Source organism: Lactuca virosa, chromosome 4, assembly GCF_052849685.1.
Source record: "Lactuca virosa cultivar CGN04683 chromosome 4, Lactuca_virosa_CGN04683_v6, whole genome shotgun sequence".
Lineage (NCBI taxonomy): Eukaryota > Viridiplantae > Streptophyta > Magnoliopsida > Asterales > Asteraceae > Lactuca > Lactuca virosa.
Window position 1 is genome coordinate 522,961,641 of NC_136429.1, and position 72,089 is coordinate 523,033,729.

General features: G+C 37.9%; 2 protein-coding genes across 2 annotated transcripts; one reads left to right on the forward strand and one right to left on the reverse strand.

The window, feature by feature from the left end:
• The first annotated feature begins 24,436 nt into the window (after window positions 1–24,436).
• Window positions 24,437–26,637, forward strand: LOC145109461 (RING/U-box superfamily protein with ARM repeat domain-containing protein). Its single transcript, XM_079046623.1, has one exon. The coding sequence runs from the start codon at window positions 24,591–24,593 to the stop codon at window positions 26,040–26,042; it is 1,452 nt and encodes a 483-aa protein (XP_078902749.1). The 5' UTR covers window positions 24,437–24,590; the 3' UTR covers window positions 26,043–26,637.
• Window positions 26,638–40,646: 14,009 nt separating this feature from the next.
• On the reverse strand, window positions 40,647–44,765 carry LOC145107116 (protein FAR1-RELATED SEQUENCE 11-like). The gene is made up of 7 exons (XM_079043983.1): window positions 44,684–44,765; window positions 43,298–43,423; window positions 42,423–43,251; window positions 42,133–42,328; window positions 42,070–42,075; window positions 41,374–41,964; window positions 40,647–41,255 (listed from the first exon to the last, which is right to left on the reverse strand). Exons 1-7 carry the CDS (start codon window positions 44,763–44,765, stop codon window positions 40,647–40,649), a joined length of 2,439 nt encoding a protein of 812 aa, XP_078900109.1.
• Between the last annotated feature and the right edge of the window lie 27,324 nt (window positions 44,766–72,089).

Genomic DNA, 72,089 nt, shown 5'->3' on the forward strand with positions numbered 1-72,089 from the left:
TAGGGACTGCCCGAAGAAGAATGAGGGAGCAAAACCAAATGCACTGTCACAGCCAAAAGCAGAAGCATTTTAAATGATCCTTGACGAAGCAGATGACAAAGCGAGGAATCCAGGATGAAGACTTCGTATCAAGGTATAGCTAGTATCAGGAAGTGTAGCCTATTAGAGGCATAGTATAGGGTGAACTTGAACTTTTGTGTAACAATTTCAAGAATTAATATAAACCCTGGTTTTGTTATCTAATGTGTTGAATGACACCTATCGAAGGATATCGTAAGAGTGGTATCTCGCCTTTAGAATATGTATGATAAAATAACGGAATGTTTAGAGGAGTACGATACGTCTGAAGTACACCTGTGATTGGCAGGATGATGGAACGATTGGTGTAATTCTTGAAGTTGTCCCATCATCTGGAATTTCCATAACCAACCGAGTTGAAGTAGAATTGATGATTGAAGATACGCATGGAAGAAGTCCTAGTAGAGTCTAGGAGAATTTTTATGATCAATTGGACACATTTGTATGTGTTAAATTGTTTTGTGATTTTAGGACTTGGGGACTGCAAGACAATACTTGGGACGAGTATGAGTAGGTGTGAATAGTAGTATAGATCTATACTACTGGAAGCACAGGACTCACGCTTGGATCAGGGAAAGTCACAAGGTTACCAAAAAACTAGTGATTGGTCTCGTTTTATTCATGTATGTCGTTACCATTGTTTCGATAATGACTAATGAGATGTTTGTTGTTCCGACCCTAGTGGTCATATCAAATTGAGTCTGACTACGATGAGTTTGTTACGTGGTTCATAGAACCAAGTTCGATGTAACATCCGACCTAAGTCAGAAGATTGAAATCAATGCGATCGATAGCATCACGCTCGTTGTTAAGGAAGCTTGTAGCTAGAAATGCTACATACAAAAATATGATTATATCACATTAGAATATGAGGGAAGGTATATTCCATTCTGGAATTTGACTCTAAGAGACTTGAGTCTAAACGTTGCTTCATACGATGAGAGGTCGTTAGAACATGACCCATCGATCTGTTACAATAGATAAAGGAAAGTACTTATCCTAAGAAGAAGAAGGAGAAGTTGTATGCTAAGTTCTCCAAATGTTATTTTTGGATTAGAGAAGTCCAATTCTTAGGTCACCTGGTCAACCAAGAAGGGATAATGGTTGATCCGGCAAAGATTGAAGCTGTGATGAAGTGGGAACAACCGAAAAGTCCCACGGAGATCCGAAGCTTTCTAGGATTAGCCAGATATTACCAAAGGTTTATCCAAGGCTTTTCTTCGATCGCTACTCCACTAACAACTTTGACCCACAAAGGAGCGACTTATGCTTGGAGTGATAAGCATAAAGAAGCATTCGGGTTGCTAAAGAAGAAGCTATGTGAAGCACCGATTCTTTCTCTACCCGATGGAGTTGAAGACTTCGCTGTCTATAGTGATGCGTCTGGTGTTGGGTTGGGTTGTGTTTTGACCCAAAGAGAAAAGGTGATAGCATATGCGTCTCGACAGCTGAAAGAGCATGAAAAGAACTACCCACTCATGATTTGGAGTTGGCAGCGGTAGTTTTCGCTTTGAAAATATGGAGGCATTACCTCTATGGAACGAAGTGCAAACTTTTCACTGATCATAAGAGTCGCCAATATCTCTTTAGTCAGAAGGAATTGAATATGAGGCAGCGACGCTGGCTAGAATTACTTAAGGACTATGACTGTGAGATACTTTACCACCCCGGTAAAGCAAATGTTGTCGCTGATGCTCTCAGTCGGAAAGTCAATCTTGAGAGAAAAAGGCCAAGAGCGTTGAGAATAGAAGTTATCTCGACAATTGTGCAGAGTATAAAGAAAGCTCAAGAGGAAGCTTCTGAAAAGAATGACTAGAAGGAGGAACGTTTGGGCAAAACGTTAGTGTTTGGTACAAACGGTCATGGACTGAAGGTATTCCAAGATCGTATTTGGGTACTTAAGTCAGGAGGAATAAGAGATCTTCTGATGGAAGAAGCTCACAAAACCATGTACTCGATTCATCCTGGTAGCACTAAAATGTATAGGGACCTAAAACCCTACTACTGGTGGCCGACGATGAAGCTTGATATTGCAAAGTATGTGGCCGAGTGTGTGACATGTGCAAGAGTGAAGGCACAACATCAGAAACCATACGGGAGTTTAGAACCTTTTCCTGTGCCGATGGGTAAATGGGAAGACATTGTTATGGATTTTGCCACTAAACTGCCCAGAACAAAGAATGGTCACGACATGATTTGGGTGGTCGTTGATCGCTTCACTAAGAGTGCGCACTTCATAACAGCCAATGAGAAATGGTCTATGGATAAGCTTGCAAATTCTTACGTGAAGAAAATTGTGAGGCTTCACGGTGTTCCGTTAACGATTGTATCGGATCGTGACAACCGTTTCACCTCAAGGTTTTGGAGAAGTCTACAAGAGGAATTGGGTACCAAGTTGTGTTTGAGTACAACTTACCATCCACAGACTGATGGTCAGAGCGAACGAACGATACAAATGCTTGAAGATATACTGAGAGCATGTACCCTGGAATTCCAAGGTAACTGGGATGAACATTTACCTTTGGTAGAATTTTCCTACAATAATAGTTTCCACTCGAGCATAAAGATGGCACCTTATCAAGCTTTGTACGGACAGAAGTGTCGTACGCCGTCTTGTTGGCTTGAGGCTGGGGAAAAGCAGTTTATGGGACCGGAGATGGTTCATCAAACCGTTGAAAAGCTGAAAATAATCAGAGAAAGAATGTTAGCCGCTCAGGATCGTCAAAAGAGTTATGCTGACAACAAGCAAAGACCGATGACTTTTGAAGTTGGAGATTCGGTTTTGCTTAAAGTCTCGCCGTGGAAGGGACTTATAAGATTTGGTAAAAGGGGAAAGTTGAGTCCAAGGTTTATTGGACCTTTTAAAGTTCTTCAGAGGATTGGGAACCAAGCTTACAAGCTAGAACTACCAGAAGAACTGAATGGTATTCATAACACTTTTCATGTGTGTTATTTGAGGAAGTTCACGGGAGAAGTTCCCGATATAATACCGATTTCTAAGTTAAGATTGGATGAGAACAAGAGGTTGATTGAAGAACCCGAGGCAATCGTTGACCGAAAGACTAAGAAGTTGCGACGCAAGATGGTCGAATTAGTACTTGTCCGTTGGAAACACACGAATGGGCCGAATCTCACCTGGGAGACGGAGAGTGACATGATGAGTCGCTATCCGCATTTGTTTGTTGATGTGTGATTCCGGGGACGGAATCATTCTAAGGTGGAGAGAATTGTAATGCCTGTGTTTCTGGGCTCGTCATTAATGATGATGTGATAGTCTAGGTTAACCTTTGTAACCAGTCTACGGTTCACGACCCCGAATTATGAAACGATTTGAAACAGGGTATTACATGAAGTTCTCTAAGTGTGAGTTCTGATTGCGCGAGATGCGGTTTCTGGGGCACCTTATCAACCAGGACGATATTCTGGTCGACCCATCCAAGATTGAGGCGGTGATCAGGTGGGTGGTTCTGAGGTCTCCATCTGAGATTTGGAGTTTCCTTGGATTAGTAGGTTACTATCGAAGATTCATTCATGATTTCTCTAATATAGCAACTCCCTTGAAAAGACTGACGAAGAAGACTGTCACATTTTGTTAGGGGCCTAAGTAGCAGGCAACTTTTGAGACCTTGAGACAGAAGTTGTGTGAGGCACCGATTCTGATCCTGTAAGAGGGCGTTGAGGATTTTGTGGTATATTGCGATGCTTCGATCACGAGTTTAGTTTCGATGTTGATGCAGCGGAGTCATGTGATTGCACACTTTGAGGCAGCTGAAGCCTCATGAGGCGAATTACCCTACACACGATTTGGAGTTGGGGGCAGTGGTGTTTGCCCTCAAGATTTGGCGACATTACTGTAACGCCTATGTTTCTGGGCTCGTCATTAATGATGATGTGATAGTCTAGGTTAACCTTTGTAACCCGTCTTGAAATAATAAAGATCTATTATTTGAGTATTATGTGTTTTGTGCTTAATTGTGTGACTTAAATGAATTAAGGATAAAAATAAGCGTCAAAATGAAATGTTAGATAAACCCAATATTGATACGTGAAGACGTAGTGGTCGTGACGAGGTTTCCGAATATATAAAGAATGCCGAAATCCGAGTTATAACGAAGAAGTTATGACCTGTCGAAGTTTTTGCGACAGAACCGGCACGACGCTGAATGACGTAAAATATGAATTTAAGATTGAGCGAAATCTAGACTTAGTAATCTAAACGAAAGTCGTAGAATACGTTAAACCGAGAGCGTGCATAAAAAGAATGCCCAAATCTGACTTCGTATGAGGAAGTTATGATTTTTCTAAGTTTCAGCTTAGCAGTATGCAGCCTGAAACTCGAGATTGAGATTGAGTGATATTTAGCCAAAACTTTCTAAATGAGAATTGAAGATCTCATCGATAGTAGTCCAACGGTAAAAAGACAGACGAAAACGGACGTCAGACGAAGAAGTTATGGATTTCTAACGGAGTTTTCCTGTCCCAACCTACTAAAAATAATATATTAATAATATATTAAAATTAAAGTCAAAATTAGCCAACGGAGTCTAAACGAGAGTTGTAGAGCATAATCTCACCTACGCGTCGATATAAAGAACGTCGAAAACGGAGCTCGTATGCGAAAGTTATGAATTTCTGAAGTTCGGGGTGCGAACCCCGATACTGTGTCAGAGTTCACGACGTGAATACAGTGTTCACGACGTGAACTCAGTGATTTGACCTTTCAGAGCCTGTCAGACACAACCTGTGATGACGCATGCAGTTACGACTAAGTTCACGACGTGAGAACTTAAAATTCACGACGTGAGAGCTGAAAAATGGCCCTATAAATAGAAATCAAGGGTCAGCCGATTTTGGTTGCTCCTCCCTTACTCTCTCACTCCCGATACCCTCTCTAAGCCCTATTTTAACCCCCCGAAGCCCCGGTATCATCCCGAGACCCGAATCAAGTCCCAAAGTACTGAAGATCCCGAGAAGAAAAGAGTTTCCGAGCTGAAGCTTTGCTTGCGAGAAGCCCGGTGTGTGAAGACCTTCTAGTTTCACCGAAAAGCTTCTACTTTTAGAGCCGTAGTGCTGTCCGATCATCTTCTGATCAAGTGAGTGCATAGTCTCTTTCATAAACATGATTTAATACAAGTATTGTTTGAATGTATTAAGTATACGTTTTATGTGAGTGTATATTCCATTTCTTCTAACACATAGATATGAAGTATCTACTTTAGAATACGTGTTACGTGTGTATAAATATACGTGTATATGTATGTTATCTGTTTATTTGGGATGAGTATTGAATGAGTATCTTATCAGTTTTTAAGTTGCATATGAATGCATATGTATGTTGTTATCTACAAAAATGTTGGGTAGAACTTGGGTAGATAGTTGATGTGTGATAAACTGATGAGAGGCCTCGATGTGATTGTGATCTAGTCATTTAGCAGCATATGGATGACGACCACATACTCTTTCTAGACTGTCCTGTGGAACGCTGGCAGGCTCATAACCTATAGGTGTTGGTGAACTTGGGTGTTCATTTGTTGTATTCTATCCCCCTCATGGTTGCCTTAGGACATTCATTGTTGAGGAAACCCCTTTGCAGTATTGTCCGTCCCGATGAAAATCCTAGACTAGGTCCCTTGTAATAGTTGTTGTTTTAGGGACGTAAAGTGAGGATAACAGGAATGGGTAATCGGGTTATTGTTGGTTGGTGAAATTAAATATAATTATTTATTGTGGGTTGAAAACCCTATATGCTCACCAGGCTCCCAAGCCTGACCCACTCAGTTTCTTTGTATTACAGGTAGTGGCGCGAGAGCATAAGTTGGATGACTTGTCAAGTTATTTTTGGATTATAGACCTGCTGTTATATATATAACTGTTGTAAGGTCTGTATTGTAATGTTTATGCTTTTGGTCTGTTTATCGGAACATGACATCCCGAGTTTTGTTATACAATGAAAATACATTTCTTTATGAAATGCTTTGGTAAATCTTATTTTATCATATTTCGTTTTGGGAACAAATTCCGCAACTCTTTTAAATCAAAGGATTACTCTGAAATTGTTTTAAAAGCATAAATTAAACCGGTATTTTCTGGCCGTGATTTTGGGGATGTCACAATTACCTCTATGGGGTCCATTGTACTATCTACACGAATCACAAGAGCTTGAGGTATTTGATGGATCAGCTGAATCTGAACATGAGACAACGTAGGTGGTTAGATGTGGTTAAGGATTATGACAGTGAGATCCTTTATCACCCAGGGAAGGCCAATGTGTGCTTGAAGATAATAGTGATCACCCTGCTGTTGGAACAGATTAGAGAGGATCAGATTGAGACTATGAAGGAAGAGCACCAGAAAAGTGAGCGCATTGTGGGGCAGGCGACTTCCTTCGATTATGTTAGTCGGGGATTGTTAACCCTTTATCGGAGGGTGTGGGTTCCGTATTGGGGTGGTGCGCAAAAGGTTTTTGATGGAGGAGGCGCACAAGTCAAGATTCTCTATTCACCCCGGAGCGACAAAGATGTATAGAGATCTCCATCCCAATTATTGGTGGTCATGTATGAAGCGGGATGTAGCTTGGTATGTAGAAAGGTGCTGGACATGCAGGAAAGTCAAGGCCGAGCATCAAAGACCTCATGGAAAGATGCAACCGTTAGGCATTTCCGTTTGGAAATGGGAAGAGATTACTATGGATTTCATTATGAAGGTGCCACAGACGACACGCAAAGTGGATTCGACATGGGTCCTCATGGATCGATTGACCAAGAGCACGCATTTTATCCCGATCCAGGAGAGAATCTTTGTAGAGAAGTTGACAGATATCTACATTTGGGAGGTGGTGGCACGCCATGGGGTGCCGGTTTCTATGGTCTCGGATAGGGATGTTCGATTTACCTCTCTGTTTTGGAAGAGGTACCACGAGGAGTTGGGCACCCGTTTGCACTTCAACACAGCTTTTCACCCGCATACGGATGGTCAGAGTGAGTAGACCATCCAAACATTGGAGGATATGCTGCGAGCATGTGTTCTGGATTTTGGCAGTAGTTGGGATACGTATCTTCCGTTAGCAAAATTTTCGTATAACAACAGTTATCATGCCAGCATTGATCGACCTCCTTTTGAGATGCTCTATGGAAGAAGTGTAGGACCCCGATATTTTAGGGTGAGGTCAGTCTGCAGGTCATGGGGTGTACCGAGGTAGTACTCAAGATGACCAGGATGATTCAACATGTTCGGGGTAGACTACAGACAACACAGAGTTGGCAAAAGAGCAATTCCAACAAGCGCCAATCAGATCTAGAGTTCTAAGTCGGAGATATGGTTCTTCTGAAGGTGTCACCTTGGAAATGTGTTATCTGATTTAGGAAAAGGGGGAAGTTGGGTCCCATGTACATTGGTCCTTTCAGGGTTTTGGCCCGGGTGGGCCGGGTCGCTTATCGCTTGGATCTTCCTGAAGAGCTTAGTCAGATCCATAACTCGTTTCACGTCTCTAAGATGCGGAAATGTTTAGTTGATGATTCTGCAGTGGTTCTATTGGAGGATATTCAGGTGGATGATTGCTTGAATTATATCGAGAGACCAGTAGCGATCCTTGAGAGGAAGACGAAAACCTTGAGGAACAAGGTCGTTGAGTTGGTAAAAGTGTAGTGGTAGCACCGCAAGGGTTGTCACACCCCCAAACCAAGGATGGCGGAAACGTCCGGGGGTGGAGGACTTCATGTATAGTATCATAACAGCAATTGTAATAGTAATTCAAGCAAACACAACCAACATATATATAATTGAAAAAAATTACATCATTGTATGAATTACATGTTTACGAATCAATTACAATATGTTGATAAAATATGAAATAGTAGACGCCTTAGCGTCCCATCCTCAAAAGCACTTGATTACCTGTTTAATGATTTCCTAAGAATACAAGTTGTTTGAAAAAGTGTCAACACAAAGGTTGGTGAGTTCATAAGCTTTTCGTTTGTAAAAGTAGTATTTGTGTTAGAAAAATCCAATATTTTCCTTAATGTGTAAATGTAGTCTTAAAACCCAAAGACCGAAATGTACAAGTAATTTGTCATATTTATAGTAAAACAATGCAAGTTTAAATCGACATAAACTCGTTAAATTTTAATGAAGTTCCCGTAAATTCCAATGTTTGTTAATACTTTATGTGAGTTTATTATAACCATACTATGACCAAGGTTGCCTAAAACGACGTTCTTCAGGCGTCGGAAATGTTATGACATTTGTCACCCCAGACCTATCGGTCTAACTGTTGCATGCAGTTTAGGTGTGGGTTTGTCAAACCCAATATAGATCTATACACAAGTATCACGCTCTCCCTCAAGGAGACTCTGGTTACAATACAGGACTTAATGGTAATTTGAAGTAAATGTCTCACAAAGTCATTAACGGAATTACGTGTTATGAAAACTTGGTACCGTATGGCCGTACCTTGCTTAATGAAAATATCCTTTGTATAAATGTACCCTTTTTAAATGTATGTGTTATGTAATGTATCATAAACTATACCTATTATAGTTTATCAACCAAGGGTAGTACGTGGTAATGTATGCAAACTATATTCAAAATAGTTTATTTAATGTTTGAATGTATCGATTGTACTTTGATTATAATCACTTGTTAATCTTTATATTTTATATGACCAAATCCATTTGTAAACTGATGTGTGTCTAAATATTAAGATAAAATGTCATATATTGCAGTAACATATAGTCACATAAAGATATACACCTTGCTCAACATGTTACAAGGTGAAATGAAATTAACAGCAACTTTTCGTTAAAAACAGTTTCTGTTACCGTTCTTAGAAAATTTATAGAAAAATCATCACAGCTCTAAATCCAAATCCGCAAATTTTGAGAGTTTGGAATATGAGTCTAGTTTGTTCGTAAATTTTATCATGATTTTTAGTGATCTCTAACAGAGGTGAAAATGTTCATAATCACAGACTGGTCCGGGTTTGCCTCTGAAATGACAGGCAGTTTTGTAAAAATCACCATTAATTGTAGAAAAATCGTTTGGAGATGTGCAAGTAGTCATTTTAAAGCTAAGAGTTTGAACTACTTGCACCTGAAACAGTTTTGAAAACTAAAATTTTTAAGTTGACCAAAACAGTCCGTGATTAACGTCCATCTTTTCTGATGCAATCTGTTAGAAAAAGTTTAATTGTGTTCTTGATGATTTTACTTGTATTCCCCCCTTAAAACTTAAGAAAAACATGTAAATGTATGGGTATGAACTCACCTTATGTGGTTTCAGTAGATGAAAGTGAGAGAGAGGAAGTGTTCAACTCAAGAACACTAAGAAGATGTCTTGATGATTCGAGAATCTAACACCGAATAAGATGGAACTTGTGTAAGATATCAATGATTTGAGTAGAATGGAGTTTAATAATTATGTGAATGATGAAGATACTTACTAATTGAAGAAAGAAATCCCTGGAGAGGGCCTTGAAGTTCTTGAAGTTGAGAGAATTTTGGAGAGTGTTCTTGGTTGCTAAGTGTAGAATGAAAGAGTTTTATGGAGAATGAGGAGAGAGGATCAATCCTCCAGCTCTTAGAACGTGGGAAGAGCTGGAGATTGGCTATAAAGGTCCACTAAGGAGACAAGGGGTAGTGGGAAAGAGTGGCTAATCATAGAGTGAGGTGGTAGTGGTTTGCTTTTGACATAAATTAAGGAAAAGCAAATATTCCCTCAATAATTAGTTCAATCACCAATTCTTTTAATATATTTTATAAAAACCCTGGAGATTTATATATTTTGGGGCCTTAGTTTATAAAATAAAGTTTTGGGTGAAAATCCCACGTTAAAATAATGAAAAACGGAGTTAAAACGAAGTCGTAGTCGAAAAACCGGTAAAAAGGGGCTGGCTTCGGACCCTGGCTTTGGACACGGGCTTCGGACCCTGGCTTCGGACACGGGCTTCGGACCCTGGCTTCGGACACGGGCTTCGGACCCTGTCTGCGTCTCGTGCGAAGCCTCGGCTTCGGATCAGAGGCCTCGGATGCGAGGCTTCGGTCCAAAAGCTTTGGTTTCGGATCCTTAAAGCTATTTTACTCGTTTTTACCCCGTTTCAAGCGATTTTTGACCCGGTTAAGGGTCGAGATGACCCAAATGATTACAAAAAGTTAAAGTAACTTTTGAGAGAGATTTGGGAGAGATTTGGGAGAGATTTCAATTAAAAAGAGATAGAGTGAAAACGATTTAGAGAGGTTTCGTTTGTGATTAATTTGAGTGTCCGGCTTCACAACGCAACCATTAAACCGTGTTTTAGTGTCTTACACAATCCCGATGATTGTGTAATAGTGTTTTATCGCTTTGGTTCGTTGTTTAGCACTTGTTAAGGCTAAGGAAAATCAAACACATGAACTTTCCAAATGATGATTTCTCATTAAAATAGCGAATTGTATAGTGATTACATAACGTAAACCCTAGCATACAAGGGTTATTGGAGTTGACCGGTTTGACTTGTTGACTTTGAATTGACCGAAATTTGACGGTTGTCACATCATCCCCCCGTTAGAAGGAATTTCGTCCCGAAATTTTCATTTTTACTGGGATTTCAAGGGTTTGGGAAGAGATGTGGATACTTTTGTTTCATCTGATCCTCGCGTTCCCAGGTGAATTCGGGTCCCCGTTTAGCGTTCCAACGTACCTTCACGATGGGAATACGACTTTGTTTCGTTCGTTTGATTTCCCGATCCATGATTTCGACTGGTTCCTCCACGAAGTGGAGATTTTCGTTAACTTTGATTTCATCGAGTGGTATTACGAGTGTCTCATCAGACAAACACTTCTTTAGGTTCGACACGTGAAATGTGGGATGTACTTTGTCGAGTTCCTGAGGTAATCGAAGTTTGTATGCTACTGGCCCAATCCTAGCAAGGATTTCGAATGGCCCGATGTACCTTGGATTTAGTCTCCCACGTTTGCCGAATCGTATCATTCCTTTCCAAGGGGAAACTTTTAGTAGTACCCTATCACCCACCTGGAATTCCAAGGGTTTGCGTCGTTTGTCTGCGTAACTCTTTTGTCGATCGCGAGACGCTTTCAGTCTCTCTCGAATTTGAACGATCTTTTCTGTGGTTTCCCTTATGATTTCAGGGCCAGTGAGGGTGCTATTAGAGACTTGCCCTCTAGCTAGCTGTGTATCCCCCAACACAGGGGTGATCTGCATTTGCGACCGTAAAGAGCTTCGAATGGAGCGACTTTGATGCTAGTATGATAGTTGTTATTGTAGGAGAATTCGATAAGCGGTAGATGGGTATCCCATGCTTTACCGAAGTCTATCACACAAGCTCTTAACATGTCTTCCAACGTTTGAATGGTTCGCTCGCTCTGTCCGTCGGTTTGTGGGTGGTAGGCCGTACTCATGTCAAGCCTAGTTCCCAATGATTTTTGTAGAGACTGCCAAAACCGTGAGGTAAATCTACTATCTCTATCGGAGATAATGGATATCGGCACACCATGGAGTCGTACAATCTCTCTGATGTACGTTCTAGTCAGCTTCTCCATCTTGTCGGTTTCTTTCATTGGTAGGAAGTGTGCTGATTTGGTCAATCTGTCTACAATTACCCATATTGTGTCAAGCCCGCCCGATGTCTTAGGCAGCTTCGTTATGAAGTCCATGGTTATTCGTTCCCACTTCCACTCAGGTATATCCGGCTGTTGTAATAGCCCGGATGGTTTCTGGTATTCGGTTTTGACCTTAGCGCAAGTCAGGCACTTGCTCACATAGGTAGCAATCTCAGCTTTCATGTTCGGCCACCAGTATAATTTCTTGAGGTCCAGATACATCTTATCCGACCCGGGATGGATGGAGTATCGAGTCTTGTGTGCTTCATTCATGACGACATCTCGGAGTCCACCGAGCTTCGGTGTCCAAATCCGGTTCATGATATAACGTGCTCCATCATCCTTGACTTCTAAGTTTTTATCCATTCCCCTTAATGTCTCTCCTGCCACCTTACCTTTTCTGGTTTCAAAGCTTCCAGTTGAGCTTCCTTGATTTGTATGGTCAGGTGGGAATGGATTGTCATTGTTAAGGATTTTACTCGGCGGCCCGAGTACTCCTTCCTGCTTAGAGCATCGGCCACTACATTGGCCTTGCCCGGATGATAACGAATTTCGCACTCGTAGTCATTCAGCAACTCCACCCATCTCCTCTGTCGCATGTTGAGCTCTTTCTGATTGAGGATATGCTGAAGACTTTTGTGATCAGTGAAGATAGTGCATTTCGTGCCGTAGAGGTAGTGTCTCCAGATCTTCAAAGCGAATACCACTGCTCCTAATTCCAGGTCGTGCGTAGTATAATTAACCTCGTGCGTCTTAAGCTGTCTTAATGCATACGCGATAACCTTCCCTCTCTGCATGAGCACACATCCGAGGCCTTGATTCGAAGCATCACAGTACACTACGAAGTCCTCGGTTCCCTCTGGGAGAGACAAGATCGGTGCGCTGCATAGGGCTTGTTTTAACGTTTGGAAAGCAGTTTCTTGTTTATTTTCCCACTTGAATAACACACCTTTCTGCGTCAAGGTGGTGAGTGGTTTCGCAATCTTGGAGAAGTTTTGTATAAATCTTCGGTAGTAGCCAGCAAGCCCAAGGAATTATCGAATTTCGGTTGGCGTCTTGGGTGCTGACCAATTCTCGATTGCCTTGATCTTGGAGGGATCCACATGTATGCCCTTCTCACTTACCACATGTCCAAGGAAATCCACTTCTCTAATCCAGAATTCACACTTAGAGAACTTAGCATAAAGCTTCTCCGCTCTTAGTGTCTCTAGCACTTGGCGTAGATGTAGGCGATGCTCTTCTTCGCTTCGCGAGTAGATCAAGATATCGTCGATGAATACGATTACAAACTTGTATAGGTAGGGTTGACACACTCTATTCATTAGGTCCATGAATACCGCAGGTGCGTTTGTTAAACCGAAGGACATCACCACAAACTCGTAGTGCCCATAGCGAGTTCTGAATGCAGTTTTGGGAATATCTTCTTCTTGAACTCGTAGCTGATGGTAGCCTGACCTTAGGTCGATCTTTGAGAAGAAATTTGCTCCTTGGAGTTGGTCGAAAAGGTCATCGATTCGGGGTAGAGGATATCGGTTCTTGATGGTGAGCTTGTTTAGTTCCCGATAGTCGATGCACATGCGAAAGGATCCGTCCTTCTTCTTTACAAAAAGGACTGGTGCTCCCCAAGGTGAGAAGCTTGGTCTGATGAACCCTTTGCTCAAAAGCTCGTTCAACTGACTGGACAACTCTTGCATTTCTGATGGTGCGAGGCGGTATGGAGCTCTGGCTACGGGGGTAGCTCCGGGTATTAAGTCAATTCTGAAATCGACTTGTCGTGCGAGTGGTACACCAGGAAGATCTTCTGGGAACACATCCGGGAAGTTACACACTTCGGGGATGTCTTTGATGTCTTTCACGTCTTGTTTCTTGTCTACTACATGGGCTAAGAAGGCGTGGTACTCCTTCCGGAGATACTTTTGGGCTTTGATGCATGAGATGATTTGTAAATTCGCACTAGGTTTGTCACCATAGATGAGAAGGGTTTCGTCATTTGGTAGATTGAGGCGAACGGCCCTTTCGTAACATAGAATGTCGGCACGGTGAGGAACTAACCAATCCATCCCGATGATTACGTCGAAGCTTTTTATGGTGACCGGCATCAGGTCAATTTTAAATGTATGGTTGCCTAGAGTGAGAGTACATTCTGAGTATATATCGCTAGTGCGTTCTACTTTCCCATTTGCCATTTCTACTACATAAGTATCCTTTAGTGATTGGGGATTTTGTTCAAGTAACTGTTTATATTGGTGGCTCACGAAACTCCTCTCCGCTCCACTATCGAATAGTACGCATGCATAAGAGTTATTGAGGAGAAACGTACCGGTAACCACCGTGGGATCCTCGACTGCTTCCCCATGTCCTATTGCCAGGACTCTTCCTACTCCACCAGCATTAGGGGCTTGTGCTTTGGGGCAGTCTCTTTTGAAGTGACCTGCGTCTCCACAGTTGTAGCAGGTCCGGGTTGCCCCCGTACTGGCGACTTGGTTGATTGGTTGAGCCGGCGCTTTACAGAAACGAGCAGTGTGCCCCTTCCTGTCGCAGTTGTTACTGTGCATCTCCCTACAAGCACCATTGTGGTGAAAGTTGCACTTGTTGCACTTAGGTAGTTTTCCCGCATATGGCTTCGGTGGTGCTGGAGTGGTAGCAGTAGTGACAGTATTAGTGGCAGCATGGACAGCAACAATTTGTTGCTTCTTAGCGGGGTCCTGTGCTGGTTGGCTCTTCTTTTCGTTCCAGAACTTCCTTTTGTTGTTTCCTCCTTTTGATTTATCAGTGGTGGTGGTTGTAGTATTATGACCGGCTCGGTGGTCAACAAGTTGTTGTGCCAGCTCCCTGGCACTGTCAAAAGTAGTTGGCCTTGAAGCCAGGACACTACTTTGCACGTGGAGAGACAGTCCCCAAAGGTATCGCTCCACCTTTTTCTCCTCCGGAGTAACCATTGTTGGGCAGAGGAGAGCCAATTCATTGAATCGGGTGGTGTAGGTTTCAAGGTCAGAGCCCGTCATCCTGAGGTTCCAAAGTTCTTGTTCCAGCTTTTGAATTTCACCTCTCGGGCAGTACTCCTTCATCATCAACGTTTTTAGTTCTGCCCAGGTTATGGAGCTAGCCACTTCGAGAGTAAGTGACTTAATCCGGCAGTTCCACCAAGTAAGGGCCCGGCCGGTGAAGGTGAAGGCTGCGAACTTAACTTTGCTCGCTTCGGGGCAAGAGCACACCTGAAAGACTACTTCGGTCTTTTCAAACCATTGCATCAACGCGATGACTCCCCCGCTTCCATTGAAGTTGTCGGGTTTGCCATTTGTGAAGTCTTTGTATGAACACTCTTTTGCACGCCACGTACTGTCTCCGTGGTTAGAGTGTGTAGCTCCCGATCCCGAACCACCAGCTCCGTTGGTCCCTATCTGCGACATTGCGGCCGCTACGGCTGCTGTTACTGCAGCCTGGAACATTGCGGAATCAAACTGTGGAGGCGGCGGCGGAGGAGGTGTTGCTGTGTTGCTGGAAGGTCTTGGTCTTCTTCTTGGCGGCATGGTTCTGTCATAAGTTGCAAAGTGCATACTAATTTAGTCGGGACATAATTAATATATTATATTTTAAAATGATCTTTATCGGTTACTTAATTAGTTGCAAAGTGCATACCAGTCATATGTGATTAAGATATAATAGTCCTTCGAATAGATGACCCTAACTCCAAGACCACAACCAAACAAGGACATGAAGTGAAACAAAGATACATAAATTCTAAGTCTATAGCATCTTAGTTACATATGACCTTAGCGCATCCACTTAGCAGCTATTAATTTATAAATAAAGACCTATTTAATTATCAGATAATTTATTATAGTAACACAAAATACTCCTATAGTATTTGTAAATGTTTAGTTTTGAGTCCTTAAAGTATCCTTTGTAGTCTGTTATTAGGTTTGTTAGATTTGTTGTCCATCCTGACCATCCCCCGGTATATGCAAGTCAATTCCCGGACAGATATAGTTGATCAGGCTATATCCTTCCCAGACTTGATTTACATATACCAAGGCATACCCATAATGTACAACTCCTCTTCTTTTATTTTATGTTCTTCTAGTTATGACACTATGTGAGCATGTATGCATGTATTTATACTTTTAAATAAAAAAAAATCATTTATTTTGTAAAAGTATATTTATTTGAAAAATGCACAAATCAGAGACTATTAGTCCCCATTTGTGTTTATAGTTTGTATATCTTATGTGGTTTGATATACTTAATTCACTATAAACTGCGCTCTGATACCAATCTGTCACACCCCCAAACCAAGGATGGCGGAAACGTCCGGGGGTGGAGGACTTCATGTATAGTATCATAACAGCAATTGTAATAGTAATTCAAGCAAACACAACCAACATATATATAATTGAAAAAAATTACATCATTGTATGAATTACATGTTTACGAATCAATTACAATATGTTGATAAAATATGAAATAGTAGACGCCTTAGCGTCCCATCCTCAAAAGCACTTGATTACCTGTTTAATGATTTTCTGAGAATACAAGTTGTTTGAAAAAGTGTCAACACAAAGGTTGGTGAGTTCATAAGCTTTTCGTTTGTAAAAGTAGTATTTGTGTTAGAAAAATCCAATATTTTCCTTAATGTGTAAATGTAGTCTTAAAACCCAAAGACCGAAATGTACAAGTAATTTGTCATATTTATAGTAAAACAATGCAAGTTTAAATCGACATAAACTCGTTAAATTTTAATGAAGTTCCCGTAAATTCCAATGTTTGTTAATACTTTATGTGAGTTTATTATAACCATACTATGACCAAGGTTGCCTAAAACGACGTTCTTCAGGCGTCGGAAATGTTATGACATTTGTCACCCCAGACCTATCGGTCTAACTGTTGCATGCAGTTTAGGTGTGGGTTTGTCAAACCCAATATAGATCTATACACAAGTATCACGCTCTCCCTCAAGGAGACTCTGGTTACAATACAGGACTTAATGGTAATTTGAAGTAAATGTCTCACAAAGTCATTAACGGAATTACGTGTTATGAAAACTTGGTACCGTATGGCCGTACCTTGCTTAATGAAAATATCCTTTGTATAAATGTACCCTTTTTAAATGTATGTGTTATGTAATGTATCATAAACTATACCTATTATAGTTTATCAACCAAGGGTAGTACGTGGTAATGTATGCAAACTATATTCAAAATAGTTTATTTAATGTTTGAATGTATCGATTGTACTTTGATTATAATCACTTGTTAATCTTTATATTTTATATGACCAAATCCATTTGTAAACTGATGTGTGTCTAAATATTAAGATAAAATGTCATATATTGCAGTAACATATAGTCACATAAAGATATACACCTTGCTCAACATGTTACAAGGTGAAATGAAATTAACAGCAACTTTTCGTTAAAAACAGTTTCTGTTACCGTTCTTAGAAAATTTATAGAAAAATCATCACAGCTCTAAATCCAAATCCGCAAATTTTGAGAGTTTGGAATATGAGTCTAGTTTGTTCGTAAATTTTATCATGATTTTTAGTGATCTCTAACAGAGGTGAAAATGTTCATAATCACAGACTGGTCCGGGTTTGCCTCTGAAATGACAGACAGTTTTGTAAAAATCACCATTAATTGTAGAAAAATCGTTTGGAGATGTGCAAGTAGTCATTTTAAAGCTAAGAGTTTGAACTACTTGAACCTGAAACAGTTTTGAAAACTAAAATTTTTAAGTTGACCAAAACAGTCCGTGATTAACGTCCATCTTTTCTGATGCAATCTGTTAGAAAAAGTTTAATTGTGTTCTTGATGATTTTACTTGTATTCCCCCCTTAAAACTTAAGAAAAACATGTAAATGTATGGGTATGAACTCACCTTATGTGGTTTCAGTAGATGAAAGTGAGAGAGAGGAAGTGTTCAACTCAAGAACACTAAGAAGATGTCTTGATGATTCGAGAATCTAACACCGAATAAGATGGAACTTGTGTAAGATATCAATGATTTGAGTAGAATGGAGTTTAATAATTATGTGAATGATGAAGATACTTACTAATTGAAGAAAGAAATCCCTGGAGAGGGCCTTGAAGTTCTTGAAGTTGAGAGAATTTTGGAGAGTGTTCTTGGTTGCTAAGTGTAGAATGAAAGAGTTTTATGGAGAATGAGGAGAGAGGATCAATCCTCCAGCTCTTAGAACGTGGGAAGAGCTGGAGATTGGCTGTAAAGGTCCACTAAGGAGACAAGGGGTAGTGGGAAAGAGTGGCTAATCATAGAGTGAGGTGGTAGTGGTTTGCTTTTGACATAAATTAAGGAAAAGCAAATATTCCCTCAATAATTAGTTCAATCACCAATTCTTTTAATATATTTTATAAAAACCCTGGAGATTTATATATTTTGGGGCCTTAGTTTATAAAATAAAGTTTTGGGTGAAAATCCCACGTTAAAATAATGAAAAATGGAGTTAAAACGAAGTCGTAGTCGAAAAACCGGTAAAAAGGGGCTGGCTTCGGACCCTGGCTTCGGACACGGGCTTCGGACCCTGGCTTCGGACACGGGCTTCGGACCCTGGCTTCGGACACGGGCTTCGGACCCTGTCTGCGTCTCGTGCGAAGCCTCGGCTTCGGATCAGAGGCCTCGGATGCGAGGCTTCGGTCCAAAAGCTTTGGTTTCGGATCCTTAAAGCTATTTTACTCGTTTTTACCCCATTTCAAGCGATTTTTGACCCGGTTAAGGGTCGAGATGACCCAAATGATTACAAAAAGTTAAAGTAACTTTTGAGAGAGATTTGGGAGAGATTTGGGAGAGATTTCAATTAAAAAGAGATAGAGTGAAAACGATTTAGAGAGGTTTCGTTTGTGATTAATTTGAGTGTCCGGCTTCACAACGCAAGGTTCGTAAACCCCATTAAACCGTGTTTTAGTGTCTTACACAATCCCGATGATTGTGTAATAGTGTTTTATCGCTTTGGTTCGTTGTTTAGCACTTGTTAAGGCTAAGGAAAATCAAACACATGAACTTTCCAAATGATGATTTCTCATTAAAATAGCGAATTGTATAGTGATTACATAACGTAAACCCTAGCATACAAGGGTTATTGGAGTTGACCGGTTTGACTTGTTGACTTTGAATTGACCGAAATTTGACGGTTGTCACAAGGGTTCTGTATGGACGTGGGAGCCAGAGGAAGAAATGAGGGAGCATTACCCGGAGTTATTTGTGACAGTAGACTTCGAGGACAAAGTTCGATTCAAGTAAAGGAGAGTTGTAATGTCCGGATTCGCCAGGTAAATTCTTGCATTAAACTCCTTTTTACCCATGGACTAGGCCCGAGTACGCTGGGCGTATACAAGGTAACCACGGCGTACTCCCATACATGCGGAATGTCGGGGCGTCCCTTATGTATGTTGGGCGTACCCATGCGTACATGGGGCGTACATGAGCCAGGTGAAAACCCTATATTTTAGGGTTTGCACCATATCTAAGTTCATTAAACCCCTCAATCCTTTCACCTTATCAGCCCCCATTTCCTTTTGTGCTAATCTCGAAACCCTAACCACCTTGAAGTGCATTTTTGAGCTTGCTAAGATTTGATTTTATGATCTTGAAGAAGAAAGAGGCTTGAGGAGAAGCAAAGGACAAGAGGGAGCTTGTAGATCCAGAGGTTGTTCATCATTTTCAGCTCATTGGAGGTATAAAGCCTAAAACTTGCTCATTCTAAGCTTAGATCTAGGTTTAGGGAAGAACTTAACATTTTTGGTCCCATAACTTTGGTCTCATGGAGTATGGACTACTCCAGACCATTTGAGCTGTCCTTTTGGGGTCTTAGGGGCGCTTGATGTCATAAAAATCAAATCTTGGAGGTAAAGACTCAACCATGCATGAGTTGGTGACCACTTAAGAGAGATAGAAGGATTAATCCATGGTTTGAGTCCCATTAAGTAATGTAAAAGCATAAAGCTTCCAACTTTATGGCTTAAGACACCTTTATGAGCTTGGATTTGAATTTTGGACGTTAAATCTTAATGGGTTAAGTCATTGGAACATTTTTGGGCCGACTGACCAGTGCGTTGGGTGTACTCCTGGGTGCGCTGCGCGTACTGGGCCATTTCCCCGATTCCGGATCAACGGCATATGACCGGCGTACGAGCCATGTACGCCGCGCGTATGTAGTCTATGGGCTTAAGGGATTCTGGGCTCGGGTTTTGTTGGGCTTTTTTCCTTGTTTAGCTTTAGGCCTTAGGCCTTTTTGTAGTAGCATGACATTTTTGGGCTTTAGGCCATTTTGGAGCTCTTGAGCCCGTATTGGGCCTTAGGGTCTTTTAGTTGGGCTTGGAATGCCTTTTGGGCTAGTTAGGATTTGGGCCTTGGTGGGGTAGTCCCATTGAGGCAAAGGTTAAGCAACCCTTTGCCCTTAAAGTCAAGATTTAGGGTTTGGACTCCCGGGTTGGATTATCGACCTAATTTTTAATTAGGGTTGTATACTTATGATTTAGAGAGAGGATTTCGCGAGTCAGCCGCTCAAGTATGATTTTAGACGTTCAGTCTGAGGTGAGTTTCCTTCAATGTATTCGTAGGTCGAAGGCACCAATGTCGGCCCACTCGATTATGCTTGTAGTATGATGATTGTCTTCGTGACAATTGTTCGTTATACTTATAAATGCTTGATGTCTTTGTGACTCTTCTGTTATGATATTATGTGGTAGTGGTAGGGGTGAAATAGACTCGATACGGTTGAAAGAGACCGAAGGGTTGAAATATACCCAATACTGGTTGAAAGAGACCGAAGGGGTTGAAATATACCCACTATCGGTTGAAAGAGACTGAAGGGGTTGAAATATACCCAGTACAGGTTGAAAGAGACCGAAGGGTTGCGAGCACCCATATATGCTTGAATGTTATGTATGTATGTATGGTATGTGGTATTTTGGGGGAACTCACTAAGCTTTGTCCTTACGGTTTTCAGTTTATGTTTAAGGTACTTCCAGCTCGAAGGGAAAGGGCCCGACCTGATCGCACCGCATCCTCCTATGATTTTCCGCATCACGTGATTTTGGGATCTTGCACTCTGATAATATGTTATTATGATATACTCTTGACTATTTTTACATGATTACAGTATGAATGAAATGAATTTAAAAGTGAAAATTTAATTAGAATTTTTGGGATGCTACAATTGGCCTTCACGACATGAGAAAAGGTAGTCTATGCGACTGTTTTGTCTCGAGGCTACCACGCCGTGACAAAAGCTCGGTCACGACGTGGCGGCTGATTGGGAGAATTTTGACTGTTGACTTTGACTTTGACCGTTAACTTTTTGACCAAGTTTGACTTTAGGTCAATTTGAGGGTTTTGGGCTGTAGTTTAAGGATTGGCCCCCAAATTTTGTATAGGTGGCCTGTAGTAACAGGTTTTGGATTTGCGAGAGTTGTGTTGTTATCTGCTAGATTGCCAGGTAAGTTTCCTCACTATTCTTTGTACTACACTATGTATCCTTGTGTGTAGGATGTTTGGTATGCTGTAGTGATCTGGTTGATTGGTTGATCTGTTATGATTACCTATATTGTTGGCTATTGTCTGTTTGTTTGTTTATGTGCATATGTTGATATGTTGTGGTTGGGTTGAGGCGGTCATGCTTTGTGTTGTAGGCCAAGATATCCGGGCGGTCCAGTGTACTGTAGGCCTTGTGAGACGGTCCAGTCAGAATGTAGGCCCAAGGGAGCGGTCCAGGTATTGTAGGCCTTGCGAGGCGGTCTAATAAACTGTAAGCTCATGAGTGCATTCATTGTATGTGTATTTTTGTGTGGGGTATTTTGTGGGAACTCATTAAGTTTTGACTTACAGTTGTGGATTTAAATGTTTTTAGGTACTTCAGATGATCGGGGCAAGGCGAAGGTGTGATCATACACATCCTCTTGCTGATATATGTCTTGAGAGACGATATTAATACTCTGATTTTTTTTGTTTCATTTTGGAAGCAATGTTTGATTATTCTATGGATTTTATGAAAATGTCTTTTGAAAATGAAAATTTTTACCGTGGTTTTTGGGACGTTACATATATCATTGGAAAAAAGCATACATCATTAGGTGTTGGAATAAATTTTCATCTATAATCAAAGTTAATATATACGGACTAAGAGTTCATGCTTAACGAAATCCGATTTCTACTGGGAAAGCCTTGGTGTAGTCAACTATACTTGAGACTTTACAAGGAAGTAGTAGACCGACAATACATATTGCGAATAGCCCGAACATAACTCCTGAAAAATCCTTCTAGCTTTGAAGATCTTCTAAATTACACAATATAAGTATAAGAAATACGCCCCCTTTGGGTTTTTCTTTAATAGTGGATCAGTGAGAATCTAACATGATTTTACATACTAAGATGAAAGTTTGATTATTGTTTTGGGCAAAGTTGTTAATATTGAGATTTTATTTATAATAGTTGTATGTTTTGCAAAATCAAGATAGAGTCTTCAAATTTGCTCTTAAGATATCGTTGGTATATACCCATATTAATTTGATGTCAACGGTGGATGAAATTGTAACTTCTTAAACAATAAACAAAATAGGCAGAATTTCGTATATACCCTTGTTAAACATCTAAATATCGTATTTACCCGGCCTAACCTCTAAATATCGTATTTGCCATTCTTAATGTTTTTTAATATCATATATATCCAAATCTATTTTTTTGATAATTTTTATTGATTTATAATCTTTTTTATTTTTTTTAAAATCATTAAAGCTAAAAACAACAACCAAATGGACAATATTGCCCTTAGTTCTAAATTGCAATACATCACGTGTTAAAGCAAATTAGGATTGCAGATCGCAGCCTCGTCTCTTTCCTATCACAACCTCTTAAACATACGAGGAGCTTCCTATTCCCCCTTGTTATCGCACACAAGCAATAAACATCAGGTAATCGATTTCAAGATTAAAATCAACACATCTGAGAGCATAGAAACTAAGATCAAATAGAAAAGATTGAACATAGTTATCATCAGTTGTAGACCATTAATGGCGAACATCAACACAAAAGTGATGATGAGTTCCCACAAGAAAGCTTCTAAATCTGTAGTGGGATTTGAGTATCGAGTTAAACTTTGTCATTTAACTTATTCTAAATCTATTATCTTTTGTTATCCAATTCATGTATGAACAACATATACAGTTAAAGTTTAAACAAAAAAAAAAAATTCTCAACTCGATATAAAAGTCAACAATGGTATCATTGATAAACTTCTCTGGATGTCACATCTGAAAGTCTCTTTAGATATAGAAATAGAATCACAATCCCCTCAATAGGTAATTTCTTCAAATAATTCATATGAGCTGTGAATCAATCAAGCAAAAATGTCATGGAATAGATTTGAACCCAATTATAGGCTTACAGAGAAAGGACTCACTCAAGATCAATTGCCCATTTTTCCTTATACTGCTCATCCAGAGATTTAATAAGCTCTTGTATAGAATCCCAATTAGGGTCACAGACAGTGGAATTCACCTTCAAAATGATGCTTGGAAGATTGTTTAGAAAATAAACTTATGACTTGTTATATGTTTAATCATATATCAGATATGCATTTGTAAGAATAAACCCATCATATCTTGAAACCAAATATATATTGGAAATGCAAATACCTGACTTTTGACCCTCGATAAAGAAGGATAGGGAAGGCAAATGGCATAAATACCTAGTGCTTATTACCCTTGATGCGACAACATAGCACCATCAGCAAAGAAAGAAGACGATGAGACACCGGCGAACGTGAGGAGACAGAAGGCAATCGTGAGGAAGATGATGACCAGAGTATAACCTCGTTTGAATTGAATGTATTAAACCTGTGATTTGTAAAGGAAGGGCAATATTGTCAATTTAGTTGTTGTTTTTTACTTTTAATGATTTTAAAAAGATAAAAAAGATTATAAATCAGTAAAAATTATAAAAAAAACAGATTTGGGTATATATGATATTAAAAACATTAAGAAGGGCAAATACGATATTTAGAGTTTAGGTCGGACAAATACGATATTTAAATGTTTAGTAAGGACATATACGATATTCTGCCAACAAAATATTATAGATGCAAACCACAATAATAATAAAGAACACATGATGAACGTATGAAGTTTTGATGCTTTATGAAATTTTTTTACGATATCCTACCTAATAAATGAAAATACTTTTGCCACTTGTCATCTTCTCCTTCATTTTGACAAATGTCATTTTCTAGGATTTTTAAAATTGTTATTTTCCACTTGTCATATTCTGGGGATTTCAATTTTCTTAAAATAAATTTCCAAAAAATTCTAATTAGTTATATATATGTAAGGTTATCATTCTATTAATTTGATAATAAATTCTCATAAATGCTCTAAACATTTGATTTCTTTCATAAATACTCTAAAAGATTACATTTTGTTATGGAAAAACATTATTTTATAAAATATTTAATGTTTAAATATTTATATTAAATTTTATTTTTAATAAACCCGTATAATACACGGTCTCACAGTGTAATATATGATTTCAAATCGAGTAGACAAATATTTAAGCTTATGATTTCAAAAAGAGTAGAGTTTTTAATCTTATTTAAAGTGTTTAATCTTATTTCTTTAGTCTTTATTTGATAGAAATAAAAAATTTCTTAAGTTGAGTATAGTAACTTAAAAAAGAATACAAAATAGTGAAAATAAAAAGAACATCAATAATAATCTGAACTGTTTGAAATGGTATCCGCTTTTAGCTTTAAGGGTGTGTATACGACCATAAATCACAAGCACAATCTCCTCGATTCCCTTTACTCTCATTTTCCTTTCTCCAATATGTTCTTCCCTGCTGTTCCGATTCCATGCCGTTCTTCAATCTAATCAACTTCGGAATCTGCGCAGTTTCTGCGGATCAATTGTGTTTCAGATGGGTAGTAGCAAGAACAGATGGAGATTTACTCTCCTCCGATCACCCACCAATCACAGAAAACCATCACCACCGCCGGAATTCATCTGTCCCATATCCGGTGAGCTAATGGCAGACCCTGTTATAGTTTCCTCCGGCCAAACATTCGAGCGGAATTGCGTCCTCGCGTGTATTTCCCTCTCCTTCAAACCCACCACCTTCCTCGCCACCGTCGATTTCACCACCATCATCCCTAATCTCGCTCTCAAATCCGCCATCGTTAATTGGTGTCGAACTAATTCCTTCTTACCGATCCCTCAGCCGATTGATATCCGTTCCGCTTTGAAAATCGTGCAAGCGTTAATGAAGGATTCCCCTGATTTCCCGTTAATTCGTTTATCCAGTTGCTTGTCGTCGACATCGGAGGATTCGGTGGTTGCGGCTGCAGCTGACTCGTGTTCCACTACTCCTCTCCCGTTGTTAACAACTCGTCCTTTTTGTTACTCATCTTCTTCATCCTCTGAAATCGATAACTCCATTGAAGAAGATGAAGAAATTTTTTGTAAGCTCAGAAGCGGGTTGACGTCGAATCAGGAAGAAGCAGTGGATTCCTTGAGAAAAATCACACGAATGAAACAGGAATCCCGGATCCATCTCTGTACGCCGAGATTACTCTCGGCGCTCCGGCATCTAATCGTGTCAAAATACTCTTCCGTTCAAGTGAACTCCGTCGCGGCGTTGGTAAACTTATCATTAGAAAACGCGAACAAAGTGAAAATCGTAAGATCAGGAATCGTCCCGCCGTTAATCGACGTATTAAGAGGCGGATTCCCGGAGGCACAAGACCATGCCGCCGGCGCGTTATTCAGCTTAGCTCTCGACGATCAGAACAAAACCGCCATCGGCGTTCTTGGCGCTTTACCCCCATTACTCCACGCCCTCCGCTCCGGCTCCGACAGGTCCCGCCATGACTCCGCCTTAGCTCTATACCACTTATCTCTCGTTCAAAGCAACCGCTCAAAGCTGGTGAAACTCGGGTCAGTTCAATTATTTCTAAACATGGTGAAATCCGGTCATATGACTGATCGGGTCATGTTGGTTCTCGGCAATTTAGCTACCAGCATCGAGGGCCGGGCGGCAATGCTGGACGGAGGCGCGGTGGAATGCTTACTCCGGTTACTGAGTCATGCGGAATTTGACTCTGAGTCGACTCGGGAATGTTGTTTGGGAGCGTTATATGGGCTGAGTCAAGGCGGGTTGAGGTTCAAAGGGCTTGCAAAAGAGGCCGGAGCTGAAGAATTGCTAATCAAAGAAGAGGAGACAGGGACTGATCGGTGTAAAGAGAAGGCAAAGAAAATCTTGGAGGTGATGAGACAGAAATATGAGGAGGAAGAGACGGTGGATTGGGAGGCGTTGCTCAATTCCGACGAGTTGACTCGGTCACGATATGAACTTGTTTATGGGAAAGGGTAAACTCGTTTCATAATTGGACATATGTTTTTGTGGGCAGTTTTTGGGTTTTGTTTTTTGTGATCATTTTTATGTAATTTGGGGAACCCTTTTGTTTATGTGTGCATAGAAAAAAAAAACATAGTGGTGTAAATAAAGATTTTCAAATGGATTCGGATTTTTGCCCACCCGTATGAATGTGGTGGTGCTCGGGGTCTCCAAATTGTCGAAAGACTGGCATGCATGCATACCGAATGAGAATTCACATGTGAGGTCTCATGTTTCGGTTATAAGTTGTATGGAGAATTCATAATTGAGGTCTTAGGTTATAGTTGTAAAGAATTGAAAATTCATAAGTGAGGTATGATGATGTTCAGGGTATAGTCGTATAAGGAACGAAGAATTCATCAGTGTGGTCTCTTATGTTCAAGTCCAAGCATCAGCTTCTTGCTTTTGGGATATTGTAATTTATCTTTTCTATGTGTTGGCTGTGTGGCTGGTTGATGGAAACACCCAGAAGTGGTATTTGAATCTGTGATTGAGTTTTAATTGTCACCGATGAGGGTTGTAATACAAGGGTTTAGTTTGATAGTGTTAAGCATTTAGTTTAATTTGTTGATATTTATGTGTTAATAATTTGAAGCTAATGTGACAAAGTTTCGAGTTTTCTTTGGAAAACTTAGGTCCCGTTTGATAGTTTCTGTCTGGGAAAGTGTTGTCTGGTAAAGTGATGTCTGAGAAAGTTTTCTGACTGGGAAAGAAACCATGCTGTTTGATTGTACATCTGATTGACTGTGCTGAATGATGAAAAAAAGTAATAATTCAATAAAAAATATAATTAAAAAAAGTTATTTAAAAAAATTAATAATCCAATAAAAAAAGAAAGAGGCGGGGTTTGGTGTATAATTGTCTTTCCAGCCCATTCAGCCAGAAAGATATGATTTTGGGGCTTTCTGGGAAAGACATATCTTACCGGGAAAGACCCCTTCTTTTGTGCAAATCAAACAGTCTTTCCGATCCATTCAGCCAGAAAGATCTGTTTGGACCTGGAAAGATGCGTATCAAACGGGGCCTTAATACATGTACCATTATTGATATTGACTGCTTTATTGATGAGAGGCGAGAAAATAATGTTTGGAAATGGAGGTGGCGTCATCAGTCGGGGAGATGTCCAAATTTGAATCAATTTTTGCAACCAAGTGATTTATTGCTTGATGTGAAGTTCTTCGAGCGTTATGATAATTATGTGTGAATTTTCATAGAGTTTGTTGTTAGGGATGTTAGAAAAATGGGGTATAGAAAGGCTTGGAATTCTGAGAATTGTGTTAAACACTTTCAGATTAAAGCATTTTGGTGGTACTCCCAATATTCTTTAATCGGATAAGACTCAGAGAGACAAGAACTTAGAATGTTTTGAAGATAGTTTCGTATTTTTTCAGAAATGAGACCAACACCGACTTTATGATCTTTGAAGAGAGACACGAACTTAGAATGTTTTGAAGATAGTTTCGACCTCAGCCAGGGGCTCTGCCCCTTGGACCCCGCTCCTAGGGGCGCTGCCCCCGGACCCCCATTCGTTTAGGGGCTTCGCCCCTAAATGACAATGTACTTTGAAACTTGATCAAACTTAAACAAGTGTGTACTCCACACATTCCTTACTTGTTTAATATTTATCAATATCTCTTTTGGTCAACAAAGTAATCCCATTACACTTAAATAATATTGATGATAAAAAATCACCAACAAACCTCCCCCATTTAAGTGTAATCTTGATTAACTTAAAATGAAACATAACACCAACAAACTGATGCACAAATGAAATGTCGTGATGATTGAATTTCACATTAGTATATTACACAATCCAAATATTCAAATATTAGGGTGTCACTAAGGATTGAATCCTTTCTATCCATAGTGAATAAAGATAATACACACAACAGTTTACATTCTCATAAGTTCTAACTTGACACTATATTTTACTAGCTTGTGTCCCGTCCTTCAATAAGCATATCAAAGTCAAGTCCTAACTTCTTGAAGCAGCTAAACTTCATGCTTATATAGGTAGTCCTTTTATTCTTGCACCTGCAAATGCAATTTTTCAAAAGAACTATTAAGTATATAAATTCAACCTCCTTTACTTGCAGTACTGAACACATACCTTGGGATGATGATAATAATGTGTTTCAATCTTCAAATATCAAGCTTTCCACATTGAATTCAACATCTAATATCACATTAGATGGGAATTGGGTATCTCAATATAAAAGATTTTAAGTGGACTTTAAGCCCATCCCTACAGCCGCCTTGTGCACAAGATCTCTTGCTAACCCTTTGGTTAGATGATCAGCTAAATTCAACTGAGTTCTTACAAACTCCACAGATATCACACCAGTCATGATGAGCTCACGAATCATGCTATGTCTTACACCTAAATTTCTAGACTTTCCATTGTACACTTGACTATAAGCCTTAGCCAAGGTTGCAACACTATCACACCTGATAGAAATGGTAGATATCGGTTTGGGCCACAATGGAATTTCATACATCAAATTCCTTAGCCACTCATCTTCTTTACCAGCAGCATACAAAGCAACAAACTCAGACTCCATGGTTGAGATAGTAATACAAGTCTGTTTCTTAGATGCCCAAGAAATGGCACCTCCTCCAAGAAGAAACACCCAACCACTAGTAGAGGAGTGATCCTCTAAGTTGTTAATCCAGCTGGCATCTGAATAACCTTCCAAAACAGAAGGATATCCACTATAAGTTAAACCATAATTCATGGTCCCTTTTAAGTACTTGAATACTCTACTCACAGCTTGCCAATGATGTGTACTAGGATTACTAGTATATCTACTAAGCCTTCCCACAACATAAGCTATATCAGGCCTAGTACTAATCATGGCATACATGAGACAACCAATAGCCCTTGAGTATTCAAGTTGAGACACTGGAGATCCTTTATTAGGTAGAAGCTTAAGACTAGGATCTATAGGAGTGCTAACAGGAGAATAATTGTCAAAGTTAAACTTTTTCAATATCTTCTCAATGTAATGAGATTGAGAAATTGAAATTCCATTGTTTCCTTTTCTAATTCTTATACCAAGAATTACCTCAGCCTCCCCCATGTCTTTCATATCAAAACTGGATGATAAGAATTTCTTGGCTTTATCAACTTCTTCTAAATCAATACCAAAAATCAACATATCATCCACATATAAAAAAAATCATGACTCCTTTACCAGAAGTATCAAATTTGCTCTATACACACTTGTCAGCTTGGTTTAATGCAAAACCATTAGACAAGACAACATCATCAAACTTTTGATGCCATTGTTTTGGTGCTTGTTTCAAACCATATAATGATTTCTTCAACTTACACACTTTGTGTTCATTTCCAGGCATCACAAACCCTTCAGGTAGTTTCATGTATATTTCCTCATCCAAGTCACCATTCAAGAATGCAGTTTTAACATTCATTTGGTGAATCACAAGATTATGTATAGCTGCAAGAGCTAATAATAATCTAATAGTGGAAATTCTGGCAATAAGAGCATAAGTATCAAAGAAATCAATGCCTTCCTTTTGTCTAAAGCCTTGGATAACCAATCTGGCTTTATAATTATCAATTGTGCCATCCACCTTCATTTTTCTTTTGAGGATCCATTTACATCCTAATGCCTTACATCCAGGAGGTAAATCAGACAATACCCAAGTATTATTATGCATGATAAAATCAATTTCATCCTGAATTGCTTCTTTCCAGAAATGAACATCCCTAGAAGCCATAGCTTCACTAAAAGTCTTTGGATCCTCCTCAATATTAAAACAATATTGATGTTGACATATAGTCTCATTCCTTGTTCCTTCAACTAGATAAAGTTGAAAATCAGATCCAAAAGACTTAGCTTTTCTAGCTCTAGTGATTTTCCTAGGTTCAGGTACAGAACTTGCACCACCAGAAACATCTTCAGCTTGAGTAGTACTCTTGTTGGAAGATTGATGAATCATGTCCCTTAGTCTAGGTATAGATGTAAATATTTCTTCATCAAAGATAACATCTCTTGACTATATCACTGTGTTTACAGACACAGAGTCATTAGATTCTAAAACATAGAATCTATATGCTTTGGAATGCTCAGAATATCCAATAAAGATATAATCTATACCTCACTCACCCAATGTTTTCCTTTTGGGTTCAGTAAGCCTTACAACTACTCTACAACCCCAAACTTTGAGATAACTCAAATTTGGTACCTTTTTACACCAAAGTTCATAAGGAGTATTCTTACTCCTTTTATTTGGAGTTCTATTCAAGATGTAACATGAAGTTAACATTGCCTCACCCCAAAACCCTTCACTTAAACCATAATATGACAACATGGAATTAACAATTTCTTTCAAAGTCCTATTCTTCCTTTCAGCTACACCATTTTGTTGTGGTGTATATGGAGCTGTGGTTTGATGTATTATTCCAGTTGATTCAAAATAATCAGGATCATAATACTCACCACCTCTATCAATACGCAATACTTTTATTAATTCATTTTTATGAAGCTCAACTTGTTGTTTATAAATTTTAAATTTATCAAGTGCTTCATCCTTAGAATGTAGCAAATAAATATAACAATATCTAGATGCATCATCAATAAAAGTAACAACATACTTCTTGTTTCCAAGGGAAGGTGTTGCATGGAAATCACATAAATCACTATGTATAAGATCCAACACCTTGCTTTCCATAACAACATCTTTGAAAGGTTGTCTAGTGATTTTAGTTAGCATGCATGTTTTGCATTTTTCATTATTTTGCATATCAAAGGCAGGAATTAAACTCATTTTAGACATGTCTTTTAATCTATTGTAATGAATGTGTCCTAGTATAACATGCCATAATTCAGATTTATGAAAATTATTGCTAGTACTACTAAAAGCCATGCAAACAAAATTATCACTAGAAGGATAATTAATATTAAGCCTAATCATTCCATTATATACATAGCCAAATCCCATAAAAGAACCACGTCTTGACAAGATATACTTGTCACTTTCTAACACTTGTTTGTAACCACAATTATTTAATACAATTTCAGACACGAGATTCTTACGAATCCCTGGAATATATAAAATATTGTTCAAACACAAACATTTCCCAGAAGTAAAAGTAAGTAAAACAGATCCTATGCCCTTGATTGGTTCAGTTGCAACATTTCCCATCTTCACAATAGATCCATCTTCAATTGGTTGAAAGTCCTTGAACCAATATAGATCTTTGCAAACATGACTTGTTGCTCACGAATCAACCCACCATGCAACATTATCATCCTGCACATAAAATGCTTCAGAAATCACATAAATATAATTCTAGATATATTTAGAATTCTACATGAAAACAGAAATCTGACCTTGTTGCTTTTCTGAATCCTTGGATCCACTTGGTCCAGCACCATCCTTGTTCACTTTGCGAAGACGACAATCTTTCTTGAAGTGACCCGGTTTGTTACAATTCCAACAAACCAACTTAGCCTTCTTGTTGGAAGACTCGTCATCCTTTCCTTTAAACTTCTTTTTTTTCATTAGAATTCTTGGGATTCTTTGAACTTTTCTCCTTCCACCATGTTCACAGAAGAGGAACCAACTTGGTTCTTTCCTTTAGGATTGTTGTCAAGTTCTTGAGTCCTTATGGACTCTTCAATCCTTAAATGGCTTCCAAGTTGAGTCAAAATTAATTCCTATTTGTTATGTTTCATATTGTGTTTAAAATCCTTCCAGGAAGGGGGCAGTTTGTCAATGATCACAGCCACAAAAATGGCTTCATCCATTTTCAAATTGTGTTGAGCAAACTGTCCCAGAATCTAGGCTTGGCAATGGAGCAGGTTTTGACCCTGATCCGCTCCAAACCCTAAACAATTATACGGGTTTGGAGCATAGTTTTTGATCCGTTTACCCGTTAACGACCCATACCCGCTAACCCTTTTATTAAAAGGATCGAGTATGGATCATCACCGATCCGCTCCATTTATAACCCGCTCCATATAAATTTTAGAATCATACATTTATAGTTTATACTGCCTAAAGTTTACTTTAAATTCCAATCGAAAGTCCATAGAGAAAAGGCCAAAAACTAAACTGTTTTTACATAGGAATCGAGGACTCAACTTCTAGACTTCCAGTATTCTCCCAAGAATTATGATGTCATTTCATTTATATTTCATCATGTAATCACCAATTTCATTTATAAATCAATAAATTTATTTATCAACCGGAAGAAAGTTTGTAATTCATATTCTCTATCAATGCAATCGACGATCAAAAACCAATCGGAAGTTACTACGATGATGATTTTAATTCCAATCGAAAGTCTATGAGTACATAATGTGTTTTGTCAATCAACATTTGTTTTATTTAATAAATGTGATTTTATGATTTAAGTAAAATGTGTTTGATTATTCAAAAAACCTACGGGTTACGGGGCGGGTTTGGATATCTGCTGATTCGGTGGATAAGGGTATGGGTTTGATTATTCAAAACCCTGCGGGTTACGGAGCGGGTTTGGATCGGATTTTGGAATTTGTTAAAAGGGTTTGGATCAAGGTCGATTCGCTCCAAACCCGCCCCATTGCCAGGTCTACCAGAATCCTTAACATTTCATGGAATTGTTCCATAACAGGCCTGGAGTCAATCATCTTGTAACCCATAAAGTTACTAACAAGAAACTTCTTACTAGAAGCATCTTCAGCCATGTACTTGGATTCAAGAGAATCCCACAGTTCTTTTGCAGATTTGAAATTTTGATAGATATCAAAAAGAGAGTCAGACATACCATTGAGAATATGACCACGACATATGTAATCATCATTTTCCCACTTTGAACTTCTTCTTGTTGCCTCCAAAGGTTCATCTTCAACAGATTCTGGTAAGACTGGCATGGGTGTACTCAGAACATACACCACTTTTAGAGTGGTAAGGAGAAACTTCATCTTCTTCTTCCATCTACGAAAATCTTGCCCTTCAAACTTGTTCAGTTTTTCAAACTTACTTGTCATTTCCTTCATAGAATCACCACTTGCCATGATCACAAAAATGCTTTAATCTTTGTTAGAAAAATGGGGTATAGAAAGGCTTGGAATTCTGAGAATTGTGTTAAACACTTTCAGATTAAAGCATTTGGGTGGTACTCCCAATATTCTTTAATCGGATAAGACTTAGAGAGACAAGAACTTAGAATGTTTTGAAGATAGTTTCGTATTTTTTCAGAAATGAGACCAAAACCGACTTTATGATCTTTGTCTAAAAATTGTCATATAACAGTTTCAAACTGTCATAAAACTATAAAAATTGTCATAAAAACGGAAGTTTGGACAAGGGTCAAACAATGGTCAATTCTCTGAAAGTCCGATTTTCTGATGCATTTTTAATATAGTAACACACCCTATATAAACAAGTTTGGACAAGGGTCAAACAATGGACCCCAGCCAGGGGCTCTGCCCCTTGGACCCCGCCAGGGGCTGCCGCCCCTTAGACCCCGCTCCCAGGGGCGCTGCCCCGAACCCCCGTTCTTTATGGGCTTCGCCCCTAAATGACAATGTACTTTGAAACTTGATCAAACTTAAACAAGTGTGTACTCCACACCTTCCTTACTTGTTTAATATTTATCACGATCTCTTTTGGTCAAGAAAGTAATCCCATTACACTTGAATAATATTGATGATAAGAAATCACCAACAAGGGATGCTCGGGTTTTCTTTGATGATAACTCTTTGCCTTTTATTACCGACACACAATTTGGAATACTTTGATTCCCATCAAGGTGAACATTTTTCGTTGGCAGGTTCTCTTGAATCGACTTCCCACTAAGGATAATCTAGTAAGTCGTGGTCTCAATGTCTCATGCTCTTTATTTTTGATTTGCAACACTAAGTTGGAAGCTTTGAATCATGGTCTTCTTTAGTGAGAAGTTGATATCCATATTACGGTGAAGATAGGTAAATGGTGTAGTTTGGATTTGTCTACTATTACTTATTACTTTGCTTGGTGATTTCTTGGCTTTGCCAAACTCTTTGTCGTTTTCTTTAGTCTGTAATCGAGTTCTTGATGCTACTGTGGCAACAATGTAGTGGTCCCTATGAAATTTCAGGAACAAATTTATGTTTGATAGTATGCGACCTAGAAAGGATATTGTTTTTAATGATATCGTTGTCATTATTTATTGGTGGGTGGTGCATAGAAAGCATAAGTTTCATATTACTTTATATGCTTTGCTGTAGAACCTCATTTTGATGTAATTATTTTATTTTTAGCTCTAGGTCCTTGCTAGTAACTTTTTTTTTGCATGTTCCAGAAAAAAGAAGATCAAATAATAATGAGTCCAATGATGCAATAAATGACATATTTGGTATCAAAATTTTAAACTATGATTAAAATGTTAAAAGTTCTCTATCTAAGATTGTACAATGGAAATCAAAAATCTTCCTGCGATTTACATTAAAAAAAGATAAAACCAAAAATTAATTAAAATTGGGAAAAAATGTCTACTTGACCCCAAAAAGTTGGAAATTAAACTGGAGAATTGGACTAAAACTAGTCACCAAACAACAAGCTCAACAGGCTTATCTATACGAGTTGCAACTCTTCCTAAATCTACTTGGGTCTGGTGACATAACAACCTGGGCTTCATGAGTCCGGTGGGCCAGTCCAAATGTTGATAAATAGACGCTTAAATAAGCGAGCACCAACTTTGGACAACAAGAGTTTTTGGTTACTATTTGATGAGATCAGGGCCGGTCCTAAGAATTCAAATGCCCAGGAAGAGTAAAAAAAAGGCCCTTAAGTCCTAACATGTAACGAATATATATATATATATATATATATATATATATATATATATATATATATATATATATATATATATATATAGGTAAGTTATATTGAGAACACATAAAAGGTTGAGAACGCGAGAACAGTCCATTTTTGTTAATTTTTCAAAATTATGTCCTTAAAGTGTAAAAGGTTAAAATACGTTTATTCCCTTAATTCATGCAATATTAAATTAGGGTATTTCTTATTTATGCAATATTAAATTAGGGTATATGTTACTTTTAATTAGACTGATAACACATATCCCAATTAATCGTACCTACCTTCTTCATCCCCAAAATATCTGTCTTACCTCCTTCATCCGAGTTACAGTACAGTTTCAAGTTTTGGTTTTTTTTGATTCTCCGATGATTTGCAAGAATCTTTAAGCTGGAATTGGGGGATCCATCTACATCAGTTTACTTCACATTACCTATCAATAATCCCATGTTTTTTGAGATTCGATGATACGCGACGCGATGTGAAGCTTGAACATTGGGATTCTTCAAGATTACTTGCGTATTGTCGTTGAAGATTGTCGATATAAAAGTTTATGGAGGTCGAATTTGAAGGAGTGTATGCAGTCGGGAATCGCACAAGAGGTAAGTTCCTTTCACGTTCAATGTTTACATTTTTTTTTAATCATGTAGCTCGATTTTGTATACTTTGTATACAATTTTTTATATGAGTTTGCAATGTATGCTTTTGATTTGGTCAAACGGTTCATGGAAGATTTATGACCTATTTTCTCCTCTATATGTTCACTGTTAGTTTTTTTTTAATCAAATTATTCGATTTGCAAAAGCATGAATGATGTTACTGGCATGAAATTGTTGTTAAATTCAACTACAACTCATCAATTCAGATGAGTTTAGAATGCAGATGGTTTGATTAGGTAAATATTGCCACGGGTCTTATTAGCCCTTATCCCACACTTATGTGTTACCTGCTAAAGTGCTTGAATTATATTGATTAACCATAGATTCCATTTACATGTACATTATTTATGTTTTATTAAAATGTTTCAATTTGCATTATGTTAATTTGTGTAGTTAACAGTAAGATTAGCCTTATGTCTTTGTTATCATGTATGCTATTATTTGCCCTAATATCATGCTTATGTGTTACATGTTAAATCGTTTGCCCTGCATTTATTCACCCTAGATTCCATATAAATCTATGTTATTTCTGTTTTATTCATATGTGTCAATTTGCATTATGTTTGTTGGGGTAGTTAACAGTAAGATTAGACTTATAACTTTGTTATCATGTATGAACTACAATAGGACGCATGAAGAGTGAGCGTATCAAAAACACATACTCACTAATGAAATACAAGAATGATCCCTCAAACCCAATAATAATAGATATCGATGTAGATGCATCTGATTCTATCAGGATTACCCCCATACCAACCATTGCTAAAGCTGGAGTTATGACTCAAAGGTCAAAATCCAAACCTGTTTCAACTGTCAAACCAATTCACAAAGAAGGTATATTTTTTTTGAATTAGTTATCACACTAAAAAGCGTATTCTTCATGTTTTTTGATTATGCCTCACTATCAATACAAGGTCAACATTCCGGACATAGTGTTTCTGTTGAAGTGCTTCATGAAAATCGTTCAAAGCAGAAATTTGATCCAGATTCCAATCCCCATTCACATGTGCATGGTTATACAAAATCAGGTAGCTCATTAACTCTGTCTTTTTTAAATTGCTAGTATAATTCAATCATCTTATTTACTGTTGTTTGACTGTTGTATTGTATTTTCCACCAAAAAATACACAGATATTAGAAAAATGTTGTTTACGTCTAAAGAGAAACAGCAGCCATCACATGATGAATCAGATTTTGAAGACCCAAACCCATTCATCAGCCAAAATAAGAGGAAATCACCTCCACTTGTAACAACCAAAGTTGTGCAACATCAGGAAAAGAAAGCTAGAGCAGATGTGGCCAACCTTCAAGCAATTAAGGCAAAAGTTAAAGTCAAGAAACTAGAGAACAGAAAATCAAAGAAGGGAGTTCATGTGGGTATTCCAACACAACCAAGGCGAATACATATTCGTACGTCACCAAAAATATTATTCTCCACAATGCACGGTCTGACGAATGGACAGAAGGAGTATTTATCATCCATTGGATTTGGTCCCCTTTTAAATATAAAAGTAGATGGGTCGGCATCACGAATTGGGTACTACGCGGTCAACAACTTTGACCCTGAACGTATGGTACTGAATGTCGAGCGGGGTGAGATACCAATCACTAGGCAACTGATACATGACATGTTGGGTCTCCCTCTGGGAAATATCAATATCAATTCACTAAAGTTCAGACCCGCTGAAGACAAAACTATTGATTTGTGGTCTGCACAGTTCAAGTCAGAAAATGATATTAGGCCCAAAGGCGTACAAAGGGCGATTAAGAGATTAAAAGATGTTGGGTTATTGTTTAAAGTCAATTTTTTGGTTCTCATTTGTAACACCCTTGGACAATCCAAGAGCATGGGTACATGTGATGTATCAATGCTTTCAAGGGTTTCAGAGGATTTAGACTTAAGCGACATAGATTGGTGTTCATACGTGTTAGAGTGTTTGAAAAATACAAAACATGCATGGAATTCTACGAGCGATACATCTTACTATGTTGGCCCTATTTTCCTATTGACGGTTCCTATCCTACAACCTAACTTACTACATTAATTCTATTGTCTTAGTCATCTATGATTACAATATTACATCCTTAATGACTTATTCACTACTCCTTGATCACTAACGATTTACTCATCTTTTTTTTAAACATATAAGCTTATATATCTGGAGCATGTTTCATGTGATGCGGTTACGATTGATCGTGGAAGACCTGCTATATGTTTCTGGGATGTGGAAACCATGCGCTTACGTGAGGAGTATGAAATCAGAAATGGTGGAATTGGTTCTGGTGAACTTCAGGATCCTTACATACCACACGATGAGAATGCCGAAAATGTCAACTCGACGAATGGATCAGTTGAGGTTAGAAAATTTCCGCATCATTTTTTCATATTTACCACATATTACTAAAAACTCATAATGTTTTCAGGAATACCTTTCCACCATTGAAAGTATGTTCAACAAGCTAGTTGAGGATAATCATTTGTTGCACTCAAAACTTGTAGACGCAATCGAAAGGCATTCTCTGGTTTGTGATTTCTACGAATGGCAAGCCAAGATCAGAATTTTCCTTAATGAAGAATCCATGAAATATGGAAGTGGCAGTTCTACTCATGCAGACAGTGTCGGACCTTTATCCCAATGGTGGTCAGACAACGCAGAACAAATAAACAGGTCCTGTCAATTTGCAGAAAATTCTGTTAAATCGTTCCACAACTCACCCTTTCCAAACTGGAGCATCGGGATGACACAGGAGTTTGCTGATATCATTAGCAATTCACCACTGAAAGATATCATGAAAACTCCAAAAGACCAATGTCCAAGTCCTCTTCCATTATCAATTGTTCCTATTCACAGTGATTACGGTGTTGTCCGCGCAAGAGAGTTAAGGCCAAGAAATAAGCCCCCTAAATTACGTTCCCCGTTCATTGTACGACCAGTTGACATAACTAAACGTATATCACGTGCTCAGAAGGACCTATCTGAATGGGTTTTCTCAACACAAGGTCATCCAAGGTATATACAAATTTATACATTACTGATAGATCAAAAAAATTTTTTACAAAGATTATCTAAGTTTTCACATGTTATTCTATGCAGTGACGAACTTTTCTGGACTTGTGCTGGTGTAGCTGCTGAACGCTTTCACATGGAAAGCTTCTTCCCCAAATGTGAACTTTTTGGACACGTACTAGATTGCTGGAGCCATCTGTTAAATTTTGATGAAGACTTGCGTTCCAATATATCTCCTCGCGGACTATTCGCCACTACCACGTTGACGGTACAATATTAATAATCATTAGCATTCATTAACAATGTCATAATATAATCTTCTAAGTTTTGCACATACATGACTTCCACATTCTCACAATACACCTTCAATTCCATCTTCATATTACACTACTCACAAACATTGTTAACTACCCCTGTAATTACATCATTTATCTTCTTCACAGAGTTTGTATCTCGAAAATACTGTGTTGACAGAGGAAGATCGTTTGAAAATTTTTTATGAAAATTTGAGCCTATCCATTGACGATTTTGATGCAACACTCCGCGATGTGCAATTAGTATGCTTCTATACCCATTTTTCATATAAGCAGATTGTTTTTTATAATTTATTGGATCTTGATGTAAGCTTTAGTGAGTGCATTCACAATACCAACACTAAATTAGTTTATATCATATTCTTGGTATTTGTTTCAGCTATTCCTGCCAGTCGTCCGTGATTTTCATATTTTCCTTGTCGTACTCGACTTTCAACAACCAGCCTTTTGGATCATTGACAACATCAAAAGAGATGACGACACCCAACACACATATGGTCTTCTACCAGATATCATTGTAATATACTAATACAGATTGACATTTTTTTATATATAAATCAATTTGTTTTAACATATAATCCTATATCATTTCCAGCATTCATACATGACTCAATACTTGCGGTCTGTTCACCATCCAAACGCTGAAGCATTTTCACATGTCCCAAGACAAATCCCCCAACTAACTTGGTCAACAGTAAACAAAACCACTGACTGTGGTATTTTTACTATGCGTCACATGGAGACGTTCATGGGTGGAAACATTAGAGATTTCAAAACTGGATTCAAGTCAGAGTCGCTTGCACAGGACAACCAATTATCTAGACTACGGGTCATCTATCTTTGCAAAATGTTCAGACTACAACCTGCTAAAGGATTCAATCCTTCATCAGGTAGCAGAATTCCAAAAGCTGACTGCATCTAATCGAAATCAACTATTGAAGGATGCTGCAACCAGGATACATGCCAGGCTGACCGAATTTGGTTAAAGAATGTTGGGTTAATAAGACTTTTTTGTTTACCTTCTGGGAAGAATAATATGCTATTTACTTTTACTCTATTATGTAGATGGCTCAATGCAGCAAACCTGTCACTATTTTGTTTTTTGATTATGTACCTCCCTTTTGTCTTCATATTATATTAAAATGTCGTTTCTAAATCTTACATGAATGTCTCTTGTGGTTATTGTTAATCGAAACTGTTAAGTTTTACCCTTTATAGCTGGCTTCTATATTACATACCCAATTTGTTTCGATATGTTACTCGAAACTGATATCTTAATGTTTCAGATTTTGACATCACATGATACACATGTGGTATTAATTTATGTAATTTTATTTAATTACTAACAACCCCACTTAATTTTGTAATAATCAATCATAAATGATGTGCCTACCCAATTTACACATCAATACACATGTACCCTGCATAGCGTTTTTCTTTTTCATTTTACTCCAATAAACCATACAGACCTCCACCATTCTACAAACTAACATACAAGAACGAAACAAATCTTACAAGCATCAAAACATATGATCATACATGATAGACGTACATAATCAACACACCCATCACCATCTACGTTAATACCATGGCTGTATACAATCGACACAAACATCATCATCATACTATCTTGAATACATTGCATCAAAAAAATTTCTGATACAAAAAACAAAATCAACAAACAAAACAAAATGATGTTATTCAATTTAAAAAAACCCAAATGCAGATGTGCAAACATAAGTCAACAAATTATTAATGATAAACAAAACCATCAGTAAACTAACAATTATTCTAACTACAATTGGATTTATCACGCGTAATTCTTACTTTGCAAGTCCTCCAATTATGATTCACATATAAGTTGCATCCTGTGCACTTTCGTGGACCACTTTTTGAAGATGCAGCTGCCCTCTCCGCTGCACTAACCATCCGTTTCTTAGTCCCACTCCCTTTATTATGTATCACTGGTGGGATATTAACTTCAATTTGTTCTGGAATACTAACCCCAAATAGCCTAAACACAACTTCATCACTATCATCAAACGCAATAGTATTAACCGGATCTTGCTCAAACACCCTCCTCATCGCACGAGTTGTCTTCACAAAATCTTCTAATTTTTCCTTATCATTCTGAAGACGCTCCAGACAGTACTCCATGTTACTATATGCTTCGGTTAACAATTTAAAAGTTTCATCTTCCATTTCAGCAATCCCATTCTTACTGACCAACAAATGGCTAGAAATAATATCCCTTTTCCACCTCCGTAGAATATATTGCTCGGGTATCTCCTCAATGTGATTATTCTTCAGAACTGCAAACACATGTCGACACAAAATACCCATTCGCTTGAAGAGTTCGCATGTACAATTTATTTCCTTTTCTGGCAACTTCAGTTCCACCTACATCAAAATTTTAATTCATACTTTAGACACATTTTTTTAAAAAACATATTTATTTGTTTGGATTCGTATAAACATTACTGATGCTTTTACAATCATTTGAATTTTAGGAACTAACCTTACACTTTGTTTTCACTTGTCTTCTTTTGTCCAAATGTGTAATCATTACTACCTGCCACCCGTTCATATTTTCTACACTATCAATTGAACAATTCCATGCTCCTTTGTATATCTCCTTTCGAACTTCTGCAAAAACTGTATTTGTATACACTTTTGCTGCATGTTGCTCTAATCCTGTGCCCATCCCAAATTTATGCCTGGTTCTCTTAGTTTCATTATCAAGACGACGTTGCGTGTTACGTTGTTTTCCAATCGCCGTGTCATAGTTCACCATGAAATACAAAAGGAAATTCCCATGATGCGAGTACTTATTAAAGAATGAATTCGCACTTTCAGACCTGGAAGTTGTTTTCATCAGTCCATGCATTGGCATGTCCTTAAAATAAGCAGGTATCCATGAAGTCCGCCTACGATACATGTCTTTAAACCATCGTTTATCTTGCAGATTGTGATCCTTCATCAATGACTTCCACGATGTTTCAAACTCAATGGGATCCATATATATATTCCATACTAGTTTGTTGAAGCGTTTTCTGAAATCCGTGTTTTTCAAAACATCCCCACTAACCTGATACACATCCATTTTAAACTTCAAATTACACATATATTTTAACAAATAAATGTACTTTCATCAACAAAATTCAAATCTCATTACATATTCACCTGATGTAATTCAAATAACCAATCAACTTACCTTCGCCTATAGTTTTTTCGTTATATGCCATAAACATAGTCTATGCTTTGCGTTTGGGAATACAGCCTCAACTGCCTGCAGAATCGCTGGATCCTGGTCTGTTAACACCAATGTTGGTTCTTTTCCATGAGCTTTTAAAAAAGCTTTAAGCAACCAACAATAAGACTCTATTTTCTCATTACTAAGTAGGCCAGCACCAACAGTAACAGATCTTTTGTGATTATCAATAGCTGTAAAAGGGACAAATACCATTCCATACCTAAATAATAATATTTGTCATCATTAATGACATCGTACAAACAAATTAATCCAGAATACACATCAACCAAAATAAAACGCAGCATAACACTTACTTATTTGTTCGAAAGGTAGCGTCAAAAGATATCACATCTCCAAACTCCTTGTAGAATACCTTATCTGTTTCATCAGCCCAGAACATAGCATTTAACACGCTATCGACACATTTATACTCAAAGGAATAATCTGGATAAAATGTTTTCCTCTCATTCATTTTATTCACTACCAATTGCGCATCCTTGTTGCCTATAATGTTACCCAATTTTTTCCTAACATTTTTGTAATCACTCTCTTCGGGACCAACACACTCATATCCACCTTTTAACGCAGCACGAAGTTTATGCGCCTTTGTTGCACCCACGTTTGCTGTTGCTGCGCGTATAATAAACTCCTTGTCTGCATAATTTAATTTCCTAGCTTTTTTTGAATGTCTGCGCTCTTCTGTGGTATAAAGAGGGTGGTTGTGCAGCTCTTGAAACTCTCTAATTTGAAACTCACTTGTTCCAACACTAACACGTTCAAACTTTATCAATGCTCTACAATCCATTACAATAAAGTTTGAATTCCTATGTTTCCTTCCACCATTATTTGTATCCATTGTATCCACGCTTCTATCTGGTATTTTCCCAGCGCGATTGCAAACAACATACTTTATCTTTATTGATTTGTCATGCTGAAACCTTGTAGTTGTGTTCAACCGAACATCAAACCCAGCATGTTCTGCATATTTTCTATACATATTGATTGCATGTGTTAGTGATTCGAATGTAACCTCATCATTACGTATAAATTCTTTCGCGACACTAGGTTTCCACAGCTTATTAGATCCACCAGGTGAATATAGAATGCTATGGTTGACACTTTCATTTTCATCAGATTCCGTACCTGATCCAAACAGTTTCAAATAACTTATATTTATAAAAAATAATACTTTTTTTAAACACTAACCAGATTTCACTACCATCACAATCATCAAGACTTTGACCTGATTCATTGTCACTCGCATTTTCATCATATGTATCTTCGTAGCCACCTTCAACTTCTTGTGTAGCGTTATCTGTTCCACCACAACAAATATATCAAATATTGACCTTATAACACTACCATTTTGTTATATTATTTATTAAACATTAACAACCACTCTTGAATATCAAATTCCATGACATAAAAAAGTTGTGTTGCATAATAAATAGCTGCAAACATTAATGATGGTCTCAACATATATTCTTCAATGATTTCAATACAAGTACAAATACACAACAAATGGAATTCAATTCAATTAAATTATATATTGAAACACTAACACTTATAGATACCCCAGTACAATCACAAATACGTTAAATCATTTGTGACTGCAACCATATTCAACAATGTTTCAACATAATCCCACAGAATTCCATAAACAACAATTGTGTTCAATGATGATTGAAACAATACCATTTATAAATACCCCCTCTTCCATCCCAAATACAATAAATCATTTATGATTTCACAGCTATTCATAACTGTTTCAACCTAAAACCACATACCCCCTTAAAATAAGCAATGATTCACATATAACCACGAATATGCAACCTAATGGAATAAAAAGTCTAAAATTGAAATAAACATAACTGTTTTGCCTGATAAACAAGACTATGCAACATATTTGAATAGGATTGTACCCACAAATGATTTAATGTAGTTGTGATGGAAAAGGGGTATCTACAAAAGATGTTGTTTCATTCATGATTAAAAACAATTGATTTGATTTGAACTCAATTTGTGTATATCTGAGGTTGCATTGAGATCATTGAATAATTCAATTTTGATTACAACTACATTAAATCATTTGTGACTACAACAAGATTTATAGATACCCACAATTCCATAACAAATATATTAAATCATTAGTGATTACACACCTATTCAAATATGTTTCAACATAAAACAACATAATTCCATAACTCAAGCAATGATTCATATATAATCAAGATTACACAAATTAATGGAATAACAAGTACATACTCGTCACTGGTAAATTATATATGTACGTACAACACCTTATAATCATCATTGAATAAGGGTCTAAGTGTTAATCAACCTATTCAGCTATGATTATCATATTACAGCATCTAATTCCAATACAACATCTAACTCAATCGCTACTGCTTTTACTGGTAATATACATATACTTCACATCTGTATAATTCATCAGCATAAATCAATTCCATCGAATTGAACAGCTCTATTTCGTTTTAGCAGAAACTAACAGTCCTTTTTCGTTTCACTATATGATTACATTCAAATACTAATTTCTGAAATCAAGCACACGTACCTTCACCTTCATCAACAATATCGATAAGTGAATTGAAGTAACTTTCATCGCCATAACAATCCCCACATCTGGTGTGCTTCATCGCAGCCGAATTCAATTAACGAATCGTAATTTGATTCCAGATGACGACAACAGTATTGATGTAATATTTTGCAGATTTTGATTACACGACTGATGTCGGCATTATGGATTGCAGCAATAACGAATATGGTTTCAATAACTTTTATCCAATTAACGTTCTTCATTCGTTCTGGGTTCAATCATGGAAAACGTCTGTTACGTGTTATTAAATACGTTTATGTTATGTTTATGTTGCCTATTTACTGTTCATGTAAGTATGTACTTTCCTATTTTTGACCCTTATTAAACGATTGGCCCACATTTGTTCTCGCGTTTCTCAACCTTTTAGTGTTCTCAATATAACTCATCCCTATATATATATATATATATATATATATATATATATATATATATATATATATATATATATATATATATATATATATATACATATCTTGTAATTAATTGTAAATCATTTATTTCATGGAAATATTGGTTTTTAATGTTAAATATCAAAATATATCATAAGGTATGATTTATTATGTTATGTACATCTTTTTGGACCAAAATGAGTTTTTCTCTTATATGGATTCATATGTTTTATAAGTTATAAAAATAAGAAGAGTTTTTATAGAAAAGACAAAATTGCAAGAATGGTCCCTATGGTATGTCAAAACTAGCATGTTTGGGCCAAAAACATTTGGAGTCGCATTAGTGGTCCAATAGTTTGATTTTGTTGCGAGTTTGGTTCAAAGTGTTTTATATTTTTTTTATAATGACGGATTTTCCCTTGGTATTTTCCCTTTTTCAATTATTTTATTACATAAATAAAAAAAGAAAATACATCTCTCTCTCTCTCTCTCTCCCTCTCTATCTCTCTTTATATATATATATATATATATATATATATATATATATATATATATATATATATATCTTATTCATAATGTTTCTCCATACCGTCTGATGATCCCAACAACCACCGACGGAGGTCACGACTGATGAACTCCACCTTTGAACGTCGATAGCGACTGAGGAACTCCGCCTCTGATCAGATTCCAAACCACCATCCTCTATCTCTTTCTTTACAGATCACCATCTCAGATCTGTTTCGAAACCCTAGCGTCGCTACCCTTCTCATTGGACTCTTTTCTGAACGTCAATGCGACGAAGGGTTATAAAGGCAACACTTGGGTTTGATTCTGGTGATGAAAGACAACTATGGATCTGGAAATGCAAAGAACGGAAGATACGTGTTCGTTATAGGTCTAGAAAGACGATTATGGCGTTCGAAGAAGATGAATAGAGAATGACAGAGCGCGATTCCGTCGTCCGTCAGCGAGCAGGGCGGTGACGAATCTAGGGTTTTTGCAGATCTTGAATAATTTGAAAAGTTTTCTGTGTATTCATTTTCAGGTTCGTCAGTGTGGTTTACAACTCCATATTCGTGTCAATTTCTGGATTTTGTATATAATAAGGTTAGAGTTTTACAAATCTGGTAATTGGTTCTTTTGATTTTACAAATCTTATAATTAGGTGTTCTTGTGGGTTTATAAATCTGATTGTTATTCTTGCTTTAGAAATCTGATTGATCAGCTGTTCTGGATTGTTTGTGTGTCAGGTTTGATCTTCATATTTTTAAGAAAAACGAAGATTGGTTGTTTAATGTGTGTGTTTGTGTTGAATTTGGTTCAAATCTTCCTCTGGTTCCCAAATCTTCATCTTGAGTTTGAGCTGTATATCTGAAAATTTTTGTATGAGTAAATCATATGGTAGTTACCAGATATAGTGGCAGCGGAGACGACCAGTGGTGTGATTTCGTTGACTGGTGGTGGATTAGTGGTGGTGGTGGCCGTGTTGATGGGTTTTATGTAAATCAAATAAACTAGAAAACAATTCATAAGTTCACATGCAACCTACTTTGGATCTATGTTTTAACCATTGATTCTATGACTATGAATTGCAAAACAAGAACCCTAAGGGAAGAGGCTATTTTCTAAAAATAACTAATAGGGTTTTAGAATTACATACCTTTCAATTGTTAAAGTAAACAATTGACAATCCTTTGATCTTGATCTTCTTGGAAGCCTAGCACCACAATTGTCGTTCCTCTAGTGGAATCATACCCAAGAGCTAGCAAGAAGGAAACTATATATATATATATATATATATATATATATATATATATATATATATATATATATATATATATATATATATATATATATATATATAGAGAGAGAGAGAGAGAGAGAGAGGAGTAGGAAGTATGCAATTTTCGGCCAGGGTTTTTCCAAGAGTAGAGGTGCCGAAATTAACTTAGCCCCAAAGCTAGGGTTTAAGGGATAACCCTAGGATTCCCCTGCTTAAGGCCCAAGCTAATCCAGAAGGCTTATCCAAGGCCTTGGACGAAATCACTAGGGTTTCCCCTTATGAATTTCGTCCACCTCCTCCAAAGAGGTTCTGGAATGTTCCTTCCAACTATTTAATAATTGTAAACTAGTCCCTGCACTTTATAATTAATACAATTAACCCCAAAATTAATTCCAATTAATTTCTGGTTAACTATTAATTAAATATTATGATTTCTAATTAATATATTATTTTCATAACACATTAATAAATCGTTTATATTAATTTATTAAACTTATAATTAATTAATTTCTCTCTTTACATAATTTCCTTGTCCAATTGCTAGGTTTGAGGGCAACCCAAAATGATTGTGCTGCTATCAATTTACGTACACACTAATTATAGTTATGAGCTTAGACACTTAATCCAACACTTGTGAAGTAAGCATTTTAAGAGAGAGAGAGAGAGAGAGAGATAGAGGTGATTATTTTTTATTTTTTATTGTTTTTTATTTTTGTAACAAAATAATTAAAAAAAGGGAAAATACCAAGGGCAAATCCGTCATTATAAAAAAATATAAAACACTTTGGACCAAACTCGCAACAAAATCAAACTATTGGACCACTGATGCGAGTCCAAACGTTTTTGGACCAAACATGCTAGTTTTGACATACTACATGGACCATTCCTGCAATTTTGTCTGAAGAAAAACTAGCTTCTTCTTTTTATAGAATATTCAAGGAGACCATAAAGAAGAAAGAAGACATGCTTTTGATTAATTTATTCAACACACCATGCTCTTAGAAAGCATGGCTAGTTGATTTGATAAAGCATGGGTCTTAAGTGCTAAAACCCATGGGATATGTAACGTCCCAAAAATATGACCCAGATATTTCATTTTTAAATTAATAAAAACAGTATCCCAAACATCAATATAAATACCAAGTGGAACAAATATATCAATACATCATGAAATATCCGAGTAATCATGAAAATGCGGAACAATATCATGTGTGCACTACAATCACCCAGAGTTCTTCCCCTTTGCACCAGAAGTACCTGAAACATAAACTGAAAACCGTAAGCACGAAGCTTAGTGAGTTTCCACCAAATACCACATACCATACATATCAATCATATAGCGGGCCCCGCCTAATGAGTGTAACGGGCCCCGCCCTGACTCGCATAACGGGCCCCGCCCACTGAGTATAAAGGGCCTTGCCCTAACTCGCATAACGAGCCCTGCCCACTGAGTATAACGGGCCTTGCCCTAACTCGCATAACGTGCCCCGCCCAACATACAAACATTCAAGTATAAAAAAGGTAATAACATACAGGATAACCGTCGGGCCCCGCCTACTAAGCATACAAACACATACACATGCAAGTGTCACATAAACATCTAGCATCCTAACATAATAAACCGTGGGTAGGTATTGGTTCCTTCGACCCGCTAACCATGGTGAGGAAGACTCACCTCAGACTGCTGAATCTCACAGATAAATCTTTAGTTGCTGGTCTGAAAATCCCCGCTCTATCATTATAAAATAACATCCAATTAATAGTTTGATCCCGACTTATACTAAGAGTCCAAACTAGGGTAAAAGACCATTTTTCCCTTTACCTAACTTGGCCTAAGGACAAATCCTAAACCAATTACATAAAAAGGCCCAATTCTAAAAATGGTCACCCAAGCCCAATTATGGTCCAATCTTCCAAATTGGGCGCAAACCCCTTCGTGGGCCTTCCTCCAAAAGAATCCAAACTAGAAATATGATGGCCTAACAAGGCCTTAAACTCCTAAGGTTCACACATGGCCCATAATCGAGAATCCAAAAACTGAAGCCCACCTAGTGAGTACGCGGGGGATACTCAGCTTGTACGCTTAGCGTGCACGCTCTAGGGCTAGTACGTGCAGCGTACCAGCTTGTACGCCCAACGTACTCCCCAGTTGGTCAACCACATCAATATGCACTTAATCCATTTAGCCCCTACTCCAAACTCTCAGATCTTGTCCCAAAAGATGATTTATCACGTAAAGTTGGCAACTTTACGTGCATGCATGGCTTAATGGGGATCTAAAGCTCAAAAGAGCTTAACCAAGGGTCTTAACACATGCATGAGTCCATATACACCATAAAACTTGCATCTTTATGCATAAGGGACCCTAACATGTCGAGATCTAAAAGGTTAAGCTTCAGAAACGACCCCATCTCACAAGGACCAACCAAAAGGAACCAAAATAGCCCTAAACAAGCCCAAAAGAAGAGTTATTCAAGGAGTAAACAAGTTATAGACTTTATACCTCAAAAGTCACAAAATGAAGAAGCTAAATCTAGATCTCTAAGCTCTTCTCCAAGGAATTAGTCTTCAATCTTCTTCTACCACTTCAAGATGCACAAAACCCACCAAAGTTCAAAACAAGAGCTCAAAAGCAGCATACAAAGGCGAAGGGACGAACTAGGGTTTTCAAAGTATGTAGGCTAGTCTAAAATGGTCAGGGGATGGGTTTAAGAAGCTTAAATAAGGAACAAAACCTAAAAATTAGGGTTTGTCCCAAGCCAACGTACACCCAATGTAACCCACGTACGCCCAACGTACGTGGTCGATGCCCGCGATCAGGATCTAGCTAGTATGCCAGGCGTACTCATAAAGTACGCCCCACTTACTAGCCAGAGGTCCAAAAATGCAATAATTTTCGTTTAGCAAGGCTAAAAAGGGAAACTTACAACATCCGAATGTTACAATTCTCCCCCACTTGAATAAGACTTCGTCCTCGAAATCCACTGCGCCAAATAACTTCGGATACTGCTCATCATCTCATCTTCTGGCTCCCACGTCCATTTAGAACCCTTGAGATGCTACCATAGAACTTTCACCAACTCAACAACCTTGTTCTTCAAGGTTTTTGTCTTCCGGTGAAGAATCCCCACCGTTCTCTCAATATAGTTCAGTCGGTCATCCACCTGAATATCCTCCAACGGAACCACTATGGAATCATCCACTAAAAAATTACGCAGCTGAGAGACATGGAACGTGCTATGGATCTGACTGAGCTCATCTGGAAGATCCAAGCGGTATGCAACCCAGCCTACCTGGGCCAAAACCCTGAAAGGACCTATATACATGGGGCCCAGCTTACCCCTCTTCCTGAATCGGATGACACCTTTCCAAGGTGACACCTTCAGGAGAACCATATCCCCTACCTGGAACTCAAGATATGAACGACGCTTCTCGGCATAACTCTTCTTCCGACTCTGTGCTGTCTGGAGTCTACTTCGAACCTGCTGGATCAACTCGATAGTCTTGAGTACCACCTCGGTACTCTCCATAACCTACTGACCGAACTCAACCTAACAGATCAGGGTCCTACATTTCCTTCCATAAAGCATCTCAAAAGGATGCCGATCGATGCTGTCATGATAACTGTTGTTATACCAGAATTCTGCTAATGGAAGATACGTATCCCAACTCCCACTAAAGTCGAAAACACACGCCCGCAACATATCCTCTACAGTCTGAATGGTCTGCTTGCTATGACCATCATTCTGTGGGTGGAAGGTCGTGATGGAATGGACACGAGTACCCAACTCTTCATGGAACCTCTTCCAAAAACCTGGAAGTAAACTTAACATCCCTGTCTGAAACCACAGTCACCCCATGTCATGCCACAACCACCCTGATGTACACCTCCGCTAAATTCTCCGCAGATATACTTTCCTGGATCAGGATAAAATATGCGCTCTTGGTCAATCAATCCACGATGACTCAAATCGAATCCACTCTGCGCGCAGTCCGAGGCAATTTCATGATGAAATCCATGGTAATCTCCTCCCATTTCCATATGGGAATCTCCAACGACTACATCTTTACGTGAGGTCGCTGGTGCTCGGTCTTAACTTTCCTCCATGTCAAGCACCGCTCCACATACCACGTTACATCCCTCTTCATGCAGGGCCACCAATAATCAAGACGGAGATCCCAATATATCTTCGTTGCCCCGAGATAGATAAAGAACCTTGATTTGTGTGCCTCCTCCAACAACACCCGACGCATGCCACCCCAATAAGGAATCCAAACCCTCCGATGAAGAATCAAAAACTAACGGGTATCATAATCGAAGGAAGCCACCTGTCCCACAATACACTCACTCTTCCGTAGCTCTTCCTTCATAGCCTCCACCTGTGCCTCTCGAATCTGCTCCAGCAGTGGAGTCATCACTGTCATCCGTAAATAGATATCTCAAATCAGAGCCGCAACCGCTTTGCGGCTCAGAGCGTCGGCCACCACATTGTCCTTCCCCGGATGGTAAAGGATTTCACAGACATAATCCTTCAACACATCCAACCATCGATGCTGTCTCATATTCAAGTTTGGCTGATCCATCAAGTACCTCAAACTCTTATGATCCATGTAAATAGTATAGCGGACCCCATAAAGGTAATGTCACTAAATCTTGAGGGCGAAAAGCATGGCCCCTAGCTCTAAATCGTGCGACAGATAGCTCGCCTCATAAGGCTTCAGCTGCCTCGAAGCGTAAGCGATCACACGACCCCTATGCATCAAAACTGCCCCAAATCCGTGATTGACGCATCACAATAAACCACAAAATCCTCAACACCCTACGGAAGGGTAAAAATTGGTTCCTCGTACAACCGTTGTATCAAGATCTTAAAAGCTGCGTGCTGCTTAGCCCTCCTAGTGAAAAGTAACTGTCTTTTTTGCCAACCGAGTCAAAGGAACAACTATCTTGGAGAAATCTTGGATGAATCTCCGATAATAACCTGCTAGACCAAGGAAGCTCCGAATCTCAGATGGAGACCTCGGAACCTCCCATCGCATCAAGGCCTCGACCTTGACCGGATCGACCATAATACTGTTCTGGTTGACAAGGTGCCCCAGAAACTGCACCTCGTGCAACCAGAACTCAGACTTGGAGAATTTTGTGAAAAGTCTCCCCCTCCTCAAAGTCTCCAACACCTCCCTCAAGTGCTCCTCGTGCTGCTCCTGGGTCTTGGAATAGACCAAGATATCATCAATGAATACAATCACAGACCAATCCAACATCAGCCTGCATACGTGATTCATGAGATCCACGAACGTTGCTGGAGCATTGGTGAGCCACAAAGGCATCACCACGAACTCATAATGACCATAATGAGTCCGGAAAGCTGTCTTCTGTTCATATTCATCTCTAACCCCCATCTGATGATAATCCGAACGCAAATCAATCTTGGAAAACCAAGTTCCACCTTGAAGCTGGTCAAACAGATCATCAATCCTCGGGAGTGGATAACTGTTCTTTATCGTTACCTTATTCAGCTTCCGGTAGTCAATGCACATACGATGAGACCCATCTTTCTTCTTCACAAATAAGATCGGTGCTCCCCATGGCGAAATGCTCGGTCGAATTCATCATTTTTGTAACAGCTCCTGCAACTGTGTAGACAACTCATGCATCTCGGAAGGAGCCAACCAATATGGTGCTTTGGATATCGGAGCCGCACCTGGAACCAAATCAATCTTGAACTCAAGCTGCCTCTCTGGAGGCACCCCAGGAAAATCCTCTGGCAATACATCCAGATACTCCCACACAATAGGCACATCTTCCATATTCATCTTACCCTTTTCAAGAGTATCCATAACATAGGCGACAAATCAGGAAAAACCATGTTGAATATAGTGTTTGGACCACGCTACTGAACACAAAATCGGCCCTCGTTGTGCTCTCTCTCCATGAACTACCAACTCTCCCCCACTTGGGGTTCAAATCCGAATTAAATGATGCATACAATCGATCACTGCCCCATTAGGGCTCAACCAATCTATGCCTATAATAGCCTTGTTCCCATGCAAAGGAATGGGAACCAAATCGACCAGATACTGCTCACTGAACAACTCGATCAGTTCACAAACTGCCGAATGTCACTCCTCAGCATCTCAGGGTACCTCGCATTCTTCATCTCCTCATCCGCCACATACTGCGGAACCAACAATGCCCTCTCGCAAAACATCGCGGTGATCTCAGCCACCGTCTCAGTAGTTTGGCAGAGATCCTCAAACTCTCGCGCCAACTGCTGCACCTCGATCACTTGTGCAAACTTAGCCCTGAATCTAGTCGTGAAATAATACCATGTCATCGAATCAATAACATCATCACCAAATGCACATCCAACCTCCTCCCACCAGTCTCGGGCTTGGTCTTTCAGAAGACAGGAAACAAGTCTGACCTTTGCCCCCTCGGGACAACTGCTGGTGCGGAAGGCATTAGTAACATCCGCTAACCACCTCCTGCTCGCTATCGGGCCCTTCGTCCCGTGAGATTTTGGAGCTCCACATGACCGGAAATCCCTGAAGGTCAATGAACGTGCCCCAATCAATGCCACAATCTCAGAATGGAAAGAGCCCAATCACTCCTCTAACAACTGTTGGGTTTTGAGCATTCTAACACTCCTATGGTGTACATGCAACCCTATAAACCTTGGATCTATGTTTTCTCTATTATACATGCAAATATTAACTATTCCAAGGTTTCATCCTAACTAGCATATTATGAAGCACCTATACTACAAAGTTCTAGTTAGATGACATACCTTTTGATGTAGCTTGATGTCTTCAAGCTTTAAGAGCTTAGCCCCAATAGTGTGGAAGCCTCAAATGGAATCACAAATCACCAAAACACCTTGGAAGAACTTGAGAGAATATGTATGCACACTAAAATTGGCCCACTCTTATTTTCACACACTTGTTTCCATTTTGTGAGCCAAGGACCCCTTTATATATTATGGAGGATTAGGGTTACATCCATGTAAACCCTAATACCCATGACCTTTCATTTACATAGGATCCATGGGTTAAAAGCTCCATGGACCATCCATGAAAGCTTAGCCCAACCTAAATGAACTTGGCCCATTCCATATATATAAGAGTCCATATTTAATTAGTTCTTTTTGATCACTTAATTAATTCTAAATTAATTCTTGATCAATACTAATTAAATAATATGATTCCATATTAATATATTAGAACTTATAATATATTAATATAAATCATAAATATACTATTCTCAAAAGACTATCCATATAAAATGTGCCGGTGAAGTGCAACCCAAATGGACCATGCCGGGTCGGGTCAAGCACATACCAAATATAGTTATGGACTTAGACATTAATCCAACAGTCTCCCACTTGGATAAGTCTAAAACTATTATTGAGTATGACTTCAAAACCTAACTGGCAATCGTAGCTCTTAAAGACGCTGTCGAACTCTGACCTTGTCAATGACTTGTCCATTAGATAAGGGATCATATATTCCTCCATTCTAGATATCATATGGACTGAGACATGGATTATAATCATTCTCTCTGTCCATTTGTTGTTTCCCGATTTTCGATTTATGATGACTGACTGATTGAACAAATCAAATCAGTCCTGGCTTGGCCAAGCACTCACATGTGTCATCGCTAAATCATCGAGGGGCCCACAAATACCGCTTTTATCCCGAAGGTAAAAGGAATGGATAAACTTCGACTCATATGGCTTGTTCTACTACTTGTTGAATCATACACAAAGGCACGTTTTATAACATCGAGTTACCAATGCGTTTTCGTGCAATCAATGTATAACCAACTCATAGTAACAACTCATATCTCTAGGTTTTAAGAATATAAGATATTATCGTCTCATGATCACTCGTGATAAAATCCATGAAGTGATTCAAATGAGCGTGGGTTGAATCCAATACTCAGAACTTATGAGCACTCATGAGTGTTGTAGCACCACTTTGTCCACCAACTTGGACCTCTACAAACCAACCCATGACAGTCTTGATTCATATCTACTTCCAACATATGACCGACTGTGGATGGTTTGAATAACTTAATCATTCAGGAAGAGCGACTTAGTTATTCTGGAAGTCAAAACATGCAGAGTGAAACACAAGAATAAATGAATCAAATATGGTATCAAACCCTATGAATATAAATAAACACTTTTATTTATCACCATACTGATTACTCATTATTCATTGTTTCGGTTTTATCAACTTTATACTTGAATTAAAAACACTAGTTGTCCCATGCTCCAAGCATGTACACTATGTTTTTCTTAAACAATAGCTTTGCCATACACCAAGTATGCACTCTATGTTTGTCTATGATCCTTACTTTGTGAAATAAACCAATTGAACATAATTTCAATGATTCTAATTTCACACTCCCAAATCCTTATCGAAAAATGTGAGAATTTCAAATTCCTATCATTTATCGAAATATGTTTAGATTTTAAACTTATATGCACTGGCCCTTCTGTAATGAATATGTACAAAGACACAAAGACTTGTCAACAGTCATTATAAGGTATTCCAATGGAGATCAACTCCATGGAAACTAAGTCTCATATTCAAAGTACATTGCTTTGGACATGCTTCTTGCATTGAGTTTTCTAATCTTACACAGATAACTTCCACCTATGGAGACAACTCCATATTCTCATTTTGACTATCACTTCTGAATAAGAGATGCCTCTTTTCAGAATATGTCAATATGGTCCTTCCAAAATTAGCATTATACTTCCAACTGTCCCTGAGCAACCAATCTTTGGTAAACCTCAGATTGTCCTCGACAATTGCTTAATCATTTTAGTCATGTCCAATTCTAGACCTTTTCCCTTCTTAATGCCTCTGGGCATTTGGAAAAATTTAGAAATGACAAATATTATAGCACATGCAATCGATCCTGTACCCAAAGCAAATGGTACACGATTCATGATGTCTCACATAAAGATATGTTTCTAGACCAGTCTTTTGCTACAATATTTTTATTTGCCATGTTTTCAAAATTTGACTATGAAGAGGGATGCCGTAATCATAATCGAATTTTGAGAACGCAATATATAGAATTTCCTTAAGTTGAACCAATCCAACATGAAATTCATATATATATATATATATTCTTGACTAAAGATGATTAAGGTCTCAATCTAAGCCTTTAGAACTGAAATGAAGTATATCCTCTCCCTTAATTATAGCAAAGCAACTTTTCCAATCCCTGCAGCCTCACGAATTGAAACTGTTTTCTATAATTAACATTTCTAACTTGCGACACTAACAATAATTATCATGCTCCCACTAACATGATGATTATTAGCATAATACTTATGCTCCCACTAGCTTTGACATGTACTCAGAAATCAGCTGGACTTCTAGAAATCAATACTTTATTGACTTTCTTACCAAAGTTCAGATTTCTGATACGAGATGCTTTGATAAAACTTTATCAAAATCATACACCTTTCCTTAGATAGCATGCATGTGTGTCCAAACAATTTCAGAACTATGAAAAGGGATGCCGTAATCATAGTCTCAATTGTTTAGACCTTTTGCCATCTGCTTCAAATCTACTTGGTGGAAGTGTTTCCTCACCATCATTTTCATGAATCGGAGAGAAACCTTATGACCCTTAGATTTTATGGTGTATGTGTTCTTATCCATGTGAATCGTCAAAACCATAGTCACAAGACAAGGATAATGACAAATCCAAACTCATATGGACTGAACTTATGCAATCTTAACTTCTTGCCACCTCGCAGTACATGGTCTGCCATTGCTTCCAAGTTGTTATGCAACCAATTGAGAACTTTTAGAACTCCTATGCAAAGCCAACTTTAACTGGAATGGGCACAGAATATGTCAACACGATATGTTATAAACCTCAAGTCGTGTGCTAGTGAAGAACCTCAGGTTTTATTCTTGATTAGTTCTTGAAATTCTTTTTAGGATCTTTAAGACTCCCACTATCCTCTTGACATATAAGACTATCTTGCCAAATATTCAAGAGATAGTGCGGATTCTTTATCAAGACAAACACTTCACACAATTGGCCTTAGTTGGTCTTTGTTTTATCCAAAACATCACAACTTACCAATTTCAAATGTTCAAGAGTAGGACACTTTTACTCTTACATTTGACAAGTGTTTTAAACCTTTCTTTAAGATATGTCACTCAAGTTACAATCTTGGAGTATGACTCTAAGAATTGTTTTGGAACGAAGTATGACTCATCTTCCTGATCTAACCATTTCAACAATTCATGACTCCTCTTCTTAGTCATAAGAATGCACTAAGATGACCTTTAGAGGACTAATTGTGATATGATTTCTAAATCATTAAGATGATCACAAACATGATACTAAAGTACTCTCCCATCTTTTCAGATTTGAGAAACTTTTATCTTTCTGCCAAATTTGATTCTTCCCATTCGTTCTGCCATACATTGAGACTTTTCCAATGTTTCAGAATTATACTTAAACTTGTAAGTATAACCATATTTACTAAACTTTAGTAAATCAAATAGTCTTAACGAGCTTTGTGGTGGACATGACCCGTGCACAAGAATGTGTACTCGATCCCTTTACTCCTTCACTTGACTCACACATCCATGTGAACAAGTAATTAGTCTTGATTTTCCAATGCTTGAAAGTTCTCATTCATCATACTATTCAACTTGCATGATTCCAAGTTTCGGTCCAATTGAAACTTGGGCGATGAGGAACTTTCCTGATTTGGTAAATTTAGACACTACCACCAATGAAATAATCAAATCCATTTTCCAATATTGTTGTCAGTGGAATCATATAAGCAACAATTTTCCACAAATGCCATTGTAAGGATACTTCAAATAAATAAAATTAAACAATTTTCTTTTATTTTAAAACTTTGCGGAAAAACTTATCCTTACAATCCACATGGAAAGTTGTCGTTATCTATTCCTTAGCAATATATCATAACTTCTTAAGCAACTGCTCAAAATTCTGATGCGATCGAAATCCACCTTCGCGATCAGAATCAGCATATACTTCCTTTAAGATTTCTCTCTATTCTTTGATTCTTAAAACATCAACATGTGACCCAGTCACATCATGTAATGAGGATCTCAAAATAGAACTTAACAGAGTTAGATAATGGGCTCTACCTGATGTAGAGTCAAACTTATTGACTTTAACATCCTTAGGTAAATTTGGCAGCTTTGCAATCAACACCCCTTCATTTGGCAAAATAAACATATGGACCCTTTGGTAATGGGACTATCTCAGACTTAGCCTTTCTCTTTACCATTTGGTCAACCGGGTTGACTATGGCCAATCCCTTTCCATTGGGAAGAGAATGCTTTTTCTGGATTTCCAGTGTCACCATTGTCACTGTCCATAAAGTTTTTGGGAAGTTGATCTTCTAATCAAATTTTCTTTCCTATCGTTCCAAATCATTACTGATTCAGCAGCCCCAAGCAAATAGATATGATCATTAAGGTTCATGTCATAGTCTGTTTCATAGTAGTCCCAAAGGAACTCACTATGTGACTTAGAAAGTGATTGAACATCCAACTTTCTCAAGACTTTGACACCCAACTCTCTCGGCTTGTCAATATGTGACTTCATCTCTAAGATGTGATCACACATAGACCTTGCTTGCCATTAGGGCTTGAGTGACCTTGAACTTGTGGGTTAGGGAGAATAATTGGAGGAGGTGGAGGAAGAGAAGTATGACTTCCATGAGCCAAACTCGGGAAGTCATATTCATTAGGAAAGCTTGGTTTGGGAAGATCATTGTTGTCTAAACCAGACATCAACAATGGGAGAAATTCACGTAAAGTGGATTTAAGTCCTTAATATAACATCCAATATGATATATTAAGGCTAGGACCCAACAAACTATTTTATAACTTGGAAGAGGGATGCCGTAATCCAAGCTATAAAATATTTGAAGGTAGGTGAATGACGATTCACAAATTTCCACCAAGATAAACGAAATGTATTATTAGGTTTTAATTGGTTTTGAAACTCCTAGATTCTTTTGAGATTCATTGAACTTTTCAATGGCATGTTTCAATCTTGAGTGTGCCCTTCAGGTTTTGTGACTGGGATGCCGAGGATCACAAAACAAGATGTGAAGTAACCATGCAAATATACTTGGTACCCTTAATATTTACCCCTCAATCGATGTGCCGGTTAACCACACACGCTCCAACGATACTATGATAAACATTAAGTTACCCTTTTCCTACCTTGTTAAGTCCGGGTTAGTGTGCCGGTTAACCACACACGCTCCACTAACAGCTTAAACAAAGTGCAAAGTGTAATTTCATGGATTAGCACCTTATTCACATTTTCCTAAGTAACTAAGATTGGGAATTTATAAGTGTTTAGTTACTTAGTATTTATCATTATACTTATAATGAAGGGAGAATTATAGTCTTTGTCCTACCTGTTCGGCTAACGACCCTCCACCGGTCAAGGAAGCGGTGAGTGAGAGTGGACACCCATTAAACTGCCATTTTATAGGCAGTAACCTTATACCCCCCTTATAGACCGGCTTCGTGAATGAGGTCTACTAATGGTAAGACGACTTGCTCTTATACATATAATATATTAAACTTTAATATTATAATAGTATAAGGGTGTATTTTAGACATTTAAAATACTTGGTGGTTTAATCTATTAATTAAACTAGACTTTTAATTTAATTAAACTCAAACCATATATTTATGGATTAATAATACTCTTTTAATTAAACGCTTTAATTAACTATTAATAAAGTCCATAAGAGTTAATTTGAACTATTCAACAAAACATCATAATTCCAATTATTAAACTCAAAATTAAAACCATTTAATTAATTGTTTAAGTTATGAACCCAAAAGTTTTAGAATTCAATTCTTTTTTTCATAAAAAACTTTTCTCAAATTCCAAAACTTGAGGGCAAGTTTTGTAATTCTTGAGAACCTTTGGATTCCATAACTTATGAAATTAATGGTGTTTTATGATGAAACTTTCCATGTTCCATAACTTAAGAACAAGTTATGGAATTCTTTAAAACATTAACACCAAATTTTGTAACTCCATAAAAACTTTGATCAATTTTTTTTTTTTAAAAAAAACTTTCATATCCATAACTTATGGAAGTTTCAAAAACCCTTAAGATCACAACTTTAAAAAAAAAAACTTTTGAGCTCCAAAATTTTATGACAAAATATGTAACTCCTTAAAACATTTAGATCAAACTTTTAAAACTAATAAAATAATCATACTTATCTTTTACTAAATTTGACCTAATTCAACTCATATAACAAATGATTCAAATTTTACAAATAATTCGTTTTTCACAAAACAAGTACTTATGTTAAAATTTGACAAACGTCATGTTTTTTTTCCTTTTTTTTCCAACTTGAAAATAAAACATTTGCATCAATATAACAGAAAACAACCCATGGCTCTGATACCACTGTTGGGTTTTGAGCATTCTAACACTCCTATGGTGTACATGCAACCCTATAAACCTTGGATCTATGTTTTCTCTATTATACATGCAAATATTAACTATTCCAAGGTTTCATCCTAACTAGCATATTATGAAGCACCTATACTACAAAGTTCTAGTTAGATGACATACCTTTTGATGTAGCTTGATGTCTTCAAGCTTTAAGAGCTTAGCCCCAATAGTGTGGAAGCCTCAAATGGAATCACAAATCACCAAAACACCTTGGAAGAACTTGAGAGAATATGTATGCACACTAAAATCGGCCCACTCTTATTTTCACACACTTGTTTCCATTTTGTGAGCCAAGGACCCCTTTATATATTATGGAGGATTAGGGTTACATCCATGTAAACCCTAATACCCATGACCTTTCATTTACATAGGATCCATGGGTTAAAAGCTCCATGGACCATCCATGAAAGCTTAGCCCAACCTAAATGAACTTGGCCCATTCCATATATATAAGAGTCCATATTTAATTAGTTCTTTTTGATCACTTAATTAATTCTAAATTAATTCTTGATCAATACTAATTAAATAATATGATTCCATATTAATATATTAGAACTTATAATATATTAATATAAATCATAAATATACTATTCTCAAAAGACTATCCATATAAATTGTGCCGGTGAAGTGCAACCCAAATGGACCATGTCGGGTCGGGTCAAGTACATACCAAATATAGTTATGGACTTAGACATTAATCCAACAACAACTCCACTATACCCTCCTTGATTGTACCGAAGATCACAGGAGTCTGCTCGAGAATGTAATGCGTAATCTCAGACGAAATAAACTCGCTCGTCTGATCATCCAACTGTTCGACTCTAGAACCTGAGACCGAGCCATCACCAGCACCAGAACTACCAACCGGTCTGCCTCGAAGAGCCACCATTCTGAAAATAGACCATATAAACCATCAGAATATGCATCAAAATATATCGAGGGATCAAAAACTCTACAAGCTTCCTGGTTTCATCGAAGCTCTCCTTGAATCGAGTACAGATCCTCTGCTTTCAGTAGTACGAGCCCATACTACCTTCCACATCTATCCGTACTTTCCTCAAGGATTTCCTTGAATCCGCCAAGTCACTTATATCCATAAAATTAACCCTCATCAAGATAAGGCTCCTCGCACTAAATCTCTTTCTAGGTTTTCCTAGGGAAAACTCCACACCACTCTCCGCCATCAGCTGCAGAAGGAACTCCCGCTAACTTCCTCTAACTAGCTCACGAATACACTTACATATCACCAAAACCAGATAATTCTTCGAATGAGAGGTCTCACACTACAACGGTTGGACTTAGACAAGATCTGCGTAATAGAATTAAAACCTAACCTTCTAAAATTATATAGTCACAGTAATATGTAACTTAACATATTCACTTACTAGTTAGCTGAAACTAGTGAGAACTCCTAAGAAGCAGAAAGCAAGCAACATTCAAGCATCGGGCAATCAAAACTAACCTTAACGTAATCAGGCCATCCTATCACTGACTGATCTATACTAGCATGCAAGTCTACGAGCTCATACAATAGGCATACAAAGGCATATCTCTTAGCATTCTATCATGAAAATATTGAGCATATCCTCATCTCTAACTAGCATGCGATTCACAGATTCACAAATCAAATCATACCAGATAAAATGTATGGGTTTTTTTGGGAAATTTACTTGATCTTGGTCGATTGCATGCACCACACCCTTTCTTGTATTAGAAAACCCTTTTCTTTAAAGGAATTTTTTTTTGAATTTTTTTACCAAATCCCCAGTTTGAGTTCAGACACACCCGAGATTATGTCTGAATCCATCAACCTAAGACTCTGATACCAACTTGTAACGACCCAAAAATAAGACTCGAAAATTTCATTTTTAAATTAATAAAAATAGTATCACAAAAACATCATTATAAATCCCAAATGGAACTAATATATCAGTGCATCATCAAATATCAGAGTAATCATCAAAATGCAGAACAATATTGTGTGTGCACTATAATCACCCAAGCTCTTCCCCTTTGCACCAGAAGTACCTGAAACATAAACTGAAAACTGTAAGCACGAAGCTTAGTGAGTATCCACCAAATACCACATACCATACATATCAATCATAACAGGCCCCACCCAATGAGTGTAACCGGCCCCGCCCTAACTCGCATAAAGGGCCCCGCCCATTGAGTATAACGGGCTTGCCCTAACTCGCATAACGTGCCCCGACCACTGAGTATAACGGGCCTTGCCCTAACTCACATAACGGGCCCTGCCCAGCAGACAAACATACAAGTATAAAAAAGGTAATAGCATACAAGATAACCGTCGGGGCCGCCCACTAAGCATACAAACACATACACATGCAAGTGTCACACAGACATCTAGCATCCTAACTTAATAAACCATGGGTCGGTATTGGTGCCTTCAACCTGCTAACCATGGTGAGGAAGACTCACCTCATACTGCTGAATCTCACAGATAAATCTCTAGCTGCTTGTCCGAAAATCCCTGCGCTATCATCATAAAATAACATCCAATTTGTTGGGATTAAAACCCAAATTGTGATTTGATGAACAATATGCGGAAAATAAGAACAAACACAAATATGAAGATATGTCGAATGATCACTCGATTTATTCAATTATGAGGAATAGATTACACTTTCAGAATAGACTAAAGAATCTAACTCTACATAAGAAACCTCACAATGTGGCGGCTACATTTTGCCTCACTTAACCCTAATTATGAATAATACATGACTATTTATAGGGAAAAGACAAGTCTTGGGCTTTTAACCTACACTTCATCAAGGGGCCCCATTGCCATCATCCATGGAGTACTTTGAAACCTTACAATCTCCTCCTCAAAGTATGGAATGGATGCCAGTGCTTTAACTTCCAAAACAAGCATCTAGCAAATAAGAAAAGATCTTGCAACGAGGAATATTTGAAGCAATCCATGAATCTTGATTCTTCATTAGTCTTCAACCACGGGTTCTAGGATATATATAAAAACCAAGCACTGAAGTAATGTTTTTAAACTTCATTTTCTGATGTAATCCCAAATATCTTCAATAAAGCCAAACCCGCCATAAAAACCCATTTCAGAACAAAGAAACCAAATCACTTCTTGCTTTGAAGAGCTCTCACTCCAAGTCACAATGATCTTCAAATAGGCTAATGATATAATCCACCAAAAATTATCATGTAACAACCCAAATTTTAATATTCGTAACGCCACTTGATCGAGAAAATACCAGAAGTCGGAGATATAACAAGTCCTTAGAAGAGCTCGATGAAGAACTGCTACTGTAAAGGATACTTCTATGTAAAATCTTTAGAAGATCTCGATGAAGAACTACTACTGTAAAAGCTACCTTCATAATTCTACCACAGGCTTTATCAAAAATCTTTAAATTTGAAAAGTCACAAATCCAATTTCGAATGGCCATACCAAATTCTCCCCCGATTTATAATAAAAAAACATGATTATAAAGCCTTCAAATGGTCATGAGAATGATCTTGAATGGATAAAAAATTACTATGCTCCCCCTTGAAGAAATGATATAAACAATGAAGTATAAAATCTGAAATAGTCGAAATTTTTTTCTTTTGACGTTATGAAGAAAAACGACTTTCCGAACCGCCAAGACTTGATGGAATCCTTAATTTTCTGTTCACGAAAAAAATATGTGCGTTAAAAAAAATCCAAAACTGTTCGCCAGCCCTCAAATTTGTAAACTTTTCTGAATATTGGGCAGAAACTGTCACTTGCTGAAAGACAGGGGCTGGAATGGTAATTGTGCATCAATATAGCCCTTTATTTCTAGCAAAATCTGGAAATGGTCCAAAACTGCCAAGGAATGAAAAGTATAGGGACCAGATCGTCAAATTCTTGAAGTTGTAGGGACCAAGTGTGAAACTTTGAGTTATCTTCTTCCCCACAACGACTCAAACGAATGATTTCAAACGAATGCTCACAAGCGAAACCACAGATACGATACCGATAATCCAATAACATCGATCGACCCATTCGTTTTCTTCCTTATGTTCGTGTCCGAGTCCAATAGTGCCACCGTTCGTTCCAAATACATCCAAAGCGAATCTCCCTTCTTTCGTTCCAAGTGCTAACAAACAAACCCAAGTTCGTTCCAAACACACGGATACAAACACGAATCCAGGTTCGTTTCGAGCACAAGCCTTCATACCGAGCTCTGAGTTCTGAAAACCAAGTATCACACCCAAAGCGAACCAATTTCAAACATGAACCCAATCACATGTTCGCTTCTGAATCGAACGATCGTGGGAGAAGAACGAGTGCAATCCCAGATTTCCATTCCCGATTTCTAACCCTTTCGCTCCGAATCAACAGATCACAGACCAAATACGAATCTCCAGGTAAACACGAAACCAAGAACAAGTTCGTTGCGAATCACAGTCAACAAATGTTCGCAGGTAACTTAATTTTGACTTTCGTTTGACCGGTGTTCTTCCAATTGAATTCTGATTTCATTCGTAGGTGGTCAATCCCCAACCAAACACATGCTCGATTCCGAGACCCATCTCATAGCGAACCAATTCAATCTCCATAACTTTCAATTTTGACTTTTCCATTGACCATCAAGAACGTCCGCTTGGCGAATTGAGAACCTGCCTCCAATTTAGTTCCAAATCAACAACCTCTTTCAATTCAAAAACATCTCCATATTCATCGCACAATCTTTGTTCTTGTTTCTCAATATATGTTGGCAACTCCAAAAAGAAATCAAATCATTGAGTCACCAAATCGTTTTTAACTTCACATATCAATAAAATCAAGAAACAGACTAGATATTCTATGAATTAGCAGATTGATTTAGTATAAACACAAAATCAATTAATAAGATTAAAATCGATTTTGATGACGGTTTCGATAAAAGAGAATCGACTCAAGAATAGAAGAACTGAAGACGAGGCAATTACAAATAAAGCAATTAGCGATAAACGATTTCTTGGAACAAAAGATCGATGTCGGTTAAAAAACGCACAAACAATAGTCAAAGCAATGGGCTTATAAAGTGAACAAGGAGTGCTTAATGAACTGGATCTAAAGTAAGAATGTGATAGAATAAGAAAACTACCCACAAACAACTAGAAGATAATGAATTAAATAAAAATTGGATTAAAAAAACCATATGAACAGTGACGAACAGTAACATAATTCTCCATGAACAGTTGATTGAACAAAATTTTGATTCCAAGATGCCAAAACCACCAATAATCTTCAAAATCTTGTGCAGAAAATCATCAAATCAAGAACCGATACGTCAAAAATCAATAGATCTTCAAAGACCCGCTCTTATACCACTTGTTGGGATTAAAACCCTAATTGTGATTTGATGAACAAGATGCGTAAAATAATAACAAACACAAATATGAAGATATGTCTAATGATCACTCGATTTATTCAATTATGAGGAATAGATTACACTTTCAGAATAAACTAAAAAATCTAACTCTACATAAGAAACCTCACAATGTGGCGGCTACATTTTGCCTCACTCTTAACCCTAATTATGAATAATACATGACTATTTATAGGGAAAAGACAAGTCTTTGGCTTTTAACCTACACTTCATCAAGGGGGCCCATTGCCATCATCCATGGAGTACTTTGAAACCTTACACAATTAATAATTGGATCCCGACTCATTCTAACAGTCCAAACTAGGGTAAAAGGTCATTTTACCCTTTACCTAACTTGACCGAAGCCCAAACCAATTATACAAAAGGTCCAATTCTAAAAATGGTCACCCAAGCCCAATTATGGCCCAAACTTCCAAATTGGGCCCAAATACCTTAGTGGGCCTTCCTCCAAAAGAGTCCAAACTAGAAATCTAATGGCCCAACAAGGCCCTAAACTCCTAAGGTCCACACATGGCCCAAAACCGAGAAGACCAAAACCGAAGCCCACCTGTTAAGTACGCAGGGCGTACTCAGCTCGTACGCTTAGCGTACATGCTCTGGGGCTAGTATACGCGGCGTACCAATTACGCCCAACGTAGTCCCCAGTTGGCCACCCCATATCAATAAGCACTTAATCCATTCAACCTCTACTCCAAACTCTCAGATCTTATCCTAAAAGGTGATTTATCACTTAAAGTTGGCAACTTTACGTGCATGCATGGCTTAATGGGGATCTAAAGCTCAAAAGAACTTAACCAAGGGTCTTAACACATGCATGAGTCCATATACACCATAAATCTTGCATCTTTATGCATAAGGGACCCTAAAATGTCCATATCTAAAAGGTTAAGCTTCATAAATGAACCTATCTGACAAGGATCAACCAAAAGGAACCAAAATAGCCATAAACAAGCCCAAAAGAAGATCTATTCAAGGAGTAAACAAGTTATGGACTTTATACCTCAAAAGTCACGAAATGAAGAAGCTAAGTCTAGATCTCTAAGCTCTTCTCCGAGGAATTAGTCTAAAATTTTCTTCTACCACTTCAAGATGCACAAAACCCACCAAAGTTCAAAACAAGAGCTCAAAAGCACCACAGAAAGGTAAAGGGACGAACTAGGGTTTTCAAAGTATGGAGGCTGGTCTAAAATGGTCAGGGGATGGGTTTAAGAAGCTTATATAGGGTACAAACCCTAAAAATTAGGGTTTGTCCCAAGCTAGTGTACGCCCAACGTAACCCATGTATGCCCAGCGTACGTGGTCGATGCCCGCGATTAGGATTTAGCTAGTACGACAAGCGTACTCATAGAGTACACCCCGCGTACTAGCCAGAGGACCAAAAAATGCAATAATTGTCGTTTAGCAAGGGTAAAAAGAGAAACTTACAAGATCCGGTGTTACAGGATAAAGGCTTAAAGTAAGGACTTAAAAGAACTAGTTTTCTCATTTCTTTCACTAAGTGAAAACCACGAAATTTGTGGCTTCCTATCTCCACATTCTCTTTAGCTTTTGTCTCTTAAATTGTTAAGAACATAAAGATAAAGATGATACTTGAATACACTCTTTTAAGGCAAACTAGTTTCTTTGTCTTAAGAGCTTAAGAGATTCTTTTATTACAAGAAGAAGACTAGCATCTTATCAAGTTGATTTCTTGTTGGTGGATATCTCTGGAGAACTTCTACCTTGAATTTTCATGCCACACTTCATCAACTTCCAATCTCCCATGAGAATTAAAGTCTTCAAAGGTTGTAACACTTTTCTTTCTATGGTTGTCTTAATCTTTCTAAGTCTTGCAAAATGATCCTTTGATGGGAATAAAACTAGTATTTTTTTTTTCAAATCTTAAGTCTTTCGTTGCATTGTTTATGTTTTTGAAACAATTTTGAATAAAAACCCAACAGATCGAAGAGCTCATCAAATCGAGGTAAGAGGTAGTGGTCCGTGATGGACACTTTATAAAGTTCATGATAGTCAAAACACATTCACAGTGAACGATACTTCTTTTTGACAAATAGAATATGTTCACCTAACGAAGAAGAACTTGGATGAATAAAACCTTTTTTTTGACAAGTTCTTGAAGTTGAGAAATCAATTCACATATTTCAGTGGAAGGGGAATGATATGGTGTGCATGTAATTGGTGTCACACTTGATATAAGGTCGATTCGAAAATCGATTTTCCTTTCAGGTGACAACTTGGGCAAATCATCCGAGAATACTTTGGGGATTTCCCCAACAATTTTGATATTTTCCATTTTCTTCTTTTCTTTTTGCCCATCTAAAAGGAAAGATGCACAACCCTTATCTGTAATTAGACTTCGCATATTATGTTGTTTCTCATCATAAACATGGGTTTTGTTCTTGTCATTATTCTTCATCGACACAATCTTTTTCCCATGCAAAATCGTAGCGTTATTGGTTCCAAGCCAATCCATAACCACAATTACTAACCCATTTATCCCTATTGACGAGAAAATTTACTTAAACAATTTCAATCCCATTAATTTCTAAGATACAATCTTTATACATATGGTGTATTGTTATAAAATCTCCATTTGCAATTTCTATGACATATGAAGCATCTAACGACACTAAGGTTATACAATTTTTCTTTGTGAATTCATTTGTTACGAATGAGCAATTGGCAAACGAATCAAATAATATATACACAGGTAATGAGTTGAGAATTAAGGTACCTAAAATGACATCGTGATTTTTTTCCTCCTTTGTGTTTAACTGAAATGTGTCCCCCTTAAATTTAGTTAGTTTTGCCTTTTTATTCACCATTGACACCATTGTCCTATTTCTCTTTGGTGTTCCTCAAGACGAACTAATAAATAACCATAGTTTCTAACACATAAATTGTGTATCATTTTAATAAGGGTTGAATCCACGGAGATCGGATCAAATTTTAATATATACAAATATTTTAAAAATATCATTTTAAAATAAAATAAAATAAGGGGGATTATTTTTTTGCTTGAGTCCTAAACCAAACAAGAAAAATAATTTGTAGTTTAACTGAAATTTCTATGAAGAAATTCAATAATAAAAAAGTAATCAGTACTAGGATTTCAATCACGATGCCAACTAGTTAGTTTATCATCATGGTTTATGGTGTAGTGGTTTTAATTCATTTATCATCATAGTTTATGGTGTAGTGGTTTTAATTCATTCGCCAACTAGTTAGTTTATCATCATGGTTTATGGTGTAGTGGTTTTAATTCATTTATCATCATGGTTTATAGTGTAGTGGTTTTAATTCATTCGAACTTGGCTATACCAATTCATAAGCTTAAATCACCTAGATTGTTCATAGATTGTATGGAAATTAGAGAAGCTCTTAATGATTCTTCTAAATAAAAGTCACAAACCAAATAAACATTTATTCCATGTAATTTAGGTAGCATTATGATTCAATTATCACAAAGTCTTAAGGAAACCCAAAATCTTAAAACTTATACTTTAGAGAACACAATCTACTGACCTGAAATGGAATGTTAAGCATCCACTTAGGTCATTTGTCACTATTTTTTTTATTTAAACTGATTATGTAATCTCTAAATATTATTAATAAAGAACCCTAATTCACTAATGAAGCAATCATGACCCTTGATTGTATTTATGTACCGTCCCAAAAATAAGACCCGAAAGGTTCATTTTTCAATTAATAAAACCAGTAATCCGAAAACATCATCATAAAAATCCACGTAAAACAATTGTGTCAATCATTACATCATATCAGAGTAAGTTAAGAAAATGCGGAACGAGGTGGTGTGTGCTCTGCAATCATCCCAAGCTCTTCATCCCAAGCTCTTCCTTTTGAAAACAGAAGTATTGAAACATAAAATAAAAACCGTAAGCACAAAGCTTAGTGAGTTCCCCAAAATACCACATAGCATATAACCACAGAATATCACACAACATAGATATAGTTGCCATGGGCTGCCCCATGGTCTTGACCTGGAATGAAATCGACTCCCCCATGATCTAATATCCAAGTGTCATGGGTTACCCCCATGGTCTTTACCTTGAATACCATGGGCTCCCCCATGGTCTAATATCCAAGTGCCATGGGCTCCCCCATGGTGTTGACCTGAAATGCCATGGGCTCCCCCATGGTCTTTCATGCAAGCATCAGAGAGACATCTAGCATTCCACATAACAAGTAATGGGCCGATATTGGTGCCTTTGACCCATGGATATAGTGAGAAGACTAACCTCAGACAACTGAAACCTACAGATACTCTCTGACTGCAGATTCGTTAGAAACCCCGCACTATCAAACAAATAACACCCAATTAACCATTGGGTTCCAAACTCCAAAACAAATAATCCATATATGGGGTAAAAAGACCATTTTACCCTTCACCTAGTTTGGTCAAAGACTAAGGACCAAACTCACAATCAAAAGGCCCACAAACAAAATAATCAACCAAAGCCCACTTGTGGCCGAATTTTCCAAATTGGGGCCAAACCCTCACATGGGCCTTACACTAAAACCCATTAAACTTTCCCTTAATTCAAAACACTTATTCTCAGATAACCCAACAATGCCCCAAACGACCAAGACCAAAAGAAAGCCCAAACCCGAAATGACACCATAAGGCCCAATAAATCCTAAATATCCAAATTGGGCCCAAACACATCATGGGCCTAACCCGAGAAGGCTAATATCCTAAAAGGCTCAAAATAACCAATGGTCAACCCTGGTCAAACTTATGGCCAATGGTCAACATTTCAAGAAATTCCAAACAGGCCGAGTATGCCCCACATACTTAGCTAGTACGCCTAGCGTACACCCTTTGGGGATAGTACGCGCAGTGTACCGGATGCGTACGCCCAACATACTCCACTGAACCCCATTCTACTTCATTAAACACTTAATCACTTAAGCCCTTGCTTCCAACTCCGAGATCTGATTCCTAAGGATGATTTAACATGTAAAGTTGGCAACTTTACTCGCATGCATGGCTTAATGGGGCTCTAGAGCTAAAAAGAGCTTAATAAAAGGTCTTAACACATGTATGAGTCCAAAAACTCCATAAATCTTGCACCTTTATGCATGAGGGACCCTAAATATGTCCAAATCTACTAGATTAAGCTTCTGAAACAACCATAGCTCACAGAGACCAACCAAGAGGGAAAAAAATGACCATAAGCAACCCAAAAAGAAGATCGATGAAATGAGTAGACAAGATAGGGACTTTATTGTTGGGTTTTAGTATACTACAACATCCTATGGTGCACATACAACCCTAAATACCTTGGATCTATGTTTTCTCTATTATACATGCAAATATGAAGTTTCCAAGATATTACCCTATACTAGCATACAAATATCATATACTTGGGTAATAAAATTGATAGAATACATACCTTTTTTTTATGTAACTTGTCTTCATGAAACTTGAGTGCCTAGTGCCCCAAGTGTGACGCCTCAAATGGTTCACACAACACCATGAACACTTGGAATAACCTTGAGAATAAGGATACTTTGGTTCTCTCTAGTGAAATCGGCCTTGCCCTTTTGTGTACACACACTAGTGCCCATTTCACCAACCAAGGACATCTTTATATAGTGTGGAGATTAGGGTTAAACCCTAATACCCATGACCTTTCATTTCATATGATCCATGGGTTAAACACTCCATGGACTATCCATGAAAGCTTAGCCCAACCTAAATGAACTTGTCCCATCACACACATATATCTTAGAGTCCATATTTAATTAGTTCCTTTTGATCACTTAATTAATTATAAATTAATTCTTGATCAATACTAATTAAATAATATGATTATATATTAATATATTAGAACTTATAATATATTAATATAAATCACTAGTATCCTTTTTCCTCATCTTGTCTATCCAATTGTCCCGATGCCATGCAACCCAAATGGACCATGCCGGGTCGGGTCAAGTCTTACCAATTATAGTTATGGACATAAACATTAATCCAACATTTATACCTCCAAGGCCTCGAAATAAAGATGCTAACACTGGATCTCTAAGCTCCTCTCCAGGGATTGAGTCTTCAACCTTCTTCTTCTCTTACACAACCAATAAAAATCATCTTTCAAGCTCTAAAACTCACTCAAGGCACTCTAGGGGTTCAGTGTATGCCAAAGGGGGTGGAGGCTGACTTAAAATGCCCAAAGGAAGGATAAAATGATGCTTATATAGGGGTAAAACCCTAAAATTAGGGTTTGGTGCTGAAGGGAGTACGTCCCGTGTACCCCT

Coding starts and splice junctions, on each gene's coding strand:
- LOC145109461 (XM_079046623.1), top strand. CDS start 24,591: ATGGGTAGTAGCAAGAACAGATGGAGATTTACTCTCCTCCGATCACCC.
- LOC145107116 (XM_079043983.1), bottom strand. CDS start 44,765: ATGAAGCACACCAGATGTGGGGATTGTTATGGCGATGAAAGTTACTTC. Junction 43,252..43,297: donor CTGGTTAGTGTTTAAAAAAA/GTATTATTTTTT, acceptor TGTTTGGATCAG/GTACGGAATCTGATGAAAAT. Junction 41,256..41,373: donor AAGTGAAAACAAAGTGTAAG/GTTAGTTCCTAA, acceptor ATTTTGATGTAG/GTGGAACTGAAGTTGCCAGA.